The sequence below is a fragment of the Salvelinus alpinus genome, chromosome 11, assembly GCF_045679555.1.
Source record: "Salvelinus alpinus chromosome 11, SLU_Salpinus.1, whole genome shotgun sequence".
NCBI classification, from domain to species: Eukaryota; Metazoa; Chordata; class Actinopteri; order Salmoniformes; family Salmonidae; genus Salvelinus; species Salvelinus alpinus.
The window spans coordinates 44,003,992-44,076,080 of NC_092096.1; the positions used below are offsets into that span (position 1 = coordinate 44,003,992).

The following is a 72,089-nucleotide window of genomic DNA, read 5'->3' on the forward strand; positions in this document are numbered from 1 at the left end:
TGTCTTATCCCAAAGAGTAGGACTGCTCACTCCGATGACACAGCAGGCAAACGGTGTGGCAGGGGCTTTGGGCAGAATGCAGATCTGTCCTCACTCTGAGCCAAAGTTGCCCAGGTCTCCCGGGTGGCTGGGATGGTTCGCCCCCTGGGGGTTGAAGTGGGGGCCGGCGGAATCACAACTCTCATTCAGGTCCCTGTAGCGGTGGATGTGGATGGCACTTTCCACATTGATGGGGAACCCCAAATTCTTGTTGGGAAAACCCTTTAGGTAGACCATTATCTGCAGTTGGCAGTCTGGGTAGTACTGCTTGAAGAGGACCTGCCCATAGACCTTGGGTTGACCCTGGGGTAACGTGGGGTTAGGTTTAACATCACAGGTAGAGTAGATGGTGCCATACAAGTCATTGACCTCAGGAATTTTGTCCTCAGTTTTTGAGTCTGCCTCCTGGCACAGTACACTGTCCCATCACTAACACAACTAACAACAGATAGAAGGGCGTATTGTGTTCCATTTTTGTTTATCCTGTAACGGAATGGCATATGTAAATATATGTAATATTATTGGAAAGGGTAGGTGCACTGGTTACATCTGTGCATCATCACAATAGCAACACAAATGGAAAATGTCTACAACCATTGCTTCTTGCAGATTCTTGGATCAAAAGTATAATTGATCATAATTGTCTAATAGCACAAGGGGCCGACATAGATTGTTTTAAGTGGTGTTAAATATTTTCCATGGAATAGTTTCACAACATTGAGAAAGTAGCTTGGATATTTGAAATGAAGTAACGTGATATTCGACAATGGACACGAAAAGTAACATCCCTACCACCACACGTGCAAGAACACAGTGCTAAAGAAGTGAATGACCTGAAGAGAACCACTGGAGTTGCTTGAATGACAGAATTTAAGCAACCAAATGGAGTGGGAGTGTTTTGGAGGAGAATCTCTACTCCAATGAACTCAAACATGACCCCAGCATTAGATTAAGGAATAATTAGTAATAGTTTGTAAATAGATTCCTGTAACTGGCTCGATGGGCTTCATAGTAAAATGCTATCTTCTGTCATTTTTCCAGACAAAATGACAATAACAACAATAATAATAATCAATATTTAGAACCGGATAAACATGTATTCAATACCCTGTCTACTTACGTTCTATTGATTCTACTCTAAGATGTCAATGTTCATTTTGGTGACTTGAACAGCTGTGGTGCAAAAAAAATTAAATACACTCTAGATCTTGCAAATCTGTTGAAATAACTATTTTGAACAATACCAGTTTTATTGTCAATTGTTATACAGTTACTTGATGTTTAGAGTGCAGCCCTGCAATCCTCACATCTTGATATTATTGAGAGGATTTTCCATTCAGGTAGCAGGCTATTGTCCCTTTTCACAGTTAGATAAAAGGGCTATTCCTCTCCTGTGTCAGTGTGGTATTGGTCTTCTCTATGTCTGTCAGCAGCTCTGCTTGGCAGGCCTATTTCACACACAATTGGACTGTTATTTAATTGCCTGTGAAAGAAAGGGAGAAAAAAGCCTGGTATTTTAAATTCGCCTTGGATATAGAACATTAGTGAGGCTTTGTTGTAACGTTGACCTCTCCTTCCCCATCACCATCAATCCCTGGTTACACGCAATGAGCCATTTGCCATTATGATGCTTGTTAGCAATGTCCAGGCTGTGTAATTACCTCTGTCGATGACAATGATTGTTTCCAGTGCCAGCTGATTCATCACTACATAATCTTATAGGTTGAAACATTCAAGAAATCTCTTGGAAGAGATGTAAGCACTGAACATGTCTCATGTGGATAGGGTTTTTCATATGTTCTTGAAAGATTGACAAAGCTTGAAATAATCACTGACATAACATCACTGACATCATTTTGGCATAACAAAAAAAAGGACAGCCCTCTTCAAATATGTATTCATCATATACCGGTACATGTTAGTTAGAAACAAATGTTCTCACATTTTTGGCTTTGGGATGGATTCTACAACTCAGTTTATCTTTTCTATGTTATCACCATAGGCCAATTTGGTATTACACATGGACCCTCTTTTTCTATTAGGGGGAGGCTGCATTTGGTCAGTCAGAACATCCCCAAACAGCCAACCACCGACTCCACGGCAGCAGCTGTCCTTTACAGTTTCAGGTGGCGCAAATATTGAATATATCTGGCTCGACAAAACTAACGTTAAATTGCTGTTTTTCTGTCATTTTCCGCAGAGATAACAATGATTGAGGTAAGTGCTTCCGGTCGCCATATTTGTGGTGCTTAGCAGCACTGTGCAGAAATTTCATGGCATAAATCATAATCGACCTACTTTTGTTCCTTATTTTGGATAGTTATGTACGTGTAAAAAAAGATGTCTAAACGACATTGGTTGGATTTGGGAGATGATTATTCATCGAGTTAAACGAGAACGTCTTCTAATGGTTATGTATATGGAATAATATGGAGAGGATCCTTTGTATTTGTGTTTCGTCGGCACTAACGTTACAGCGCAGGAAATTTTTGGCTGCAACTAACATCAGCATGTTAGCTAGCTAGATCATTACTAGTTCATTGAAACTATTTGAAGCTGGCTCTGTAGATACTACTAGCTAGTTAGCTAACTAATGGGCCCGATAGCTAGCTAAGTCAGAACGTTATCATTAACGTTCTGCAACTGAAAAGGAAAATAACAAATTCCCTAAGATGTCTCATTTGCATGTTACCCAATGACTCAGTCAGTGGACATCAAAACCTATGGCCAACTTTGTTGTCAGAACAGACATTCTTGAAATCCTTCCATGGAATTGGGTACCGACATCAAAACCTATGGCCAACTTTGTTGTCAGAACAGACATTCTTGAAATCCTTCCATGGAATTGGGTACCGACTGTCATGCCAACATTCTAGGCCCATAAGGACATGAGTTCTGAGGTGGTGTACCCAAGACAACACGATGGTCTGCTGATGTTCCTAGGAAATATAACTAGTTAGCTGCAGTAACGGGATATGTGATGTTCCATTATCCGTTACAGTTTAGCTATGTTCGTGTAAAGCCTCAGAAGGAATATTTCGACCAACCTGTTATTCGTGATACGTTCTTTGTTCTCGATTCGGAATAAGTGTATCTTATAATTGTCCAGTTGCAGGTTTTTCACCGAAAACCAGAGAATATTCAGAAAGTTATCAAATCCAAATATTTTTTTTAATCGAGTGAGGAGTTCCCTTGCCATCTTAGCCGCAAGACATCTTGTATTTTCCAACATCTTTACAGGAACTAATCGTTTCTATGCGACGCAGCCGCAAACACGTGTAGAAGTAGATGACAGCAGGTCACACAGTGCGACCAAAACAATGATCTACACACATGCAAGAGGTATTTCTCACTCGATACAAAACGTGGATTTAATATCTTTCTGAATATTCTCTGGTTTTTGGAGAACCACCTGCAACTGGAGACTGACATTTTATAAGATACACTTTTCTTCCAAATCGAGAACAAAGAAGGTTAGCCAAGAACAAGTTAGTTGAAAAATCTCTTCTGAGGCTTTACACTAGCTAAACTATTGGAGCATCACATTTCCCTTTACAATTCAGTAGCTATAGGAAATAGTGCGTTGCTCAAGAGACATGACATAGGCTACTTTGGGGGCAATTCCATTTTAACAGCGTGACTCAGATTTGACCCTTTTAAAATGTATTTCAAGCAAAAACCAATGATTGCCAAGTTAACAAACCATTTAACTCTGAACAAGGACTACTTTTAACAATTTACACTGAACGTGTTTTACAAAGACACATTTGCTTGAAGAACTGTGCAAGATGCAAAGTTTGGTAACAAAATGGGAACAAACAGCTCAACCCATCATTCTGTTACCAAACTGCATCTGCACTGTTCTTCAATAAAATGTGTTTTTGAACAAATTTGTATGGTTTGCAGTCATTGGTTTTTGTTTGGCATACATTTTAAAGGAACAAATCTGAGTGTCAGCATCACTCTGTTTTCAACATTGGTCTTGTCAAAGAAGGAAATTCAAGACTTGGGTTCTTGGGTGCAGACATGCATTGTAGCATGATAAAAAGGAAATAAAGATATCGCCCATTTGTGAAAGGAAAGTGTTAACCATTTGACTTATGATATTTTAGACTGTTAATTTCTTCATTAATCTGACCTTTGAATGCTACACTTGATTACGTTCTTCTGTAGCGTGAAAGGGAAATGCGCAGTAACCTTTTCATGTTATTTGAGGAAAAGGACACGTCATAGCCAAACCGCGTTGCACTTTTACCCTCTCGGATCTGAGTTGTTCTATTTCTGTGTTGGCGTCATTCCATTTTGTTCCATAGCCCTTACTCTAGCCCCTAGCCCTGCCAACATGTAAGATGTAGGAGATTGGAAAAGACAAGGGAATGGGGCCTGGCTGATATAAAAAAGCTTTGTCTTGTCTGACACACTACTAACATGTAACCTCCACCACAGGTGAGACCGCGACAGGGACCGAGACTAGCGGTCGAAGGACAGGGACTGAGACCGGGACGTCAAGCACTTTGGCATGGCCCTGAACCCAGCTGTTTGCGGCGGCAGTGCGGGCCTTCTCTCCATCAAGCAGACAGCCATACAGCAGCAGATCAACCCGTTCACCAACCTGCCTCACACGGCATGCTACTATGAGATCCTGAAGAAGAGGCTGCAGCTGCCCATGTGGGAGTACAAGGAGCAATTCAAAGACGTCCTGGCACGCCACCAGAGCTTCGTGTTTATCAGAGAAACAGGCTCCGGCAAGACCACACAGGTAAGCAGGGAAAGGGGTAGACTCGTGCATGGGGGTACACACACACTCAGTCTTTTACTTAGTTACTTACTAAGGCTCAATCCCAATACCCCCCCTTCAAATAAAATAAAATTAGTTGTAGCCCTCCCCCTCCGTTTTGCACGATCCTGCATCCGAAGTGGTGTTCCAATTCAACTCTCAACGTTGGGTAGTTCCTTTTCAGCCCTCTAGTTGGCCCTAGACATGCAGACTAGACATGCAGACTTCCTATCGAGTGGTTATCAAAACTCCCATAAAGCTCGGCGACCCAAATTGCTTCAGAAAGATGGCTGCCAAAAATACTAGGATGGAAGTAATTGTAAGTAATTAGAACTTCATAATGAATCATGCAAAAAAAAAGTACAGTTAAGAGGAATATGTTAGTTAATGTAGCTGGAGAAAAAAACGATTCTGCATATTTTTGGGTCAAAACGTTAATCAACTAAAGTTGCTATTTAAAACTGCAATATGTAACTTTTTGGGCGACCTGACCAAATGCACATGGAAACCATGTATTTGATGCCATTCCGCTGATTCCGCTCCAGCAATTACCATGAGCACGTAATCCCCAATTAAGGTGCCACCAGCCTCCTGTGTCTCTACACTATAATTGCTTGTTTTGTCACATAAACTGAAATTAGGCGAACTATTAGAATTTTAGCAACCAGGAAATGGAGGAACGATTTCTACATAGTGCATCTTTAACAAGCCAGCTGATTAGCTAAAATTAGCCAACTAGCTATACATTTAGCTTGCCATTTGGGCATTTGACATTTGTATAAATTGCAATTCGTGTTGTTTAATGTTTTAGGGACTCCTGAGAAAACCAGCAAACCAGGCTGTCATCTTGTGAAACCCAGTGGATGTGAAGAACCTAGCCAGCTAGCTAGCTAAAGCATTTACTGCCAATTTAATGTACAATTCTGTAAGCTTGCCTTGCTATTTATAATAACGTACCGATAAATAAATACACCTGTATTTGGTGCCTAGAAGGCCATCATCCCCGACTCGCCCTCTTCACTGTTGACGTTGAGACTGGTGTTTTGCGGGTACTATCTAATGAAGCTGCCAGTTGAGGTCTTGTGAGGCGTCTGTTTCTCAAACTAGACACTCTAATGTACTTGTCCTCTTGCTCAGTTGTGCACCAGGGCCTTCCACTCCTCTTTCTATTCTGGTTAGGGCCAGTTTGCGCTGTTCTGTGAAGGGAGTAGTACACAGCGTTGTACGAGATCTTCAGTTTCTTGGCAATTTCTCGCATGGAAATAGCCTTAATTTCTCAGTACAAGAATAGACTGATGAGTTTCAGAAGAAAGTTCTTTGTTTCTGGTCATTTTGAGCCTGTAATTGAACACACAAATGCTGATGCTCCAAATAGTCAACTAGTCTAAACAAGGCCAGTTTTATTGCTTCTTTAGTCAGGACAACAGTTTTAAGCTGTGCTAACATAATTGCAAAATGGTTTTCTAATGATCAATTAGCCTTTTAAAATGATAAACTTGGATTAGCTAACACAACGTGAAATTGGAACACAGGAGTGATGGTTGCTGATAATGGGCCTCTGTACGCCTATGTAGATATTCCATAAAAATCTGCCATTTCCAGCTACGATAGTCATTTACAACATTAACAATGTCTACACTGTATTTCTGATCAATTTGATGTTATTTTAATGGACAAAAAAAAATGCTTTTCTTTCAAAAACAAGGACATTTCTAAGTGACCCCAAACTTTTGAATGGTAGTATTTATACGTGTTTGTTTTGGTCTTCGTCCCCATCGTTTTCATGATGTACTTTATTTTGGGTGTAGAAATAAAAAACCCTATTACGTATTCCTGCACCTGTCTCCTATCATTATACAGTGTGACATTGACAAAGGTCCTTCTCCCCTGATTGCTCAGTTTGGCCGGGCAGCCAGCTCTAGGAAGAGTCTTGGTGGTTCCAAACTTTTTCCATTTAAGAATGATGGAGGCAGATATGTTTTGGTACCCTTCCCCAGATATGTGCCTCAACACAATCCTGTCTCAGAGCTCTACGTACAATTCCTTCAACCTAATGGCTTGGGTTTTGCTCTGACATGCACTGTCAACTGTGGGACCTTATATAGGCAGGTGTGTGCCTTTCCAAATCGTGTCCAATTAATTGAATTTACCAATTGTGGACTCCAATAAAGTTGTAGAAACATCAAGGATGATCAATGGAAACAGGATGCACCTGAGCTCAATTTCGAATCTCATACCAAAAGGTTTGAATATGTATGTAAATAAGGTATTTCAGTTTTAAATTTTTAATTCATTTGAACAATTTCTAAAAAAACGGTTTTCACTTTGTCGATATGGGGTATTGTGTGTAGATTGATAAGGAAAACATTTTCTTAATCCATTTTAGAGTAAGGCTGTAACGTAACAAAATGTGGAAAAAGTCAAGGGTTCTGAATGCTTACCGAATGCACTGTATATGGTAACAAAGCTAAGAAAAGCCAACTGATAACTCAATAATGAGATGCCTGGGTGTCCTCACAAACTCGCCCACTCTTTATTTACTGCAGACTCATCCTGTCGCTGAAACCCATCTCCTTTCCCCCCCATCTTGATTTGTTGACATGTTAAATGCAGAGTGTGTGTTTTCCCTAACCGTGGCAAAGAGGTTGGTTGCTACTAACGGGAACTCATCCGAGCCCAAGGCTAATCCAGCGGAAGGAACAGTTCCTAACTTTAGGTCTCCTCGTGTTTTGAACAGCGAGTAGGGGGATCCCCACCGGGCGTGCACATCAGTAGAGAGCTGTCAGACTCTGTCTAATACAAGCTATCATCGCAGCATCTCTGGAGCTCGCTGTCTATTTTATAGGAGAGGGGGGGCAATCGGGGATGCTGCCACGGGGTTTACAGACGGTAAATGGTAGTTTATTAATGCTTTGCTCTTCAAAACATCTGTGCTATCAAAACGTCTGTGTTTCTTACTCAAAGCTATCGTCAGTATCATTTTGTAAAGTGCTTTTGAATGGTATTGGTTTGGCTCCTGATTTGTGGAAGGTGGGGAAGGTAAAGAGAGAGTACAGATGAGTGTGCTTGAATGACCTCTTCCTCTTTCCATCTCCTTTTCTCCCTCTCCCCCCTCCCCAGAAGGTGAAGTTCTTGGGCAGCCCTAAGAAGACAGTGACCTGTACCCAGCCCATTAGGGAGGAAGCCATGAGCATGGCCCAGGGGGTGGCAGACGAGGTGCACGTCTTGCTGGGCAAGGAGGTGGGTTACTCAATTAGATTTAAGGACTGCAGCTCGGCCAAGACCTTCCTCAAGTAAGGGCTAGTCTACTGAAGCCAAAAACTGGGGTTGTTCAGTGGGGGCGCATCGTAGCAATAACAATTTTCAACGGAAAACCAAAATGAGCATTGGAGAAGATAGCACCTGCCTGTCTTGTCTCTCTGTTAGCAAAAAAAGTTAGATTCTAAATATCCTTAACAAGATAGACCTGGTTAACATAACAGGACACAGTATTTCAGTTGTTTGATTAAAATGTCCACTTTAAAGACCTCTCCGTTGTGTTTTCTCCCTCGGTGCACGCACATGACAGACGGTATGTTGCTGCGGGAGGCCGTGAACGACCCCCTGCTGGCGCGCTACGGCGTCATCCTGGACGAGGCCCACGAGAGAACACGGGCCACAGACATCCTCATGAACACGGGCCACAGACATCCTCATGAACACGGGCCACAGACATCCTCATGAACACGGGCCACAGACATCCCCATGAACACGGGCCACAGACATCCTCATGAACACGGGCCACAGACATCCTCATGGGCGTCCTCAAAGAGGTGGGTCCGGCAGAAGTCCGACCTCAAGGTACATGTCAAACCTCCATACCCCCGGGTGCAATGTACTGAGTGTTGTGGGTACAAATGTCCTGAATAGAGCAGACCTGATTTCTATTTGTCAGAGGAACATGTCAGTTCTACGTGGTATTTCTATCTGAACGTTTCATTAACTTTGTGCCCCACTGAAAGCGATCTGGGCTTTCACGCGCATGCTTGCTGAATGGAACCCTGGCCTTGCCAACAGTTCCCACTCGCCAGTCTACATTCCACATCATCTCATAGAGTCATACGGTGTTCTTTACTGCTTCTATCTGTACTGTCTGATCCTACTGGCTTCTCCTGCCTTTGCTACATGTTACCATACCAGTGCATCTTTCCTTTGTCCACTCTCCTAGACTCAATTACTACCTTCCACTAGGTACTCCTGCTCTATCCTATACGAGAGCCTGCTTCTCTGCGTACACACACTCCCAATTATTAGTTCCCCCCTCTAAATTTTTTTTGTGGCAGACAGTGTTTGTTTCCCTCCCCATTTTTTCCACCTCATCTTTTCACCTTTTGCTGACAGTCTCTCCACGGGCTGACAGCTGCGTGTCTATTGAGGAAAAGACAAACGGCAGTCATTCAGCTCAGAAATGCACAGCGAGTCCCCTCTGCAGCAGCACTGAGATTGCTCCCCGGGTCAGCCCATTTTGAGGTAATCAGCCAAGGATGGGAGGGGGTTGGGAGTGGGAGGAGACCAGAGGCATGCAGTTTTTTATAGGCCGAATGTGCCGGACACAATTCTCATAAAGCAGATGGGTAATGACTAGTTGTTGTCAGGGATGGCATCGAAGGTTATACATGAGATAAGGGACTGTTAAATAAGGTCTAGGTTACTGGCAACCATCCTCCTGGCCCGACCCCGCTCACGTCCCCCTGCCCCCCTCCCAAATTTGAAGTTTAATTTGCCTTGATTAAGAGCAATTATGTCTCGCAGTGCATAAAGCGAAATGGTGGCGAGACGCTGGGCCAAACTATTTGAGCGAAAATGGAAGAGCAGAGAGGCGCGCCGCCTCCCATCAGAATCCTAATGTGCTTCTGATCTAATGGGCCCTGGGGAGAACATGGTGTGCCCAGACTTATTCGGACATTGAGCGCCATGATCCTCATGTGTCAGGGGTTCTGTCCTCCTGTGATATATCCACCATCTTGGCTCCTCTCACTTGGCCTGTGTCCAATCTACACTCTCTTTCTGGCTCATGCTGTCTGATCTGTTCCATGGGTATGACAAAACATGTATTTTTACTGCTCTAATTACGTTGGTAACCAGTTTATAATAGCAATAAGGCCCGAGGAGGTGTGGTATGTGACCAATATTCCACGGCTAAGGGCTGTTCTTAAGCACGACGCAACGCGGAGTGCCTGGATACAGCCCTTAGCCGTGGTATATTGGCCATATACCACGAACCCCCAAGGTGCCTTATTGCTGTTATAAACTGGTTACCAATGTCATTAGAGCAGTAAAAACACATGATATATTTATGATATACCATGGCTGTCAGCCAATCAGCATTCAGGGCTTGAACCACCCAGTTTATAATGATCTATTTCATCTGTCACTCTGAACAACCCTGTGGTGAGACTACACCAGACCATACCATTCTCCAACTTCTAAATACCTCTTATCTACTTGCACTTCTACCTGCACTATACTAACGTCACTCTCCCATGCCTATCTGCCAGCTCTTCCCTCCTGCTCTGAGCTGCTGTTTCTGATTGGCCCTTAGGCACCGATCTAAGATTAAGCTAATCCTTACCTGAACCACTAGGAGCGAACTACAATCTAGAACTCAGATCAGTGTTTAGGGGCGACTTTATCCTATAACCCCATCGGCAGCCATTTTCTCTTCCCAGTCCACGTCTCACTGTCTTCTTTCTTTGTTCCCTCGTCTCGTCTGGTCAGGTCATCGTCATGAGCGTCACGCTGGACACCGGCATGTTCTAGGTGTACTTAGACAGCTGTCCGCTGCTGACCAGCCTGAGAGGGACTACCTGGAGGCAGCCATCAGCACGGTCATCCAGATCTCTTACTCAACAAACGAGGTAGGCCGATTAGACACTTTTTACAATTAGTTTGTATTTAGCAGGAATCATGATGCAAAGTAATATACTCATACACAGTGTGTTTCTACTGCTACCTAACGGTGTTCCGTACACATTTTGCATAACTGGAGCATTTAAACGAGGCTGTAATGAAAACGAATGGGAATGTAGCGACTGTGTTGGCATCAAAATCCAGGGTGTTAGCTATGTTGACATGGTACAGCTGCACCATCGAGAGCATCCCGACGGGTTGCATCACTGCCTGGTATGGCAACTGCTCGGCCTCCGACCGCAAGGCACTACAGAGGGTAGTGCGTACGGCCCAGTACATCACCGGGGTCAAGCTTCCTGCCCTCCGGGACCTCTATACCAGGTGGTGTTAGAGGAAGGCCCTAAAAATTGTCAAAGACTCCAGCCACCCTAGTCATAGATTGTTCTCTCTGCTACCGCACAGCAAGTGGTACTGGAGCGCCACGTCTAGGTCCAAGAGGCTTCTAAACAGCTTCTACCCTCAAGCCATAAGACTCCTGAGCATCTAATCAAATGGCCACCCAGACTATTTGCATTGCCCCCCCCCCCCCTTCTACACTGCTGCTACTCCCTGTTTATTATCTATACATAGTCACTTTAATAACTCTACCTACATGTACATATTACCACAATTACCTCAACACCGGTGCCCCCGCACATTGACTCTGTACTGGTACCCCCCTGTATATAGCCCCGCTTTTGTTACTTACTGCTGCTGTTTAATTATTTGTTATTCTCTTATCTATTACTTTTATTAGGCATTTTCTTAAAACTGCATTGTTGGTTAAGGGCTTGTAAGTAAGCATTTCACTGTAAGCATTTAAAGTAAGTGAGCATTTCACCTGTTGTATTCGGCGCATGTGACAAATAAAATTTGATTTGATTTAATGGACCAATAGTACTTGAGAAAATATGAAAAATCGCACCCCTCCGACACTGTACGTTACATCGTGGCGCGTCACGACGTAACATACGGCAAGCATTATGCAACTCGTTGTGGCCGTACAGCGTCTTCCCATCAGGGGTAGTGCTTCTCTCGCAGATTAAAAACATACTTAACCAAATACACTTGTAAGAAACATTAATTATTCATGATTTTCACTTAAATGAGCATTAGTATTAATATTATTATGGCTAATATTAAACACATTTTTCACGAGTTGGGTGCTAATAGCAATGTGGTCATCAATAACAAACACTGAATCAATCAATAATTAATTGCTTAAGACTTTGATGTGCAGAATCTGAAAAGGAATACCACTGCTCCAACCTCTGATCTGCATTTAAACAAGCAAACCCGTCACCTGCTGACAGAGCTTTTGTTTTTTTGCTCTCACGTTTGCCGTGTTGACGTTTTGAAATAACTTTGCTGTGCCAACCAATTCACGAGAGCTCTGTGAATAATACACTGATGTGTGCAATAACACATGCCAATAACGTATATCCTACATTTCTTACGTGTGCTATCTATTAAACTTGTTTGCAAATGACATGCTCTAACCCAAATTGAGACGCATCATTCCTGCGCGCCTCTCTTGCTGCTCTTGATTGTGCCCAGGTGAAGAAAATGAACAGGACTCCGTAAAAGACAGCTTGTAACCAAACTGCAATAGTTATGAACTATATGGAATGTTTTTGGACCACTGGCTTCCCTGTAAACATGTACTGACAGGAGGCACGAGCCACCTCCCTCAGGCTCTTCCCTGCATTCACCTCCTCGTTAGCAGCCTGTAGCTGTTCACAGGTGTAGAGGCGCCATTTCTTAGGCTCTCGTTGGGTCTTTCCGTTTCCAGACATTTTCCTGTCATAATTCAATTATTATAATACATTTTTAAAAAGAATGCAACATTTTAAGATAGTTTCAAGGAAATGCACTCACCAATATGGATATAATTTCTGTGTAATTCGACGTAACATTATTGTATATTTCATGGAAAGAGCAGGTGTTCATGTACACACACACTGTATATGATGGAGTGAGAGGACAAGAGGTGAGTCGTTGTTACAACTGTTAGATTTATTTTTCATATTAACATTGTTGCTTTATACAGTAATGTTAAGTATTCATCTTGTGCTGTTGGAAGTTATAATATTAACCCGAATCAATCTCATGCTTTGTTCATTAACATTTTCCTTCATCTCTCACTTTGAACAGAATCACATCCTTCGACTCTGAAAATAAAGTTCCCTACTTTGTGTAACTCATATTTAACAATATTTATTTATTAAGACGTTATCAATGGTGAGTGTAAAGTGAATTACTTGTGAGTTCATCCGTAGTTCATTTTTCATCATGACTCTCAAAAGTGAGTGACAGCCGCAGTTCACTTTAGCACCTCCCTAAAACCCATATTCATATTTGACACAAACCTTCAAATAGGTATGTAATGAGACATTCTATAAACTCTTTATAGTGTTTTATTGACATTTTAGAGGTGATAAAAGCTGTTTCCCCACACGACATATCTGCCCCTTTCACTATTGCTCAGTAGCCTTCGCTTCCCGCTCCGTCATTTTTAAAAAGATCGAGCGAAGCTCCATTGCCTTCTTCAATCATGCAGAGACGGGCAGGGTAGAGGTCTCATTGTTGATTTTGCTGGAAAGGGGAGAAATTGTGCTTTACAATGGTATTAATATTACAGTTGACCTGGAAGTATGACATTTTTTTTGGTGCTAAAATTAGGTCAAGTGTACGGAACGCTGATATACGGAATACCGTTAGGTAGCAGTACTATACAAATGCACATAAACGTGTGTAGAGCTACTGACGTGCACACACAGACACCGTCTCTCACACACACACACACACACATCTTGTCCCATTGTGTTGTACTCACACATTGTACTCATTGTCACTATTCCAGATTTCCAAAGAGACACACACACACACACAACCAAGACGATCAATGCTTAGATTAATAGATATTTCATGCATGTGGGCTTGCCTGTTTGGAACCTACCAGGTTGGAGGGGAAAAAAGACAGTGACCCAGATTCTGCCCTCATGAATCCCTGAAATTAAGTAATTTATTATTTGTTTCGATCCTGCAAATGTTGTCCACTGATGTGTAATGGAGGGCGAGGTTCATGCTCAAAATGATTAATTTAACCCATCAGAGTCTAAACCCTGTCTAAGCGAGGGGAGGGGTTCTACTAAGCTATCTGGAATTGTTTTAAGAAAGCTAAATTATCCTTGGTATGACCTATTTGAATCAAAAAATATATAAAATAAATATTTGATGAAAAACTATGTTGGGCCTGCAATTAACCCATACAAACGCATTGAATAACAGATTCACTACATGGAACAGATACTCCCCAAAAATATAAAAAAACGAAGTTTGTTCTGAAGTGTCTATCCTATATCTGAGAGATATAAGAAAGATCAGGATTGTTGTATTATTTTAAAACATGTATTTAACCCCATATTTTTGGCATTAAACATATATACTTCCATAAATCTTTTTAACTGGTACCGGGAGACCTTCAGACGATTCTTGTGAGACCTGTGGGCATCCTTGAGCAAAACATCCAACATGTACAGTACCAGTCAAAAGTTTGGACACACCTACTCATTCAAGGATTTTTCTTTATTTTTACTATTTTCTACATTGTAGAATAATAATGACGACATCAAAACTATGAAATAACACATAAGGAATCATGTAGTAACTAAAAAAGTGTTAAACAAATCAAAATATATTTTATATATTTGAGATTCTTCAAAGTAGCCACCCTTTGCCTTGATGACAGCTTTGCACACTCTCAACCAGCTTCATGAGGAAGTCATCTGGAATTCACTTCAATTAACAAGGTGTACCTTGTTTAACACATTGTTGGTTACTACATGATTCCATATGTTATTTCATAGTGTTCATGTCTTCACTATTATTATACAATGTAGAAAATAGTAAAAATAAAGAAAAACGTTGGAATGAGTAGGTGTGTCCAAACTTTTGACTGGTACTGTACATGTTCGTGAGAGTCTCACTTTTGCACAGAGGGGTATTAGTGTGTAGCCTAAACGGTTTGAACGCTACAGACAGAATTTGGCAGATCGACTTTACTTGTGGAGGTCGTAGAGCAAAACGGAGGACACCATCGTGTTCGTGAGCGTCTCATCTTTCCACAAACAATAGTTTGTAGGCCAAACCGTTCAGACACTACAGACGAGAAGACCGGTTTGTGAGAAGACCGGTTTTCGGGATGTCTCATGATCTGACAAACACCGCTCTAGCTGTCACCTTTCACTGCAGACGCGGAAGTGCGACATCGACGGATGCGGTGTATTGAGACGTATCCAATGCAAAAGATCTCGCTCGCTTAATCTGACTGATATAGATGGGGATTTTTGTATTATGCTAATTAGATTTACGCAGGGGCACGGACATCAACCTTAGGTTAATCACAGCTGGGCGACACACTTCTGCCTGCCTTCCCCCAGAAATGTCTGTCGGCCTCTCAGATCATGAGTGGGAGAGGCAGCCGGTCTCAGGACTCAGCACTGCTGCAGCGCCACACTACTATTCTCACCATTCTCTCCCTATGTAATGTAACAGTTTGTGTAGTTTACGGTTGTGCCATGGGAACTATGAACGCAACCCCAGACTGAGTTTAAGGCCGAGCTTGACTGTTAATGTGCCTGGAGCTTTTCATTTTCAATGTATGGATTTTGGTCCAGATTGTTTTATTTCATAGGTTCCTTGCGCTTCTCCCTCGAGTTAGAGCCGAGTCACCATGCAGCATAGCCATCTTCAAAATCAAATCCGTCAAACACCCACCCAATTAGCCTATTCATTAACGGTGGTCATTCAGCGGCCGGGTGGGACGGCGCTGCCGCGCACTTACATCTGTTTTCGTTCGCCGATGCCCGGCTGGTTCGGGAAGGGATGAAGTCCCAGAGGAGCATTGTATTTGAAGTGGTCTCCTTCCAGTCACTGACGGCCAGGGAACAACGTTCACCTCTTTTATTTGAATGTGCAGAGGAGATGAGAAGCTTGCGTTAAACATTGTTTGGAGGTGGACGTCTTTTGATGAGCATGCCTCCCTTCTCACCTCCCAGTTCGATAATTCTGAATGTCAAGCTGCCGAGGCAAAACAGTAGTCAGAGAACACTCCCAGGGCGACTTCATTAACACTCCTAATTGGTTTAAAGAAGTTAATGTGAGGTTGGTCTGGAGGAGATGGGCGTTCAAAGGAGCGTATCTTAACCTCTCTAGTGTCCCCGCAACTTTGAATGTCGACTAATGATCGGGGACGCAGATCTGCTGCGAAGCGCGGACCATTTTTATATGGCTTTGAGATTAAGCCGTTTTTAATTCATGACAAATGAAAAGCGAAGGGGGTGGGATTCTTTCCCTCCCTCAAGTATTTGGGGGATATTTCCCTGCCACAAACCATTAAAAACAAACAGACACAAACTCCCCATAAAAGAGAGGCAAGGCTTATCACCGCTGCCTCGCCCTGATAAGCCTTACCATTTAAGCTGCCCTTCAGCGGTTCACTTCAAAACGTAAAGATACGCCCAGGCCTCAGCTAATTAAGTGGACCGAGGCGAGTGCCTCATTGCATCTGGTTAGGTGCCTGGCGCCCAACCGCATCACTCCTGGGGTCGCGGGGGCCGGCTGGTGGACAGGTTCCCACCATTGGCCGCCTGCCCCGCTGTGCACGTGCTCCATTTCCTTTCAGACACAGGCGCACCAGCTCACCTTGGCAACGACGTCCATTTTTCATGACAGCTGCTGTATCCAGAGGGTTGATGGTCTATTAATAACCAGGCTAATTTTATCAATCCATTCATATTTACTATTTTCCACTCTAACTTGTCAACGTGTTGATTATGAGGTACATAGCCATCGGTGGAATGGATTTGACTTGTGCAGTGAGTGAACACAGCAGGAAAAAATTGGTCTGGGAATACATTAGTCTGCAAACACACAGGCGTAGCTTATGTTTTTGTGTTGTATTCAACTAAGGCAAAGCCTTGCCAATTCTTACCCTGAGTAAAGTAAATACCACGTCAAGAGGAAATGCTCCGGGACAAAGGAGGGCAGTCGTTCTGCTGGCTAGCTGTAGGTTGCAGTCAGTGTCACATTGTGCCCTTGACATGACCGTATCAAAAATGGTTCCCTTCATTTCAGAATACGCCAAGCCAATACCCCTTTCTGTCCCAGCCCCCTTCGCACTCCAATAAAACATTATTTTAAGCTGTAAGTCACGTGTCTGGGTTTTTGCATTAAGGTCACTAATTAGTAAAGAGCTCCCCTCTTGGTCTTACATTGAAAGGAAAAACCAAAAACCCACAGACACTAGGCCCTCCATGGAATGAGTTTGAGTGTAAATGTATGTGTCACGTGACACTCCCAGCCAATCTATAGAAGGAGCTGCATTGCTCACTTGGGCCTGAAGGTGGTGCAACAACATAGGCTGTGGCCTTTTACACGTTGGCTTAGGCTACTTGTTTAAGTAGCACATAAACATAGACTTAATCAGGCAGCGGTTATCGCTTCAGGACCTTTTCTGGTCTTTTCATAGCTAACATTGTCCAATGTCTGGAGATGGAAAAAAGTCAAGCGTGGTCATTTAGTGTAGAGATTCCAGGAATTCTAGACTATTATCAGGCTAGAATGTAGACTAGTCACTTAGGGGTCCCGTGGACATGGTTGATAGCAGTGTAATTGTCTTAAATATACATGGGCCGTTTACCGAGTTGATATGTAGCATTTGCAAATGTCACATTATGGTCGTCCGTTATGTTCAGGCTGGCTAGTTCAGTCGGAGACCTAGCCTTGTCTACTGTCATGTTTTCATATTTCCCTGGCTGCTCAGGTCCTCCTCTCCTCTGTCTGAGAGCCCACTGGCTCTATAATGTTCAGCTCCACTAAACTGATCTGCCATGATTTGCCTCTGGTTTATGCATCAGTGCAGCATCCTCATTTCACATTTCTCCTACAATATTGCGGTATGGAATAATGAACCGTGTGTGTGTGTGTGTTTTCCTGATTGCTGCATTTGACAACGGAGCCATGGGGAGCTCACCCAAGCACGCGGCAGTCCAGGTTTAATTTCCTCAGTCAGATGGAGTGATAGGCAGAACAAATGTACTGTGGCGGGAACCACCATCTCCCTGGCCCTTTCTCCTTTCTACCCCTCTACTCTACTCTTCAGACGTTCCTCTCCCCATTCTCTCCTGGTGTTATTCAGACCAAGCCCCAGGTGACTGTTTGTGCGCCAACACGCTGCTGCTCGGCAGCCTTCCATCACCTGCCTGCCCCTTTTGAATGGTTCCGCTTCATCTTTCAGGAAATCGACGACCTGGGACCCGATGTGGGGGACATCAAAATCATCCCGCTGTACTCGACGCTGCTGCCCCAGCATCAGCAGAGGGTCTTTGAGCCGCCCCCACCCACACAAGCCCAACGGAGCTATTGGGAGGAAGGTAAATGCCGCCACTGCTCAAATCACTCCTCAGAAGCACAGAGCATCCCAGCAACTCAATAGCTCCCTTTCAGAGAGAGAGAGAGAAGGAGAGAGTGAGAGTTAGAAAGCAAGAGGGCTAAAGAAAGCGAGAAATGGAGAGATGCAGAGAGACTTGACAGGGAAGTATGTGGGTGGATATGGAGAGGGTTGGGGGGTGGATATGGAGAGGGTTGGGGGGTGGATATGGAGAGGGTTGGGGGGTGGATATGGAGAGGGTTGGATGGATATGGAGAGGGTTGGGGGGGTAGAAAGTTGTTTTTTTTCAGCTTTGGTGCAGGACTGACTCACACACCATATGCTGCTTTTGTCAGCATACGATTCCCTGCTCTAAATTATAACTGGTGTGGATATTACTCATGCCCTGCGCGCGTAAGGCACCGGAACCACTGTCTTTTCACCTCTTCCCCTCTATTGGTTGGCACAGCCTCTCTCGCGCTTACAGTCATCTGGTCTTCTCAGTGCCAGGGTAAGGCAGCATGCGTTACCAGAGCAGGGGGGAAAAACGTTGCTCAGCTACAATAGATGGGTTAGGGGACAACGTCATGAAAACGATGCGCATCCTTTAATTGTTGTTGTGATTCTGGATGGCCAGATAGCAATAATGACAAGAAGCTGTCATGTGGGGAATCATAGGTGGCTCGTTTTAGCTAGTTTTTTTATCTTCTTCATACCATGTCTGTTTTGAGATGTTTTGACCGTCACGTCTATGCTAATATGGCAAAAATATCTACCAAAGCAACAACTGTAACAATGTATTTGAGAGACAAGTGTTCATTGTGTACATTTACAGTTAAGTTGGAAGTTTACATACACCTTAGCCAAATACATTTAAACGCAGTTTTTCACAATTCCTGACATTTAATCCTAGTAAAAAATTCCCTGTCTTAAGTCAGTTAGGATCACCACTTTATTTTTAGAATGTGAAATGTCAGAATAATAGTAGAGTGATTTATTTCAGCTTTTATTTCTTTCAATACATTCCCAGTGGGTCAGAAGTTTACATACACTCAAATTAGTATTTGGTAGCATTGCCATTAAATTATTTAACTTGGGTCAAACGTTTCAGGTAGCCTTCCACAAGCTTCCCACAATAAGTTGGGTGAATTTTGGCCCATTCCTCCTGACAGAGCTGGTGTAACGGAGTCAGGTTTGTCCTAACCGACTTGCCAAAACTATACTTTGTTAACAAGAAATTTGTGGAGTGGTTGAAAAACTAGTTTTAATGACTGCAACCTAAGTGTATGTAAACTTCTGACTTCAACTGTATTTGTTTTCAATAAACATTTAGAGACTAAATATAGATGACATGTCAACAATGTAAGCCAGCGTTTCCCAACTCCGGTCAGCTAGTATCCCCAACAGAACACATTTTTGTTGTAGCCACGGAGGAAAAAAACATGATTCAACTTGTCAAGGGCCTGATGATTAGTTGACAAGTAGAATCAGGTGTGCTTGTCTGGTGCCACAAGAAAAATATTTACTGTTGGGGGTACTTGAGGACCGGAGTTGGGAAACACTGATTTAAGCTAACCCGGTCGGTTCTGCTCCATAGTTGCGCAAGCGTCGGTTTTATTGCTAAACAACCAACCCGTCTATAGAATGTGTGAACATTCCTCTCCTCTTGTTCCCTTGTCCTGAACTGGTCCCACATAGCAATGTACGCCCCTTCGTCTTCGTGTTTCTGTTATTAATACGGACCGCAGACGCGTCCAGCGTTTTGTTTATAGCTCGGCGTTCAAACAGGCGCACTATAATCACAGCAGTGGAACCACCTGGATGGCCACGGCGTTGGCAAGGAATCTGACGGAATATCAAAACCCCTTCACACCGCCAGTAAATTTGCAAACATTTGCCTCAACATCTGACAGGGATTTGATGAATGACTCATCGTGTGCTGCCTCTATGGAGCCCAGAAAGATTATTGATGACCTATTTGGAATAATGAAGTCACAGCCCGAGAGTTTTTTTTTTTTAAATATATTTTTTTCACAATGTTTAATGCCTAGTCTAGCCAGGCTGCTGCCTCACCCTTATTTTTACCACTGTGGTTTGATCCACAGCGTTTTGACAGGCCCCTCTTTTCCTGTGGTACGTGACGAGGCGGGTGAACTGCTCACTCCGGCCTCCCTCCCTCTCTCTCTCTCCCAGTCTGGCAGCATTTCATCTCTCTCCTCCAACGCTGTGTGTGGTTTGTGAGTGAGTGTTTAAAGGAGGCTCAACATTCTCAACAGTTTGATTAGCCTAAGCCGGGCCGGGGATCTTTTCCAAAGTTCAAACATGATCCCCATGTTTGCTCTCGCTGTTCAAAGGGATGTTGACATGAAAGAGGGGCACGGGTATCATAGGGAGCTGTTTGGACGCCGCCTGGTTCCAGCAGACGCCACCTCCACATCTTGATAGATTGGGACAGGGTGTTTTGCGTGGTTGAGAGGACCGGTAAGCGGCTATAAATTTGCATCCAACAATTCTCTGAAGTTCTAACACTGGACCTCTCCCCAACGTGCTAGCTCTCTCCTATCTGGTGATTACAGACTGTGTCTGAATGGCATGCTACCTCTCATGTAGCCGTTTTATCTTGTCCGTCTGCCTGGCCTGAAAAGAGAGAAGGGAAAGGGGGATACCTAGTCAGTTGTACAACTGAATGCATTCAACTGAAATGTGTCTTTCGCATTTAACCCAATTGTCTCAGAGGTGAGCTTGAGGTGTCGGTGTCTCAACCCCACATTACAAACAGGGAGTTGAGGCTAGAATGACCTTGTTGGTCACAACGATCCTTGAACCCCATATGACTTGCCTTCACTCAATGGCCAGGTTCATGAATAACATCAATTCTGGTCCCTCACTAAGCTCGATTGGCCAAGGGTCTTGAACATAGCAGTGAGCCGCTGATGTGGCCGGGCCCAAATTGTTCGAGGTGCCCTCCATTTCTACCAATCAGAGGAATGCTTTATTTGTCAACAGGCAGCTCCTCCCAGAGGGTTGGAGTGAAATATGGCCCCTGTTAGCCACAGTGCTCGCCCCCCTGCCGGTTAATAACCCAGAAATAATGTGCAGAGATGATGCTCTAATGATATTACTGATGAAAAGTCTGGAAAGCTGTATACAGCCGGCAGACAGACAGGAAGGAGCCGGGCCTGCGCTCATCTGTGTAACGGGTCCCAGCCTCCAGACACATTCTGAATCAATGCAGTCAATGAGAGGCCTATATGGTTATGAAGTGTGAGGAGGCAGGCTAGCTACTCTGGCAGCTGCTAGGACATTGACTGAATCCTGACATACAGGTTATTGGCTGGGAATCGCCAGGGACCTCACGATACGTATTGTGATTCTCACGATTCTATATGTATTACGATTCGATACTTAGATTTTATTATGATAATGTTCCAAACATATTGATCACCATGTCTGCTGCAGAGAGACGAGAGAATGAGAAAATTTGCTTTGATCAGTCATGAAAAAGAAGAAAAAAAAGTGCTGGCTCACTATTTAACAAGCTATAGGATGAAAAATACCTGCATTTTAGCATCGGGTATATCCGACTGGCGCAAGCTAACGCTACCTAGTAAAAACATATGTTTTACTTGGAGTCAAAGTATTGATATATTGGGTCCAAAAAGAATATTGCCCCAATCACTAAGACTCACCCCCTTGAACCTTTCCCAGCTCCCTTTGAACAGGACATGACCTGCTCCTTGCCAACCGTTCCTCTTGGGGAAAATGTTGGCAGACATTTTCTGAGCGATGGCCCAAGCTGCCTGTATCTGCTAGGCTAGCCGTCTTTGTTCCAGAAACACCTACGGGACACTGAGTGTGGCTGAGCATTCTTAATGTTGTGAACACTTTGCCAAGCAATTGGCTTTGGTTTAATTCCAGTGTTGCTTTGGTCTTCAGCGTTTACATTTGTACATTTGTAATAGGTGATTGATTCTCTTAGTTCAAAGAGATCCACTCAAACATATTATTGGATGACACCTCTAGTGTTCACTCAGATCAAGATGTACATCCCTCCTGAGGGGGAGGTGTAAACAAATCAATTAGGTCCGGGACGTTACCAGTACCGCGATACTAGCTATAGCACACAATATTTGACATACAGTAGGTTTTCAAAGGAACAAAGCATTTGGTCTGCTTCGTGTTTTCATTTTTGCCATGAAAAAAAAAAACTGCGATACTGGTGTCGTCCCGGCCCCATAATCAAAGCGACCGTTGGCTTGAGCAGGCTGCCTGTTGACAGGTTTGAAATGGGCCGTCTTTGCTGCCTCGCTCCTCAGCATGAATATAAAACAGAATGGTTCTACATCTGGCGGCAGAATTACACAAGGCCAAGGGCTGAGCAGAAATAAAAACTCCCAAGGCATTAATAACTAAAAAACAGTCAGGTATTTTTTGGCTGGAGAGAAATCCACACTTAAAAAGGTAGGATTTTAAAAAGCCTTTGAGGCTCACAGCTTTAGACAGCCAATAGAAACAGAGCTATGCCGGTGCTCAGAATCTGTTCTGGACATGTATCGATGGATGACGACTCACAGAGAAGTGTTTTGATAAAGAGATGTGAATTTTGTGTGTGAATTTTGCATATTTTTCCCAAGGAAAAATACTATCACTTTTGTGATCACTTTTGTTAGAGAAAAGGGGTACTCTTTTTTTTGTCATTTGGAGAAAGTTTTTCACGCCTATCCTTCCTGCAAGGAAGTGTGTCTGTTCAACGCTTTTGCAGATATAATACAAATAGCTACCTTCATTTGCATTTTTCCTGTGCTTGCAGTTGTATTGGTCTTGCTTTTCTATATATGTAAGGGACAGTGATGAGGCAGTTTTATTAACACCCCTTTACATTATGCTGAGACATTGGAGTGGAAGTTCCCACTACAGCAGGATTCAGACTGTCCGACAGTGTCATGGTGCACAACATACTCCGATGGTTTCTGGGGCCAATCAGGCTCTGCCGTTACATAACGAGAACCCCCCCCCGCGGCGGTCAAGGCTCGCATGAGAGCAGCTGCAGATCTGTCTTCCTCCCTCTCCCCCGTTTGTGTAAACGCTGATAGAGACCCATAGGGTGATATGACTCATTTTATTATTTCGGGTGCTCTGATTCAGCTGTCATTTCTCATAGACAGCCTTGCTACAGGGGATAATTGTAATAGAAAAAGATATGGGACTGGGAGACGCGCGACTCCACAGCAGCTTCCCGGCTCACGTCGCTCCCACAACCCAAACAGCTTTTAATTTCAGTTTTTTCCCCTCTCTCATCCCTTACGCAGTATTTGTCTAGGCCCTATTACATTTGAGAAAGAATGAATGTTGCAGCCGGCCATGATGCTTTGATCTACCGACGCACCTTTCTGACAGCTGAGGAGTGGGCTTTTTTTCTTCCTCGTCTCCCCTCAGCTTCTTCTCAGCTCTGTATTACTATGTGCTGCCTCTGGTGAATCTCTCTTAAAGACATGCTCTGGTACTTTGGCAACTAAGAAAGTATTTTTTCAACCTCTCACCTCCCACAATTTGTCAATGTGTAGTTCATACATGTATAACCTATGAGCAGAAGTGCCTAAATTAGCCACGAAATCCCTAGTTTGAAAGCGACTGTTTTCTTGAGGCTGTGCCGGGCCATTTTCCCGACATTTCCCCCGACGTGGGCCAGCCCCTTAGCAATTAGAGTTCTAGCCAATGAGCTTCAGCCCCTCGCATTTGAGTGACAGCTAGCAAGAGGCCTGCCCAGTGTTATCCAATGAGGTTGCAGACCGAGAGCGAGACAGACCGAGAGCGAGACAGACCGAGAGCGAGACAGACCGAGAGCGAGACAGACCGTGAGAGACAGACCGAGTGAACGTGGTGCACACATCTGCACATTATGTGACGCGGAACAGGGACCACTTTTGGCTTGTGAGTGCTACTTTCAGAACTACTGGCTAACCCAGTCGTAATGTTTCCAAAATGATATTCGGAAATGGTGATTCATAGAGAAAGATGTAGGAAACAGGTCTCCTCCTTGTCTTTGAGGCAGTTGAAAACAAACCCTCTGCTCGCATCACCCTCTCTAGTTTAGACCCTCATTTGCCGTGACTCATTTTATTGTGACTCAAAACATAATTGCAGCAATCCTCCAAGCTTATTAATTTTAATGCAACTTAACTCCTATTTCGAGGTGGGTTTGGAGCACTCCTCTGTCAGGGATTTTAATTTGGTGGGCGCTCTCGCGCTGACACACGATGCCTGCACCTTGGGGCGCATGAATCATCCGCGTGTTTTGCTTTGTTTGTCGAAGTCGACAGGCACGGTTACTCACAAGCGAAGCAGAATTGAATTTCCTTTCATTTTTTTTCACCTAAAACAAATTCCTCCAGTCTTGTCAAACTATCATCACGGAGGACGAACGCACACAGTGATTCTGAAAGGACTGTACTTTAAATGCAGACAACCTGCTGGAAAAGGAACTATTACATAAATTATTTGTTCGAATTTCGAAGACCTGTGGGAAGGGCTGAGGATGACATCTCGTGGAGACGGGTAGCGTGCTGCGAACCGACAGCGGCACCCCCTCCAAAACCGGCAGCGCTAATGCATGCGGAAGGGACGCTCCGCGGCGAGGCAGCATGCCGCAGTTTGCAGACGCCTCATTCGACTTGATTGCAGCAACTGTTACGGTACTCTCCTGTTGGATCTATTAAACAGTGAGTCTGCGATAGACCACAGCGATATCTGCAGGACTTAATTCATTCAGATGTTGCAGCTTGCTCGTTACGGAAGTGTAGTGTCTAGTGACGAGTGTTGAGCAGTGCTTCAAGTCACCGATCCACTAAAGGGTGATTTGTATAGGGCCACAAAAGATCTTTCTTCCTTTTATTAAAAAATGTTTTTGCTCTCTCCATCTCATTATAAGATACTGTATGAGTGCATAGTGCCATTCCATTGCAAGGCCTCAACCCATGTTACACTCTCTCTTCCACAACCCCTCCCCTAACGACTGACTACACCCAGCTGTGCTCATTTCCGCAGGACGTGGTGTCGACAAACATCACAGAGACTTCCCTGACCATCGACGGCATGGTGTTTGTTATTGATCTCGGATTTGCCGTCCCTCCTCTCCCCAGCCTAATCTCCTCCGATCGTCTGCCTCTGTTGCCTGAAAATCCCCAGATAAACAGAGCAGCGCTGCACCTGACAGCGGCAGAGATAGAAAAGCCAGTTATTAATTCTGCTGACATTTCTCCAGCACGGAGCCAAGTCATACATGTGGCTCAATCAGAGATGATATATGCACCCGGCGGATTGTCTGTGTGTGTGCGTATGTGATATGGGAATGTGTGTTAGTGTCTCGTCCTCTGTGTGTGAAACTCAATTCCCCCTGTAACCTGCACACAAACACTGGTCTATTTCTCCACCTCGTAACCTTGATGCTCCCTATGCCACATCCCGTTTCTAAATGTTAGTGTACCTGTGTTTTGGGTTGCAAAGAAATTCCCTGGTTTTCCCCAAAATCCCAGTTGGAGGATCCCTGGAATCAGGAGGGAATAAGCAGAAAATCCAGAATTATCCAACCAGGATTTCTGTTTAACCAGGGAATTATTTTTAAGTTCCCAGATTTCTGCTACCCTCCCTACCTGTGTTTGTTTATGAAAGAGTGATTTGAATCCAGTCTATGCCGTACCTGTCTGCCTGTTTCTGCCAGGTGTATAATCCTCATATCGGAGTGGAGTCCGTCCTGGTGACAGCCATCAGCAAAGCATCGGCCCAACACAGAGAAGGCCTACAAGACCGAGATGCGGGTTCGTCGTGGCACAGCTAGAATAATCACATTGTTCCCAGATGAATTGATGTCTACAACCGATTGATTCTTCAAAGCTTAGAGGATAGGAATGCTAATATCCGGTGGTTTAGCCATACCTACATCATACATTATTTCCAGAGTTTTCATTTATCGCTTACTCACATCCGTGATTCATATAAGCGTAGTTCACTTGTACCTCGAGGCTATACAGAGAAAAAGCCTATGCACATAGAAGTATCTCCATTCCCAGTTATCCAGTATTTCCACCCAGAACTAAAAGTCGCCTTTTCTTTTTTCAGCCCTTTTCACTCGGAGAACTGGTTTCCCCACCAATCACCCACAGCCTTTTTTAATAACCTGCGCCAGTGACACGGACCCCCCCCCCGTGACAAATGAACACGTGAAAGACCCAGTCCTCCACTTTAACAGGGTAATTCTTTCACGTCATGCCGACTGGCAGAGGGATTTGAAAACAAGTTAAATAGCCCTTCAAAACAGCCCCAGACTTCCATTTTCTGTTCACTTTGACGTACGAGATAATCGGCACCCTGACTAATTCATTTTGATTTGAACCCCTCCCCTCCGGTTTCCCCTCTTCTTACTCTATGACAGGACAAAACGTATCCAGATATTTTGAGGTCCAACCTGGATTCGGTCGTGCTGCAGCTCAAGAAGCTAGGTACCGACGACTTGGTACATTTCGACTTCATGGACCCACCAGGTAAGAGGTCTTATATTGCATTTAGACAAAAGGCATCCATTTTGTTTTTGTGATACTTGGGGCCCTATCTAGTCAATCTCAGTCGAGGCTAAATGAACATTCTTGCTGTGCATTGCGTGTGTATACAGTGTGATTGTATACGTTGCCGACAGTTTGTTTCACAGTGTAAATCACAAAGCCAAACATGCATTTCTTTCACAGAAAAAAAGGTGAATGTTCTTGACTCATCCTGGAAACCCTGTTACGGAGATTGATTGAATAAGGCCCCAAGTTGTATGTTGTGGGCTTTGATAAATAACATCATGGTGAATTTGTCTCACTGATCACAGAACCATCTGTTAAGGTCTAATGAACAGACATAGACCGGTAGAAACTGTTGCTCTGATGTCCACAAAACCTTTTGTTTAACTGTAGATGTTTGATGTATGACACCCAATCTGGATCAGAAAAGTCACTTGAGAACTTAAATCTTTTTCTTTTTTTTATCACATTCTAGAGTAGTTAATAATAAATAAATAATAATTTAGCAGTCTTGAAAGTTGAGCAGAATGGTCAGATTGGACCTTATGGTTATTTGCTTTTTTGTCAGAATAGGTGGTTAAACTCCACTGTCAAAAGCAGTCTGTTTCTATCCGCTTTGTGGGTACATGGTGTAGTTTGTGGCTGGTCAGTCGGTGTGTTTGGGCTACCGCTTCTCCAAGCGCTCCCCCTGTTCATCTGTACTGGGCTGGAGCCTGGACAGAACACACAGAGGCACTTAGTCTCATCCCAATGTCACACTCGAAAGACACTAAGCCAGGCCACTAACTTCCTTCCCTTCCCAGCAGCCCTAAAGCCAATGCGCCGTGTGTGTTCTTACTCTCCCCAAGGAGAACCCCCCTTCCCTCGGCCTCTCTCTACCTAGCCTCAAGCCCACACACACTCCCCCTCTCTCTCCACCTTAATACAGTTTTCATCTCCCCTCCGAGATTAAACCCATCTCTCCCCATCCGCTGCGGCAAACGCCATTTTGAGAATGAAATTGGTTACATCAATAGCCCCGGTATCACCTTGGCTATTGCCTTCTCTTTATATTCCGCCAATGAAACGTGACTGACCTACTCTCCCTACCTCCGCCACCCACCCACCCCCCTCACCCTCTCCCAGCACGCAAGCTTTAGCCCCCTGCCGGCCCACTCAAGCCCTGTCCATTAAGTCTAATTGGAAATGAGGGGAAGGAATGATGACCTTATTCATCTATACTGAAAAATATATATAAAACACAACTTTTTTTTTTACACCGAGTTACAGTTCATAAAAGCAAATCAGTCAATTGAAATAAATGCATTAGGCCCTAATCTATTGATTTCACATGACTTGCTCCCCAGTGGGTGGGCCTAAGTCATGGGTGCCAGGCCCAGCCAATCAGTGATTTTTTACAGACATAAATCGTCCTCAGAAATAATATTTTTGTGCGTATGGAAAATGTCTGGGATTTTTTTTATTTCAGCTCATGAAACCAACACTTTACACGTTGCGTTTATATTGTGGAATATATGGAAGTTGTACACGCTGTCAGTGGAGGCGCTGGGTCTGTCTAACTAGCTGCTCAGCGCCCCGGGTACACAAGCTGATTGGAATAGAAAGATAAAAGAGCCAGAGGAGGCTGTGCCATCGCTCCAACGCACTACAAAGCTTCTCCTCCAAGAAAAGCCTTTGTATCTCGCTGGCACACAGGTCAATTTGACATGCGGTGCATAAGAACCACTCCCTGAAAGGCTACACCGGAGTTGTGGGTTCAGCCAAGTGAATCTCTGGACCTGGTTAAAGAGAGCCATGGAATTGGATCTCCAGGTAGAGGGGCATGATTGGAACATGTTTTTCTCCTTAGCCTGTTTGATTGTCCGGGTGTTCGCTTCATTAGGAGACATGGGAACACACACACACACAAAAAACAAAGCGTCTGCTCAACAAAGGGCTTGAGAGATGAAATGCTTCCTTGAGACAATTGAAAACCTCTGTTGCTCGATAATGGTGTGGAGGATGCTTCACATTAGCCTTTTGTTTTCATTTGTCATTAATTTGGGCACATTAAAAGGATTTAAGCGTGACTTGGGTTTGTGCTACTGTTATTAAGACAAAGTGGGAATATTGTCATGGAGCTGCTGTCCGTTGTGGCTGTATTTCATGAAACAGGCAGGCTGATACCTAGGAGTGGGCTAGGATTATCAAGGGTTATCAAAGAACCCAGGCATGAAGGCCATTGGCCTTTAGTCTGTGTTAGGCTAGATTGGAGTTCGGCCTGAATCTTAGGGTGGAAATTTAGTTTCTTCGTTGTAACCAGGGAGCACACGAACGGCCTGTCTATTTCTCTGTTGACCTGCCTCGCTCCACGCTCAATAAGTACCGTGGCATGAACCCATATGGAAAATCTAAGAGAAATCAGTAGCGATTTACAGGAAGGACCAGCCCTGGGTGAGATTCATTTGCTTTGTGACATTTGCAGAGTAGTACATTTCAAAGCCAATGTGAGTTTAATGTACCTTTTAGCCTTTAGTCCCATTGATTTGGCCCTTGGTTAATATATCGGATTCTCGTGTATTGAGGCGGTCAATAGTTTCTTTCTGATGAGGTGAGCCATAGATTGCATTTCCACACAATCTGTAAAATCCGATTTTCGTCCACAAGGAGTGGGTGAGCCACAAGCCATTGGTGTAGTAACACACTGGCATCAACATGGTTGAATCAACATCATTAAACTCACATTGGCTCCCGAGTGGCGCAGTGGTCTAAGACACGGCATCTCACTGCAAGAGGCGTCACTGCAGTACCTGGTTCGAATCCAGGCTGCATCACATCCGGCTGTGATTGGGATTCCCATAGGGCGGCGCACAATTGGCCAAGCGTCGTCCGGGTTTGGCCGGTAGACCATTATTGTAAATAAGAATTTGTTCTTAACTGACAAAAGCAATTCAAGTAAATTGAACCAACATGGAATAGACGTTGAATTGACGCCTGTGCCCATTGGGAAGTGATGCGGCTAGCTCTCACTTTAGTATAAAAAGTAGGGTTGATGCCCCAAATCGATATTTGTTCATCATAAGAATATACCCCCTTGCTTTTTTCTTCCTTATTTGAGAGAGATGAAAGCGAACAACACGGCCCTCAGCTGAAGCTAATTTTCAGTTAACATGCAACTGGTCATTAGGCTTCAATTCTCCCGAGCCAAAGGTCAATAATTGCATCTTGGGGAAAAATCTTTTAACCAAACATTGGGAGCCTTGTGTTGATGCATTAAGTTAAGGGTTCCCCTGTAATTGCATTAGTTGTTTTGAATCGGGGGAGCGGAGGATTAAAAATGAGCCTCCCCGCCACGGTTACAAAATTGGCGTCCAGGGTAACGGCCATCATACACACACACACACACAGAGGTGCTTTCCTTCTGTTCTTCTTTACCTCCTCTGCCATCCCTTATTCTTCCTTGTTTTCTCTCCAATTTCAAAATGTATTCAACTGCTCCAACGAGATCCTGTCCATCACAGCCATGCTGTCAGGTAATAGTCAGGGAGAAAAGTGCGCTATGCCAATCACAAGCCTCCGTCACTATTGTAGGCGATACCTTGCCCTCCATCCCCCACAAAATATAGATTCAGTGAACTGCACCTGTTGCTACTTGTCCCCTTAGTTGTCTAGATGATGCTCCCTTTCAACCTTGACCCCTTTCTTGTTTAGTCTATTTGACCAGACAGTTTTTGGAGGTAATTAGATATGTTCAAGTAATGAACTTCTCCTGAAACCCAACATTTTGATGTGCTTAGGTTTGCAGACAACATTTGTTGACACTAAATCTGGTCCATTTCACACCAGCTGTTTCATTAGAAAAACATATTTGTCCGGAAAGATCGTAAAACCATGCCTCTGTCAGTGTAGCAATGCCATCTCTCTAGCACTGAGACTACAATGAGCTCCAACAAGAGCTGTGTAAAGGAGGTGTAATCTCAGTAACGATGTTGATGATTGTGATTTGACTGCGGCTGATAGCAAATGTAATCTCATGGTGCTTTAGATCTGCCTACTACAGACAGACTAGTCTTTGCTCCCTGCATGTAGATGGGAGAGGGCATGAAGGTTCGCCCACGACCCCACTGGGCACAGTGATGTACAGTGCCTTGTGAAAGTATTCACCCCCCTTGGCATTTTTCCTATTTTGTTGCCTTACAACCTGGAATTAAAATAGTTTGGGGGTTTGTATCATTTGATTTACATAACATGCCTAACACTTTGAAGATGCAAAATATTTGTGAAATAAACAAGAAGACAAAAAAAGACTTTGTAGAGCCACCTTTTGCAGCAATTACAGCTGCAAGTCTCTTGTGATATGTCTCTATAAGCTTGGCACATCAAGCCACTGGGATTTTTGCCCATTCAATGCAAAACTGCTCCAGCTCCTTCAAGTTGGATGTGTTCCTGCTGGTGTACAGCGATCTTTAAGTCATACCACAGATTCTCAATTGGATTGAGGTCTGGGCTTTGACTAGGCCATTCCAAGACATTTAAATGTTTTCCCTTAAACCACTCAAGTGTTGCTTTAGCAGCATGCTTAGGGTCATTGTCCTGCTGGAAGGTGAACCTCCGTCCCAATCTCAAATCTCTGGAAGACGGAAACAGGTTTCCCTCAAGGATTTCCCTGTATTTAGCACCATCCATCACTTCTGGATGAAGAAAAGTGATGAAAAAAGTGAAAAACATCCCCACAGCATGATGCTGCCACCACCATGGTTCGCTGTACGGATGGTGTGCTCGGGGTGAGGTGTTGGGTTTGTGCCAGACATAGCGTTTTCCTTGATGGCCAAAAAGCTACATTTTAGTCTCATCTGACCAGAGTACCTTCTTCCATATGTTTGGGGAGTCTCCCACATAACTTTTGGCGAACACCAAACGTGTTTGCTTATTTGTTTCTTTAAGCAATGGCTTTTTTCTATCCACTCTTCCGTAAAGCCCAGCTCTGTGGAGTGTACCAGCTTAAAGTGGTCCTTTGGAGCTTTGCAGCTCCTTCAGGGTTATCTTTGGTCTCTTTGTTGCATCTCTGATTAAATGCCCCCCTTGCCTGGTTCGTGAGTTTTGGTGGGCGGCCCTCTCTTGGCAAGTTTGTTGTGGTGCCATATTCTTTCCATTTTTTAATAACGAATTTAATGGTGCTCCGTGGGATGTTAAAAGTTTTGGATATGTTTTATAACCCAACCCTGATCTGTACTTCTCCACAACTTTGTCCCTGACCTGTTTGGAGAGCTCCTTGGTCTTCATGGTGCCGCTTGCTTAGTGGTGTTGCAGAATCTGGGGCCTTTCAGTATATATACACTGAGATCATGTGACACTTAGATTGCCCACAGGTGGACTTTAATTAATTATGTGACTTCTGAAGGTAATTGGTTGCACCAGATCTTATTTAGGGGCTTCATAACAAAGGGGGTGAATACATATGCACGCACCACTTTCAATTTTTTTCCATTTGATTTCACCAATTTGGACTATTTTGTGTATGTCCATTACATTAAATCCAAATAAAAATCTATTTAAATTACAGGTTGTAATGCAACAAAATAGGAAAAACTCCAAGGGGGGTGAATACTTTTGCAAGGCACTATTGAAAAGAAGAGGGATAGCAAAAGGAGCTGGAGGTGTCAGTTAGTTCATATTTGTCAGGCAGGAAACATGTTTGTCTCCAGTAAATTAATGAGTTTATAGGCTAGTCTCAGCAGGACCAATGTGCTCTGGCAGTAATTGCACTTTAGGCTTGCCAAAGCAGAATGCTCCTCATTGAGATTAATCCGATACTTTTGAATGGGGGGAAAGGGAATTTAACTAGCTAGCTATTTGGACACACCACACATTTTATAACGGGTGTGTCAGGGAACCCAGTTTTCTGCTGAGTTCACTACCGAGTCAGCAGTGGAACCTAGGCCTAGCCTCGCACAGGCAACCAAGTGCAGGGGTTCGTTAAACACTCCGCTTTCACCGGTTAAGTCCATGACGGAGCATGCTTTGACGTGAGGCGGCTCCGAGCAAGTTGTGGGAGGGCGGGAGGTGTTTGATGCAGTCTTGATGTACGAGTGCTTTTCCGCTTGGGTGCAAGACCAGGGTTTTCCCTCTCTTAATTTAACTGCTCAGGCCCAGATTGAGTGGTTAGGAGGACACTTTGCCTTTGGTCTCTTTCTGCACCACCGCTGAAAGAGTTTGAGTCAGATGCAGGCTAGTTTCATTGATGCCCTTTTGCCAACAAGTTTGAGTAAATATACTTTTTTTGGGGGGGGTTGCAGCCCCTTTCCATGCCCCTCCTCTCATCCCTTGGTTGAGTTTCGGTTATGCAGTACACAGCTCATCAAATAGCCAAACTCAGTCCTGCGCAAAGCAGGAGAAAGCCATCCCTCCTTCACACTCTCCCACCTCCCTTCACCTCCTGTTCCAATATGCACCTGTATGCCCTGTGAAGTGCTCTCTGACCTTGTTCCTCTCTGTGGGAATTGATCAAATCATACATATGCGTGGCTGTGTTGGAGTCCATACCAACCTCGTTTAGTCCCACAGTGTTTCGTGTGACCCACGGAGGCTAGGAAGGCGGCCGAGGAGTCCAAGATAAGGTTCACCCACATTGATGGAAATCACCTGACCCTCCTCAACGTCTATCACACCTTCAAACAGAGTATGTGTCCTTCACTAAAATGTCCATCAAGCATGCTTTGTAACCCAGGACTAGACTAAATCTGTCTCCGGTAAACCAACCTTAATGTCACCTAACATAAATCTCTCGCCTCTCACAGACCACGAGTTGACGTAGTGGTGCTACGACAACTTTGTGAACTACCGGTCGCTGACAACGTGCACCAGCAGCTGTACCGGATCATGGACCTCTTCAACCTGCCCCGCTGCAGCACAGAGTTCACCAGCAGACACTACTATATCAACATTCACAGAGCACTGGTCCCCGGATTCTTCATGCAGGTCAGTGCTCACCGGCCAAACAGAGAAAGGGCCCAGAGGGTTCTGTCTCAGTATGTGTCATCATGCTCGACGGTGCCATTATGGTCCCCAACAACACAGCACTTGGTTTTGACCTTCAGGCAGAAGTCCCTTGTTCCCAAAACATCACAGACCAGAGTGGAGTATGTAGATTAGTCAGCTACACCATAGCTGTGTTCAAATACTCATACTAACCGTACTATTTGTGACATTCATTGAGTATGCTTATTGGTCATAGTATGGATCGAGTTTGTATGCCAAAAGTTCCCGGATGTCGTACTAAATTCACCAAAATATGAAGTATACACGCAGTGGACATTATTTCTGTACTTTTAGGGCCCATAATGCAATTCTTCAGGAAATGGGCACAGCTTCACAATATTTCCAGAATTGAAGAAAATATGCAGCCGAAGTCCGACAAGAGCGGATACAAATGAATTGCTTTAACTAATTATGACAAATGTTAAGAAAATGTTGAGCAATGTAATAAAGTAATTACTTTTCAAATAAGTTACGCTACATGTGATGTTGGCTGACAATGTGTTGGCTACGCTATCCTTATGAACCGCATAGCATATCATTACAGCAGTATGTACTGGTATGTTATCTAGCTACCTCGTTAGTTGGCTACTAATACATTGAACTTGCCAGTATATTAACTATATGCTATCTAACTACCCAACGTTTATTGACTTGATTATTCATGTCATTAGCTCAGTGGTATAGTCGTTGTGCGTTCAATGGACATAAATTTGCTCTGGCTATCTACTCCGATTTCAGAGCACTCTCGTCTGAGTGTGCTAGAGCGCAGAATAACTGATGAACAAACGCTCAACACCCGTTTAATATGGCTGGTGTCAGTAAACGTCAGCAAAAAAATTGTAATTAAATTGTTGCCAGCAGCACAGTTACAGTGACCAACCCTCTGGATAACGTGAAAACAGCCTAACCAGATCTGCTATGGTGAGTAAAATGGTCAGAGTGAGGTATTTTCTCATTTGTCTGAAAGTAGCTAGCCAGTTAGCTTGTGTGCTTGACTTCAGTGCAGTTGTGATGGTCAGAACGCTCGGCTCAACCCTACTCCTCGGCCAGTGTGCGCACTGAACGCTATGAGAGGGGAAATGCTCAGAATCAGCAAAGCAAAGTTGCTCTATTGGGTTGAGGTCTGGGGACTGACCAGGCCACCCAAGTAAACTGAACTCACTGTCACGTTCCAGGCGATGTTTTTACACTCCTCAATTGTCCCAGGAGGGCGGACGTTTCTGGATCCGGCGTGCCTGGCAACGACGATCATACCACGCTCAGTCACTTAGGTCACTCTTTTTATCCATTTTAATGTTCAATCGAACTGTAACTGAATGCCTCGATGCCTGTCTGCCAGCTTTATATAGCAAGCCATGGCCACATGACTCACTGACTGTAGAAGTGATCCATTTTCGTGAACGGTGTAGTGAATCTAATAAACTAGCCGGTGTGTCTAGTTAAGCTTATGAATAATGACACACACCACGTAGACATAGAAAGTGTTCATTAAATGTACTTTTTGGTGAAAAACAAAAATGCCCATATACAGGCTATGGCACTTTCCAAAACAAGATACCGGATACTTTGGAATTTTGGCAATAAAGCCCTTTATCTACTTCCCCAGAGTCAGATAAACTCATGGATACCATTTTTATGTATCTGCATCCAGTATTAAGGTAGTTAAATAGGTTACATTCAGTCACAGAAAGCTAACTTTGCTAGCTAGCTTATCACTTCACCCTAAAACTGTATTTGTTTAATGCAAACCATAACGCAAAGTATGCTGATTGGCTGCAAAAACGTTAACTGGGTTACATGACTGGTATTTCACTTTCTTGACAAACTGTTGCATATGAGAGGAGTGTCTTGAGAGTGATGTCTGCAACCAGTCTTAAAGCAATATACACACAATATCCCATAATGACAAATCGAAAACAGGTTTAGAAATTTCTGCAAATCTGTAAAAAATGTAAAACTGAAACACCTTATTTACACAAGTATTCAGAACCTTTGCTATGAGACTCGAAATTGAGCTCAGGTGCATCCTGTTTCCATTGATCATCCTTGATGTATCTACAACTTGATTGGAGTCCACCTATGGTAAATGATTGGACATGATTTGTTAAGTCACACAGTTGACAGTGCATGTCAGAGCAAAAACCAAGGCATGAGGTCGAAGGAATTGTTCGTTGAGCTCCGAGACAGGATTGTGTCGAGGCACAGATCTGGGGAAGGATACCAACACATTTCTGCAGCATTGAGTGTCCAAGAAAACAGTGGCCTCCATCATTCTTAAATGGAAGATGTTTGGAACCACCAAGATTCTTCCTAGAGCTGGCCACCCGGCAAAACTGAGCAATCGGGGGAGAAGAGCCTTAGTCAGGGAGGTGACCAAGTACCTGATGGTCACTCTGACAGAGCTATAGGAGTTCATCTGTGGAGATGGGAGAACCTTCCAGAAAGACAACCATCCCTGCAGCATCCCACCAATCATGTCTTTATGGTAGTGGCCAGACGGAAGCCACTCCTAAGTAAAAGGCACATGACAACCCGCTTGGAGTTTGCCAAAAGGCACCTAAAGACTCTCAAACCATGAGAAACTAAGTGTAGATTATCTGGTCTGATGAACTCAAGATTGAACTCTTTGGCCTGAATGCCAAGCATCACGTCTGGAGGAAACCTGGCATCATCCCTACAGTGAAGTATGGTGGTGGCAGCATCATGCTGTGGGGATGTTTTTCAGCAGTAGGGACTGGGAGACTAGTCAATATCGAGGGAAAGATGAACGGAGCAAAGTATAGAGAGCTCCAGAGCGCTCAGGACCTCAGACCGGAGCGAAGGTTCACCTTCCAACAGGACAATGACCCTAAGCACACAGCCAAGACTATGCAGGAATGGCTTCGGGAAAAATGTCTGAATGTCCATGAGTGGCCCAGCCAGAGCCCGGACTTGAACACGATCAAACATCTCTGGAGAGACCTGAAAATAGCTGTGCCGCAACGCTCCCCATCCAACCTGACAGAGCTTGAGAGGATCTGCAGAGAAGAATTGGAGACTCCTCAAACACAGGTGTACCAAGCTTGTAGCATCATACCCAAGAAGACTCGAGGCTGTAATCGCTGCCAAAGGTGCTTCAACAAAGTACTGGGTCTAAATACTTATGTAAATGTGACATGAGTTTTATTTTGAATAAATGAGCAAAAAATTCTAAAAACCTGTTTTTGCTTTGTCATTATGGGGTATTGTGTGTAGATTGAGGGGAAAAAGCAATTTTGTAACGTAACAAAATGTGGAAAAAGTCAAGGGGGTCTGAATACTTTACTTAGACACTGTACATCTTGATTTACCAAGTTTATCAATAGAGATTTACCATTGAAATCTAAATATTACCATTATGTTGTTAGATTAGGTAAGACAAAGTTACATTTGGTTTATTAATTTTTTTTATTAGTCTCTGGACCACCTGTTGTCATCAAAATGTTCTAATGTAATGATATTGAATATCGGCATAAAATATCAGACAGACAGACAGACATCGGCCTCCTTGACCCCTCTCCAATTTCTTTATAAAAAAAAAAAATCAGTATCGGCCTGCAAAAAAAAATGCATATCAGTCGTTGTAACACAACAAGTCAAGATACTTATTGTAATGGATAGCCTCCCCTAGGTGTACACACACACAGGCGCTACCAGTTAAACACATAATAAGAAATCAAGTCAATTTGCTGCCCACTCAGGGAAAATAAATGACATTTTGTTGAAAGTCCATTTCCGGAGGGAACCTGAAAACATGCGACCTGACAAGTTGAATTACGACATTAATATTTAAATATTTGTCAACATTAACCTTTATCACAAAGACAAATTTGTAGCTCATGTTGCAGTTTAGGGGCGTTTGAACGCACGTCTTTGTGCGGAGAGGTCTTTATTGAGACTGATTGCCCTGGTTAATCGCAACAGCCGTCGTCTGCATATTAAAGTACCACGAAAGGAAACAAGAAAACTCACCGCCCTCTTAACTTGGCGAAGTTTAAATCGCCTATGCCCAGAGCTGCCGCTCCCCCCCCCCCTTTTCTGTGGAATTGATTGTGTTCATTGTACATTAAGGTAGGCACTACATTCCATGAGGTCAGTGTTGTTCAACCGTACTAGTCCCATTTGGCATCAAGTATCCTACTTGGTAATAACTGTTCGATTGTTGCATCACTTCAGGCTAGAAAACAAACCTACAGAAGAGGAGCGCTCGCTCAGGAAACGTGTTAAATGCATATGGACTTTATGATATACTGTATGGGTTGGATTTTGATAATACAGGTCTGTGGAAGTGATCTTGACATGTACTGTAGTTAGTCTTGTGTGGCCTGTCTGGCTAATATCTAGCCTACTTTTTCCTGTCTGTGTGTCTACCAGGTAGCCCATTTGGAGCACACAGGCCACTACCTGACGGTGAAGGACAACCAGGTGGTCCAGCTGCACCAGTCCTGTGTGCGACCACAAGCCGGAGTGGGTGATATACAATGAGTTTGTGCTGACCACCAAGAACTACATCCGCACCTGCACCGACATCAAACCAGAGTGGTATTTAGAAAACATGTGTATTGTTTGCATTGTTAGGTATACTGCACTGTTGGAGCTAGAAACAATCATTTCGCTGAACCTTTCTATAAAATACATGTACGCTACCAATAAAATTAGATTTGGTAAGTTGTCAGCAGCTTACTGACTGCCTAGCCCTATATCCATCTTGTCTAGTGAGTTGACTGCAGGCCTATAGTCAGTCCTCTCCTAGATTCTGCTAGGTGTGTGTCTATGTGCTTGGCTGCAGTCAACCCGCCTGCTCCGATATTCCTCTAGACCTGTGTGTGTACACGTGTGTGAACAAGCAGTCAGCCTGCTCCGTGTGTGTGTGTGTGTGTGTGTTTGTGAGACAGTGTGCACATTGTTGGATTACGTGGGTGTTTGTTCATCTGTCTGTGTGTGCTTGCGCATTTATGTGTCGGATGAAGTGTCTGCGGCAATCTCTGTGTGCGAACGCGGGAGAGAAAGCCTTCTCTCTCTCTCACACACACACACACACACGTCATGACTAATATGTTTACTTGTCTCCTTTCCCAGGCTGGTGAAAATCTCCCCGCAGTACTAAGAGATGGATAACTTTCCCAACTGTGAAGCCAAGAGACAGTTGGAGCGCATCGTCGCTAAACTCTCAACCAAGGAATACTCTGTACTAACACTAGTGTGCATGAGAACAATACCATCACCACCAGCACTAAGGAACTCTGAACTCTTCATCTGAGCCTTGCATTTTCTTATTTGTTGATTATTTTGTATTTTTTTTACCACCTGTGGTCATTGTGATTAACAGGTGGTTGGCATTGCTGTTGATCCGGGTTGGGAGTGAGCTCAGAAGGTTGAAATATTAAATGTATTTTAATAGCAGCAAAGCAGGAAGTAAAAGCAGGAAGTGTACCCATCAATATCAGCTGTGATCGTATGATTCAACTCAAATGACATTACAAAAAATACATTCCAGGTGTGTTCGTAAATTTAAACTGGAGTGCCAGAGAGTGCGCTCTGGGAGTTCTTAAATTCAGAGCTCTTAAATTCAGAGCTTTGTCAGATTGCCCGTTCGTAAATTCAGAGCATTTCGCTCTCAGAGCGCACACTGGACTCTCTGGCCGAGGAGTAAGGTTGATCCGAGCGTTCTGACCTCACAGAGGTAGTCAAGCACCCAAGCTAACTGGCTAATGTTGGCTAGCTACTTCCAGACACAAATTAGAGAACAGCTGACTCTGACCATTTTACTCGCCCTAGCAGAGATGGTTAGGCTGTTTTATGTTATCCAGATCCTTGGTGACTAACTGTGCTGCTGGCAACAATTTATTTACACTGTTGTCGATGTTTACTGACACTGGCCATATTCAACCGGTGTTGAGCGTTCAAATTGTCAGGGTTAGAGCGTCCAAGCCATTCTATGTCAATGTATGCTACTGCTGCATTGTGGGAGGTGTTGCCTAGGCAACCAAAGACTTGTTTGCTACAACATATTGCTTGTTTCCGCAAGGGAGAGGCTATACGGACACGCCTGGTGACCAAAATTTATGACGTAAGTCGCACAACGAGAGTTTAGGGGACGAACGGATTCAGTTATAGATCACCAGTTGGCTCCCTTTTCTGATCATCACTTGATTTCCCTGAATTTACAAGCTACTAAAAAATTTACTTGGATATTGGAAATTAAACAACACACTTCTTAAAGATCCTATTCTTATTGAAACATCAAATCGTTAGCCAAAGATATTGTTGCAAGAAAATACTTGGACATTTTTTCAAATCTAAAGTCAGAGTTGTAGCCATTAAATGTGCCAAAGAGCTGATGCACTTAAAGAAACTTAGAGAAAACGAGTTGATGAGCATACTTGACAGTTTTCTAAAGAAAGATAATCTATCTGAAGAAGAAGAGTCTGTATTTAAATCTTTACATCTAGAATTAGAACAGCTTTACACAGATCTGGCAAAGGGTGCCTTTGTCAGATCAAGAACAAAATGGATTGAAGAGGGAAGAAACACTAGTTACTTTTTTGCACATGAAAAGAGAAACTACAAAAGAAAGTCTAACTGCACTCAAAATGAAGGATGCGTAATGCAAAGATCCCATTACAAACAATATTTTTCAATTCCTTTTCTGAAAACCTTTACAACTCACAATTTCAGGAAGATGGTTGTGAAAGCTACATTTGCCACATTCAGAATTATGTCCCTGTAATTGATGATTTCCACTCAGTTTGCGATTCACCTGTGTCAATTGAAGAAATTAGAGGCTCTGAATTCAATGAAAAAAATGGGAAATCTCCTGGCCTAGATGGCCTGTCAGTTGAATTCTTTAGGCAGTTTTTGGAGTTACTAGAAGACCCTATTTTTAAGATGTTTCAAGATTGCTTTAAAAAATAAATAAATGGGGAAATGGTCTCCACTATGAACAGGGCCTTATTATTGCAGTGATTCCAAAGCCCAATAAAGACCCTTCTCTGACAATTGGAGACCAATTACTTGATTAAATACTGACTACAAATCGACTGCTCTTGTTTATGCCAAAAGATTAAAGAATGGAATAGATACCATTACAAATGAGACTCAAACAGGATTTATGAAGGGCCATCACATAACCACAAACATTTGTTTAGTCTTGGACCTTCTAGATTATTCAGATGCAATTGATTCAGATGTGGTCGTCTTATTTTTGGACTTCTGTAAAGCCTGATACAATTGAACATGAATTTCTCTTTAGGTCACCTACAATTCACCGAAACCAAAAAGTTGATCAAAGTCATTCGCATGTTTTACAAAGATACAAATAGTTCTGTGTTACTAAACCTTAATACATCCAAAAGATTCACTATCAACAGAAGTGTACGACAGGGATGCCTAATTTCGCCATTTTTATTCATTTTGGTTGTGGAACTTCTATCTCTAGATATTCTGAATAATGCAAATCTGCATGGTATAACCATTTTAACAAAGAAATCAATTTCCTAACCGCCGGATGATGCTGCTCTTTTTTAATAGACAAAGACCAGGTCGCCCATGCCCTTAATGATATCACTGCATTCTCTATTGCATCAGGATTAAAACTGAATGCTTCTATATGTGAAATCTTATGTTTATAAACTCAGGGAAAAAAAGAAACGTCCCTTTTTCAGGACCCTGTCTTTCAAAGATAATTTGAAAATCCAAATAACTACACAGATCTTCATTGTAAAGGGTTTAAACACTGGTTTCCCATGCTTGTTCAAAGAACCATAAACTATTAATGAACATGCACCTGTGGAACTGTCCTTAAGACACTAACAGCTTACAGAAGGTAGGCAATAAAGGTCACAGTTATGAAAACTTAGAACACTAAAGAGGCCTTTCTACTGACTCTGAAAAACACCAAAAGAAAGATGCCCAGGGTCCCTGCTCATCTGCACGAATGTGCCTTAGGCATGCTGCAAGAAGGTATGAGGACTGCAGATGTGGCCAGGGCAATACATTTCAATGTCCGTACTGTGAGACGCCTAAGACAGTGCTACAGGGAGACAGGACAGACAGCTGATCATCCTCGCAGTGGCAGACCACGTGTAACAACACCTGCACAGGATAGGTACATCAGAATATTACACCTGCGGGGCAGGTACAGGATGGCAACAACAACTGCCCGAGTTACACCAGGAACGCACAATCCCTCCATCAGTGCTCAGACTGTCCGCAATCGGCTGAGAGAGGCTGGACTGAGAGCTTGTAGGCCTGTTGTAAGGCAGGTCCTCACCAGACATCACCGGCAACAACGTCTTCACTGACGCGGTTTCGTCTAACCAGGGGTGATGGTTGGATTCGCGTTTATCGTCGAAGGAATGAGAGTTGGAGTGGGATCGATTTGGAGGTGGAGGGTCTGTCATGGTCTGGGGCGGTGTGTCACAGCATCATCGGACTGAGCTTGTTTGCAGGCAATCTTAACGCTGTGTGTTACAGGGAAGACATCCTCCTGCAGGCTCATCCTGACATGACCCTCCAGCGTGACAATCCCACCAGCCATACTGATCGTTCTGTGCAAGATTTCCTGCAAGACAGGAATGTCCAAATTCTGCCATGGCCAGCGAAGAGCCCGGATCTCAATCCAATTGAGCACGTCTGGGACCTGTTGGATCGGAGGCGGAGGGTTAGGGCCAGGGCAATTCCCGCCAGAAATGTCCGGGAATTTGCCGGTGCATTGGTGGGAGAGTGGAGTAACGTCTCACAGCAAGAACTGGCAAATCTAGTGCAGTCCATGAGGAGGAGATGCACTGCAGTACTTAATGCAGCTGGTGGCCACACCAGATACCGACTTTTGATTTTGACCCCCCCTTTGTTCAGGGACACATTATTCAATTTCTGTTAGTCACATTCTCTGGAACTTGTTCAGTTTATATCTCAGTTGTTGAATCTTATGTTCATACAGATATTTACACATGTTAAGTTTGCTGAAAATAAACGCAGTTGACAGTGAGAGGTCGTTTCTTTTTTTGCTGAGTTTGGGTCTGATGAAATAGAAAATATTCCTATAAAGGACTGTGTTAAATATTTAGGAATACTTCTGTCAAAAAACCACTTAGACAACATATGAATTTCTCTCCTAAAATTAAGAAAACCAAAAATATATTTAATAATAATTGGCTACAACGGGATCTTTCTATACTTGGGAGAGTACTTCTGTCCAAGGCAGAGGGACTGTCTCACTTTGTGTACCCCTTATTATCTTTATTTGTAAATCCTTCTACTTGTAAAGAGATCAACAAGACTCTTGACTTCATCTGGAAAAATAAGTCAGTTCTCTCTAATAAAAGAGCTGAAGGCGGTCTGGAAGTGTTGGATAACACAGAAATAACACTTTCAAGATCAACTGGTTGAAAAGATGTTTGATCTATATGATATTTCATTCCAAATTAATGTGTTTAGTAAATTGGGAGGTCATAGATTTTTACTGTAATGTAATTATATTCCTGAAAGATTACCTGCTAAATTGTCTAGGTTTCACCAACAAGCTTTTATGGCCTGGAAAATGAAAGCTCTTTTGTGGAATAATTCAGACATAACTCTAAGGAATAAATCATTGTTCTACCCCAACTATCTTGAGAGGAATTTTGACTTTGTTCTTGAGGTTTTTGACAACAGGGGTGATATTCGTACATATGAACAATTTATAACATTGAATGAGTTTCCAATACCTTTCAGAGTTTATTTCTGTGATCAAAGCCATTCCCAGTGGTCTAACTACACTAATGAAAACTCATCTTAGCTTTGGTGATGATCACAGAGCTTATCCAGAACTCAGTTTGGAAGGCGTGGGCTTACTTGAGAAATCTTGTTGTAATATATAAAACAAATTCTCCATTCACCGAACCAACTTACGCCTAGAGGAAACATTTTCGGGAACATGCTTATTCCTGACATTGTCTGGAAAAAAGCTTGGTTAAGGCCTTACAAATATTGTATATCAAACAAATTTAAGGAAGTGCACTTTAAAATTCTACACAGAATTACAGTGATATATCTTATGTTGTCCAAATGTATGGCTATTGATGATATGCGTTTTCACTTGTTCTTTGAATGTAAATTTGTGTTAGAATTTTGGGAAAACCTTGCAGAATACTTATTTACCATGATGAACACTACCCATGTTTTTTTCGACATGAAGGATGTTACTATTGCAATAACAAGACCATTGAAATTGTGATTTTTTTTATTCTTGTTGCCAAATACTTTCTCTTCTTCGGGATCAGTGTCCCTTCCACGGGAATTTCCCAGGACATAGACATACAGTTTTAGTCGTAAGTTTACATACACTTAGGTTGGAGTAATTAAAACTCGTTTTTCAACCACTCCACAAATGTCTTGTTTGTGGAGTTTACATACACTAAGTTGACTGTGCCTTTAAACAGCTTGGACAATTCCAGAAAATGATGTCATGGCTTTAGAAGCTTCTGATAGGCTAATTAACATAATTTGAGTGAATTGGAGGTGTACCTGTGGATGTATTTCAAGGCCTACCTTCAAACTCAGTGCCTCTTTGCTTGACATCATGGGAAAATCAAAAGAAATAGCCAAGACCTCAGAAGAAAAAATTGTAGACCTCCACAAGTCTGGTTCATCCTTGGGAGCAATTTCCAAACACCTGAAGGTACCACGTTAATTTGTAAAAACAATAGTACGCAAGTATAAACACCATGGGACCACGCAGCCGTCATACAGCTCAGGAAGGAGACGCGTTCTGTCCCCTAGAGATGAACGTACTTTTGTGTGAAAAGTGCAAATCAATCCCAGAAAAGCCAGACTATGGTTTGCAACTGCATATGGGGACAAAGATCATACTTTTTGGAGAAATGTCCTCTGGTCTGATGAAACAAAAATAGAACTGTTTGGCCATAATGACCATTGTTATGTTTGGAGGAAAAAGGGGGACGCTTGCAAGCCGAAGAACACCATCCCAACCGTGAATCACGGGGGTGGCATCATCATGTTGTGGGGTGCATTGCTGCAGGAGGGACTGGTGCACTTCACAAAATAGATGGCATCATGAGGATGGAAAATTATGTTGATATATTGAAGCAACATCTCAAGACATCAGGAAGTTAAAGCTTGGTTGAAAATGGGTCTTCCAAATGGACAATGACCCTAAGCATACTTCCAAAGTTGTGGCAAAATGGCTTAAGGACAACAAAGTTAAGGTATTGGAGTGGCCATCACAAAGCCCTGACCTCAATCCTATAGAAAATTTGTGGGCAGAACTGAAAAAGTGTGTGCGAGCAAGGAGGCCTACAAACCTGACTCAGTTACAGCAGCTCTGTCAGGAGGAATGGGCCAAAACTCACCCAATTTATTGTGGGAAGCTTGTGGAAGGCTACCCAAAATGTTTGACCCAAGTTAAACAATTTAAAGGCAATGCTACCAAATACTAATTGAGTGTATGTAAACTTCTGACCCACTGGGAATGTGATGAAAGAAAGATATCATTCTCTACTATTATTCTGACATTTCACATTCTTGAAATAGTGGTGATCCTAACTGACCTAAGACAGGGCATTTTTACTAGGATTAAATGCCTGGAATTGTGAAAAACTGAGTTTTTAAATGTATTTGGCTAAGGTGTATGTAAACTTCCGACTTAAACTGTATCTGATTTTGGCAGAAAGCTTAAATTCTTGTTAATCTAACTGCACTGTCCAATTTACAGTAGCTATTACAGTGAAATAATACCAAGCTATTGTTTGAGGAGAGTGCACAATTTTGAACATAAAAAGTAATTAATTAACAAATTAGGCATGTTTGGGAAGTCTTGATACAAAACTTTGAACAGAAATGCAATAGTTCATTGGATCAGTCTAAAACCTTCCACATACATTGCTGCCATCTAGTGGCCGAAATGTATATTGCACCTGGGCTGGAATAATACATTATGGCCTTTTTATTGCATTTCAAAGATGTATTATCTTTTTACCAGATCTTTTTTGTTATATTCTCCTACATTCCTTTCACAGTTCCACAAACTTCAAAGTTTTTCCTTTCAAATGGTACCAAGAACATGCATATCCTTGGATTTGTACAAACAAAACATCCAGAATTATATACCAAAATTACACATTTTTGTTTTAATTTAATTATCTGGCTAAGACATTATCCCTAGTGAATAACAACAAGAATAACATCTTCCTGAATCATTGAGTTTTTTTCAGATAATTCCAGATATCGTTGTTAGTTTGAAAGTAATCAGAGACGGGTTAATTAAAAATGTTTGAAAGCAAAATCGATATGAAAATGTATTTTTTATCTCTCTTGGAGTGGTAGGCTCATAGGATGCATAACATTTTTCACATTTTTGGCAAGCCACTGATGAGGCTGCATAATCATTAAACAGGACCCATAAACATTCCCTAAACATTCTTCAGGATTCGTCATCAGGATTGGACAACTAGTTCTTATGATCAAACTTTGAACAGAAATGAACCAAACATTTCTTTACTTCCCTATCCAAGGAAGTTGGATGAGCCCTGGAGAAGTTTCTTCGAAAGCTCCCCTGTCATCCTATGGGTCAGGAGCCCAAATAAAGCACGCTGCAGTGTGAGGCAGAGCATAAAGCCACAAGGAATTGGGCGTCAAGAGGACTCCTCAGAGAAGACAGCCATGAAGCCGGGGCTGTCCCACAGGCTGAGGTCAGCCCAGGTCCCAAATAAGGCTAGCCCAACTGGGAGAGCATCTTGGGTCCTTTCACCCCTGAAGGCTCCCTCATGGTTGCTTTGGGTTAGGGGCGTTTCACAGCGTGTGTTCAAGGCAGCTTCGACTGGCTCTGTCTGAGCTCGTTGACTTCAATAAAATCTCAGTATTATTCAGAGTTAAAGCCTCCTGACAGTTACATGAACTTTAGCGTTTTTTGTCCCCCCATGGTGGATTATGCTTTAAGAAAAATGTCAATGGTTGTGGATATGGTCTTTGAAATTAAGTGCTTATTTCCGAAAATGGTGCTGTATGCACTCTGGCCGTTGCGGGACATTCCGCTTGTGACATTTATCTTCCTGTCCCTCATTGCATATTCTCAGTTGGTCTGCGTAGGTGGTCTAGTTTCCACCGGCTCACCTCTGCCATTTCAGTTACTTTGTCCATTTGTTAAAGAAAAAAAAGTCTGCCTTTGTGTCTTGTGTTGCTGGGCCAAAACATAAGCGTTTGCAGAGTCACAGTTGATGTTTATGCAGCGGACTGTACGAGAACACAGTTTTCCAGGGCACCCAGGGGGTCTTTATGTTTTAGTTCTGTGTTGATCCATTAATCGTAGATGAGGACGATTATTATGAGGACACCTATGGCATAATATATATCTCGGCCGTGTGTGCCCGAGAAGGGATGAGTCTTGTACGATGAGGCATGACTGAGAAAGACATGGGAACTTCATAAGCGGCCCTTAGCATTTGCCCCGATTTGACATTTCAAAGCGAAGTCAACTAAGTGGGGAGGCGCAATTGAAATGTTCTCTGAGCTGTCTTTATTAGCGAGAGGAGAGGAATATGGCTTCCTATATACGACTGAGGGAGTTGCTATGGCTTGCGCAATATGCAAGGCAGGAGATTAGCATGTTTATTTTTATATTTTCAGACTGTTGGGAGGCAAGCGGTTCAGTTTTTAAATAGACTGCTTTTTGCAAAGGAATGTAAATGTAACCATGAAAATGGTGCCAGGGAGATTAGCACCCCTAACTGAAGCCAATAGAAAACCCATTAGTTTAAGCTGATCTGGAAATTATATGGTATTGATCCTGGGGTAGCTAACAGCATTTTTCATTCTCAATATTTCCAATTGATCCATTCTGTCATACATAATTACAAAAGAAAAATCTAAAAATAATTTTATTAGTGAGTGGCTAATGAATCACAGTGAAAAGGAAAACATATATTTAACCAATTTCCTTTTTAGACCCATCCACCGTATCTCCTTTTTCTAGTGTGTACAGCATTGTCTTACGTCAGTCAGACGTTTGTTGCGTTAGCATGATGCCATCAAATCGGAAGACAATGGTGTGTACAGTTCATTCCAATGGTGAAATATGTTTTAGGTAAACACAGATGTTTTCTATGATTGTGTCTGAATTGTAATTGCATGACAACACGGCCCGTCCACGTACTAGCTGATATTTTCACAATTCTTTAAAAATCACAAATTTATGCCTAGTCATTTATGCATGATCGAAGTTCAGTAATCTCATGTTTCAATAGAAAAGGAGTTGTATAATTTCAGCAAATGCATTTTTTAGAGGCTTAACCTTGAGTCCTGGGTGATAAGAAGCCATGGATGCATTATTATGTAGAGGAAGGAGATTGCCTGGGCATCACTGTTCACCCAACCCTCACCTGCTGACACAGTCATTCTCAGCCTTTGCTGAGGTGCTCCCTTTTGAATGTGACAGAGGACAGGTACCGTTCAAGAGCTGTCTTCAAACATAACTTCCCAAAATCACAAACTCTGAGACAAACATACTGATGGAATGGCTTTGTTCCCCACTAGCCAATCGGCACACAAATCACCATTTTATATTGGAACGACTGCTTTTCTGGACCTCCCACGGGGCGCTGGATGGAGGCCTCATCAGTTTGGGCGTTGGGCGGCGGGCGGGGCTGGGAGGGGGGTATTTTCCACTAGCCTTTCCTCCCGATCCAAGCCCAGACAGGTGTCTTATCTCCATCACGCAGCACAAGAGCAGCCAATCTCACAGGAAGATGGCGACTGGAATGTGACAAATCCATCTGTTCTGGTTTGAATGTGTATGCTAATTTGAAGTAATAGCCTCTCTGGTGACAGTGAGACGGAACAATTCAATCATGCCACCTGACAGTCGCTTGCCAGCCTTTTCTGTGATATGGTATATATATATACACACATATATATATATGTATGAACCACTGTGTTAGGCCTGCGATTGGCTACAGTGTCTTCAGAAAGTATTCACACCTCTTGACTTTTTCCACATTTTGTTGTGGTACAAAGTGGGATTGAAATGGATTTGTCATTTTTTTGTCAATGGTCTACACAAAATACTCTGTCAAAGTAGAAAAAAAATCTAACTTTTATTAATGGAAAACAGTAATATGTTTTGATTAGATGAATATACACACCGCTGAGTCAATACATGTTAGAATCACCTTTGGCAGCGATTACAGCTGTGAGTCTTTCTAGGTAAAGTCTAAGAGCTTTGCACACCTGGATTGTACAATATTTGTACATTCTTTAAAAAAATATTTAAGCTCTCAAGTTGGTTGTTGATCATTGCTAGACAGACATATTCAAGTCTTGCCACAGATTTTCAAACCAATTTAAGTCAAATCTGTAACTAGGCCACTCGGGAGCATTCACTGTCGTCTTGGTAAGCAACTCCAGCGTACATTGGGCCTTGTGTTTTAGATAATTGTCCTGCTGAAAGGTGAGTGTCTCCCAGGGTCTGTTGGAAAGCAAACTGAACCAAGTTTTCCTCTAGGATTTGTCTTGTGTTTAGCTCTATTCTGTTTATTTTTATCCTAAAAACTCCCTAGTCATTGCCGATGACAAGCATACGCATAACATGATGCAGCTACCACCATGCTTGAAAATATGAAGAGTGGTACTCAGTGATGTGTTGGATTTTCCCCAAAACTAAATTTACATTTTAAATGTAACCTTTATTTAACTAGGCCAAGTCAGTTAAGAACTAATTGTTATTTACAATGATGGCCTACCGGGGAACAGTGGGTTAACTTTTTCCCTTGTCAGCTTGGGGATTCGATCCAGCAACGTTTTGGTTACTGGCCCAACACTCTAACCACTAGGCTACCTGCATGTATTCAGGACAAAAAGTTTATTTCTTTGCCACATTTGTAGCAGAATTCCTTTAGTGCCTTAAACAGGATGCATGTTTTGGAATATTTTTTTATTCTGCACAGGCTTCCTTTTTTCACTGTAATTTACAGGTACGTTAGTATTGTGCAGTAACTACAATGTTGTTGATCCATCCTCAGTTATCACAGCCATTAAACTAACTGTTTTAAAATCACTGTTGGCTTCATGTTGAAATTCCTGAGCTGTTTCCTTATTCTCCAGCAACTGAGTTAGGATGGGCGCCTGTATCTTTGTAGTGACTGTGTGTATTGATACACCATCCAAAGTATGTTCACAGAGGGATCTGTGCAGAAAGATCTGTGCTGGCAGAAAAATATTCTATCTATTTTTTATTTCCTCAGTAGATAGGTGATATCAGGATATCTATGCTTGTTCATAGGTGTGATCCACTTATGGGAATTATTGAAAATGCACATGATCGCTACAGTGGATTACTACCCGTCAATACGATTCTCTGAAAAACAAATATGTCCCTAGAATTAGACAGATCACAGAAAGCAAATATTCAGTATACCAATGGACCCTGAGTGGTATAGTACACCATTTGTTTTGAAAAGGCTTGCTCAGACTATCGTGATATCTCTCGCTGTGCAGCTCCCCTGTTTCGTGCAAATGCACGGTGCTCCGCAATCTTTAAATTAATCTACAGTAGAGGACAGATCATGGAGATTGAGACAGAGCTAAAGAACAAACCACTCTCCCCCCGGTGTTAATTTCGCTTGCATCACTCTTTTTACCCCTCTCTTCTTTCATCGAGGCCTCTTTACTTCTAAGACACTGAATTGGGATAGACAAGGCCACTGCTGACCTGCAAAACGACGAACCAAAATCTAAAACTGACCCTAACCCTAACCAATTCTTCACCCTTAACCTAATTTTAACAAATTAAAATATTGGTTTGCAGGTCAGGAGTGTCCGAATAACCTTTTCCCACTGAATTGGTTAACAAACTACACTGATAAAAAATAAAAGATTTTTCCATACGCACAAAAAGCTTCTCTCAAATGTTGTGCACAAATTTGTTTACATCCCTGTTAGTGACCACTTCTCCTTTGCCAAGATAATCCATCCACCTGACAGGTGTGGCATATTAAGAAGATGATGAAACAGCATGATCATTACACAGGCTCACCTTGTGCAGGGGACAATAACAGGCCACTCTAAAATGTGCAGTTTTGTCACACAACACAATGCCACTGATGTCTCAAGTTGAGGGAGCATGCAACTGGCCTGCTAACGGCAGGAATGTCCACCAAGCGGTTGCCAGAGAATTGAATGCTCCTTTCTCTACCATAAGCCACCTCCAACGTCATTTTAGAGAATTTGGCAGTACGTCCAACCGGCCTCACACCCGCAGACCATGTGTATGGCGTTGTGTGGGTGAGCAATTTGTTGATGTCATTGTTGTGAACAGAGTTCCCCACGGTGGCAGTGGGGTTATGGTATGGGCAGGCATAAGCTACGGACAACAAACACAATTGAAGTTTTAAATTGATGGCAATTTGAATGCACAGAGATACTGTGAAGAGATTCTGAGGACTATTGTCGTGCCATTCATCCACCGCCATCACCTCATGTTTGGGATACTCTGGATCGACGTGTATGACAGCGTGTTCCAGTTCCCGCCAATATCAAGCAATGTCGCACAGACATTGAGAAGGAGTGGGACAACATTCCCAGGACACAATCAACAACCTGATCAACTCTATGCAAAGGAGATGTGTCACGCTGCATGAGGCAAATGGTCACACCAGATACTGACTGGTTTTCTGATCCACGTCCCAATAATTTTTTTAAAGAGATACATACAGTTGTCGGAAGTTTACATACTCTTATGTTGGAGTCATTAAAACTCCACAAATTTCTTGTTAACAAACTATAGTTTTGGCAAGTTGGTTAGGACATCGACATTGTGCATGACACAAGTAATCTTTCCAACAACTTTTTACAGACAGATTATTTCACTGTATCACAATTCCAGTGGGTCAGAAGTTTACATACACTAAGTTGACTGTGCCTTTAAACAACTTGGACAATTCCAGAAAACAATGTCATGGCTTTAGATGCTTCTGATAGGCTAATTGACATAATTTGAGTCAATTGGAGGTGTACCTGTGGATGCATTTCAAGGCCTACCTTCAAACTCAGTGCCTCTTTGCTTGACATCATGGGAAAATCAAAAGAAATCAGCCAAGAACTCAGAAAACAAAATTGTAGACCTCCACAAGTCTGGTTCATCCTTGGGAACAATTTCCAAACACCTGAAGGTACCACGTTCATCTGTACAAACAATAGTACGCAAGTATAAACACCATGGGACCACGCAGCCGTCATACAGCTCAGGAAGGAGACGCGTTCTGTCCCCTAGAGATGAACGTACTTTTGTGTGAAAAGTGCAAATCAATCCCAGAACAACAAAGGACCTTGTGAAGATGCTGGAGGAAACAGGTACACAAGTATCTATATCCACAGTAAAACGAGTCCTATATTGACATAACCTGAAAGGCCGCTCAGCAAGGAAGAAGCCACTGCTCCAAAACTGCCATAAAAAAGCCAGACTACGGTTTGCAACTGCACATGGGGACAAAGATCATACTTTTTGGAGAAATGTCCTCTGGTCTGATGAAACCAAAATAGAACTGTTTGGCCATAATGACCATCGTTATGTTTGGAGGAAAAAGGGGGAGGCTTGCGAGCCGAAGAACACCATCCCAACTGTGAGGCACGGCATCATGTTGTGGGGGTGCTTTGCCACAGGAGAGACTGGTGCACTTCACAAAATGGCATAATGAGGCAGGAAAATTATGTGGATATATTGAAGCAACATCAGTCAGGAAGTTAAAGCTTGGTCGCAAATGGGTCTTCCAAAATGGACAATGACCCCAAGCATACTTCCGAAGTTGTGGCAAAATGGCTTAAGGACAACAAAGTTAAGGTATTGGAGTGGCCATCACAAAGCCCTGACCTCAATCCTATAGGAAATTTGTGGGCGGAACTGAAAAAGTGTGTGCGAGCAAGGAGGCCTACAAACCTGACTCAGTTACAGCAGCTCTGTCAGGAGGAATGGGCCAAAATTCACCCAACTTATTGTGGGAAGCTTGTGGAAGGCTACCCAAAATGTTTGACCCAAGTAAAACAATTTAAAGGCAATGCTACCAAATACTAATTGAGTGCATGTAAACTTCTGACCCACTGGGAATGTGATGAAAGAAAGAAATCATTCTCTACTATTATTCTGACATTTCACATTCTTAAAATTAGGTGGTGATCCTTACTGACCTAAGACAGGACATTTTTACTAGGATTAAATGTCAGGAATTGTGAAAAACTGTGTTTAAATTTATTTGGCTAAGGTGTATGTAAACTTCCGACTTCAGCTGTATATTCCCAGTCATGTGAAATCCATAAATTAGGGCCTAATATCCTTATATGAACTGTAACTCAGTAAAATCTTTGAAGTTTTTGCATGTTGTGTTAAGATTTTTTCTTCCCACAGAAACAAGGTTTAGGCTGTGTGTAACATGGAATTCTAAATAATTACCTAAATAGGAAAGGTAACATATATTTTTCCTGACTAGTAATTGTAATTGTAGATGGTGCCACTTTATGTTTACATACCCTACAGTACTCATCTCATATGTATATACCGTACTCTATACCATCTACTGCATCTTGCCATGCCGTTCTGTACCACCACTCATTCATATATCTTTATGTACATATTCTTTATCCCTTTACACTTGTGTGTGTGTGTATAAGGTAGTAGTTGTGGAATTGTTAGGTTAGATTACTTGTTGGTTATTACTGCATTGTCGGAACTAGAAGCACAAGCATTTCGCTACACTCGCATTAACATCTGCTAACCATGTGTATGTGACTAATAAAATTTGATTTGATTTGATTTGATTTAAAAGTTCTGTATAGGAAAAATTATAGGGGAAACATGACACTAATAACCCTTGGTGAAAAATACCAATTAAGACAATTTTATATTTCATTTGACAAATTAAATACAAATCACAGTATGCATTTTTATGTGAAATTTGCATGATACACATGACCTATTGGCCACATTAAATGGTCCTGGACAGTCATTATGAAAAGTACTTTTCCTGTCATGGCTAACTACCGGGACGTTTGAAAAGACAGGCTGAGTGGGCGGGGGATTTATATTCATGAGTTCGCCTTGACTGACAGCTCTTTGAAACGCCTACAGTGCCTTCAGAAAGTATTCAGACATCTTTACTTCTTCCACATTTTGTTACGTTACAGCCTTATTCAATCGTCCACCCCCCCCCCCCCCCTCCCTCCCTCTATCTACACACAATACCCCATAATGACAAAAAATGAAATATACATTTACATAAGTATTCAGACCCTTTACACAGTACTTTGTTGAAGCACCATTGGCAGTGATTACAGCATCGAGTATTTTGGGGTATGACGCTACAAGCTTGGAACACCTGTATTTGGGTAGTTTCTCACATTCTTCTCTGCAGATCCTCTCAAGCTCGGTCAGGTTGGATGGGGAGTGTTGCTGCACAGCTATTTTCAGGTCTCTCCAGAGATGATCAAATCGGGTTCAAGTACGGGCTCTGGCTGGGCCAGTCAAGGACATTCAGAGACTGGTCTTGACTGTGCTTAGGGTCGTTGTCCTGTTGGAAGGTGAACTGTTGCCTCAGTCTGAGGTCCTGAGCACTTTTCACCAAGGATCTCTCTGTACTTTGCTCCGTTCATCTTTCCCTTGATACCAAGTAGTCTCCCAGTCCCTGCCGCTAAAAAGCATCCCCACAGCATGATGCTGCCACCACCATGCTTCACCGTAGGGATGGTGCCAGGTTTCCTCCTTGGTCACCTCCCTGACCAAGGCCCTTCTCCCCCGACTGCTTAGTTTGGCAGGCGGCCAGCTCTAGGAAGAGCCTTGGTGGTTCCAAACTTTTTCCATTTAAGAATGATGGGGGCCACTGTGTTCATTGGGACCATCAATGCAGCAGACATTTTTTGGGACCCTTCTGTGCCTCTACACAATCCTGTCTCAGAGCTCTACAGACCATTCCTTCAACCGCATGGCTTGGTTTTTGCTCTGACATGCACGGTCAACTGTGGGACCTTATATAGACAGGTGTGTGCCTTTCCAAATCATGTCCAATCAATTGAATTTACCACAGGTGGACTCAAAGCAAGTTTTAGAAACATCTCAAGGATGATCAATGGAAAGAGGATGCACCTGAGCTCAATTTCATCTCATAGCAAAGGGTCTAAATACTTACATAAATATACCTGTTTTCACTGTCAGTATGGGGCATTGTGTTTAGATTGCTGAGGATTTTTTTTTATTTAATCAATTTTAGAATAAGGCTGTAACGTAACAAAATTAGGAAAAAGTCAAGGGGTCTGAATACTTTCCGAAGGCACAGTATGTCAGACAATTTGGATGCAATGAGCAGTGTTGCAGTGGTCATCTCAAGCGAATTTGGTGATACACAAAGAAACTTGTACAACAATGAAATTGCATCTATGATATTAATTTTGTATTTTTTTTTTTATACATCTCTTGTTCGGCATGTTTCTTGGGATGCGGTTCACAACAGCACTGACATATGTGTTGACTTGACAACTGCGTCAGAGTTTTGAACAACCCCCCCTTATTCCATGCTGGCTGAAGACCTAGCTAGCCAGTAACTAGATAAACACCAGACAGATGAAAGGGGAAACATATAAGTATCTTTGCAATAGGTGAATAGGGTAAACTTTGAATTACATTTTCTAACACCCTACAGTCACATTTTGGCAGCAGAGTAGCTATCTAGCTATATAAACCACGCCCCTCTGCAAACATCTTCTCTGATGCTGGTTATGATGGTGGTACTTATTTAAATTTAGTAACAGAATAGCATGTTCCCATTGGTGTATTAAATTTGAGGTAAGGTGATGTCACCTTGTCCCCTTAATAATGAATCCAAGTGTTTGACATGGGGTAGGGGACCAGTAACCTTATGATAAAACTTTATCAATGTCGAAGCAGACATTTTTCAAACTTTAGTCATCATACTTTGATCTGTTTTCCTTCAAATATCATCCAATTTCATGAAAAACATGATTTTGACTGTTCATAAATCTTATTCCTCTTACTCCAAACCAAGTGACCATGCTAAAATCTGAATGCTGTATGAAAAGCCTTTTACAGTGAACATGCTATTAACATGAGGGAGGAAAGAACAATCAGTGTCAATTTCATCTTTCCATTACTCCAGTCAGAAGTGAATCTCTGACAATTTGTGCAAATGAAAACGCACAACATCGAGCCACTCAACCAAAATTCTAAAGGTTACAGCTGATGCGTGGCGAACACACGTCAGATCAAACAAGGAGGAGAGCAAAGATTGAAATGGAGAGAGAATGAAAGGCTTTGGCTGCTTTGTTGTCCTCAGCAACACGTCATGATAACAGGGCGAAAGACAGCCCTATAGACAAGCTCTTGTTGAAGTGAGTCGAGAATGAAGGCAAGAGAATCACCCTTGTTTGATGAGCAACATTGGATATCCTTTAATCTCGGCAATCCAAAAATCTAATCTTATTTGTTTGGCCTAGTGTGACTGCCGGAACCAGGGCGGATCCTCTTTGGTAGTAGACAAGTCCACACAGACCTTCGCTTGAAGAATTAGAGGCAATAGTACTGTTTGTCCAGCCAGTATACACCTCCTCATACATTGTCAGAATTAAAGGAAGATGACTCAAGAAATCTGTCATTCATTTTGACATTTTTGCAGAGGAGATCTTAATCGCGCAATTTTGCATCTGACTAGGATGTTTGGTGCAGTATTTGTCAAATAAAAAAATGTGCATGAGGACGAGTCATCTCTCATTGAATGACAACTGGCATTTCATTGAAGAATCCCTACCGTTAACCAATCGCCGAGGGGGCGTCGACTTTAGCTACCGACTTCAGGTTGCCTCGAGAGAAAAAAATGTGTGCCCGAACAGCCGAAAAATCCCTTGCCGTAGTCCAAAACGTCATCATAATATATGCATGAACTGTTCCGAACTTTAAATCTGTTACATTTTGTTCATCAATCAAGATGATCAGGGCTCGTATTCATACAGGTCCCCCCTGTCCATATAATCATATTCATGTGTATACAGGTTCAGATCACTATTCAATCATGGTTCAATGTCGCTACACAATGTTTTGTATCCAACGTTTGTGTCCACATAGGGTCTATTTTCTTTTCAATCTCTACTGTATAGAGTCTGCACGGAAGTTGCAGCGATGGGACAAGACAGTAAGCACCAATATCGCCAACCGGACAGTGTTTCCTCCGACACATTGGTGCAGCTGGCTTCCGGGTTAAGCGAGCACTGTGTCAAGAAGCAGTGCGGCTTGGCAGGGTCGTGTTTCAGGGGGACGCATGGCTCTCGACCGTCGCCTCTCCCGAGTCTGTAGGGGAGTTGCGGCGATGGGACAAGACTAGCTACCAAATGGATATCACAAAATTAGGAAGAAAAAGGGTTCAAGGAGAACTTGTTGTCAACTGGCCTACCTGGTTAAATAAAGGTGAAATAAAAAAACAAGTAACAAAAAATAATAAAAACAATCTTCCTAGGCTTAACAGCTTTAAGTTATTTCTATTAGTTATTTAGTAGTTACTTTGTGCACCGTGTTACTGCGTCTCTACACAGGCAGTCCAATTCTGATATTTGTTTTCACTCATTTCACTCTGAAAAAGATCTGATGTGATTGGTCAAAAGACCAATTAGTGGAAAAATATCAATAGGCCTGCCTGTGTAAACGCAGCCCCCTAAGCTATGGGTACCTTAGATAGAAATTGAATTAGAATGCCATTCTATGGGTACAGGCTTTGCAGTAGAATTATCTGATACACCTTTGGGGCGGGCAACATGGCTAGTAGCAACCAGTGTGCAACGCAAATAGTCCATCCCTAAACAAACTACATAAAGCCACATAAATAAGCATGCCCCATTCAAAAACTGTAGAACTAAGAACAGATATAGCCCTTGGTTCACTCCAGACTTGACTGCCCTTGACCAGCACAAAAACATCCTGTGGTGTACTGCATTAGCATCGAATATCCCCCACGATATGCAACTTTCAGGGAAGTTAGGAGCCAATATACACAGGCAGTTAGGCAAGCAAAGGCTAGCTTTTTCAAACAGAAATTTGCATCCTGTAGCACAAACTCCAAAAGGTTCTGGGACACTAAAGTCCATGGAGAATAAGAGCACCTCCTCCCAGCTGCCGACTACACTGAGGGTAGGAAACACTGTCACCACCGATAAATCTACGATAATCGAGAATTTCAATAAACATTTTTCCACAGCTGGCCATGCTTTCCACCTGGCTACCCCTACCCCGGCCAACAGCTCTGCACCCCCCACAGCAACTTGCCCAAGCCTCCCCCACTTCTCATTCACCCAAATCCAGACAGCTGATGTTCTGAAAGAGCTGCAAAATCTGGACCCCTACAAATCAGCCGGGCTAGACAATCTGGACCCTCTCTTTCTAAAATTATCCGCCGCAATTGTTGCTACCCCTATTACTAGCCTATTCAACCTCTCTTTCGTATCGTCTGAGATCCCTAAACATTGGAAAGCAGCAGCGGTTATCCCCCTCTTCAAAAGGGGGAGACACTCTAGACCCAAACTGCTACAGACCTATATCTATCCTACCCTGCCTTTCTAAAGTCTTCGAAAGCCAAGTTAACAAACAGATCACCGACCATTTCGAATCCCACCGTACCTTCTCCGCTATGCAATCTGGTTTCCGAGCTGGTCATGGGTGCATCTCAGCCACGCTCAAGGTCCTAAACGATATCATAACCGCCATTGATAAAAGACAGTACTGTGCAGCCGTATTCATCGACCTGGCCAAGGCTTTCGACTCTGTCAATCACCGCATTCTTATTGGCAGACAACAGCCTTGGAATTCTCAAATGACTGCCTTGCCTGGTTCACCAACTATTTCTCAGATAGAGTTCAGTGTGTCAAATCGGAAGGCCTGTTGTCCGATCCTCTGGCAGTCTCGGTGCTGCTACAGGGTTCAATTCTCAGGCCGACTCTTTTCTTTTCTAATCTTACTACATTTGCACACACTGAATATAGATTTTTCTATTGTGTTATTGACTGTACGTTTGTTTATCCCATGTGTAACTCTGTGTTGTTTATGTCGCACTGCTTTGCTTTATCTTGGCCAGGTCCCAGTTGTAAATGAGAACTTGTTCTCAACTGGCCTACCTGGTTAAATAAAAGGTGAAATATATATATATATATATATATATTTTTATAGAAACAAAAATCTAAAACACAACATGCAGCAATTTCAACGATTTTACTGAGTAACAGTTCATAGAAGGAAATCAGTCAATATAAATAAATCCATTAGGCCCTAATTTATGGATTTCACATGACTTGGCAGGGGCACGGGTGGGCCTGATAGGGCATAGGCCCAGCCACTGGGGAGCCAGGCCCAGCCAATCAGACTTCGTTTTCCCCCACAATAGGGCTTTATTCAACAGAAATACTCCTAAACACCACCCCCCTCTTCTCAGATGAACACGCAGGTGAAGAGGCTGGTGGTGGAGGTCCTGGTCTGAGGTTGTGAGGCCAGTTGGACGTACTGCCAAATTCTCTAAAACAATGTTGGAGGCAGCTTATGGTAGAGAAATAAAGATTAAATTATCTGGCAACAGCTATGTTGTACATTCCTGCAGTCAGCATGCCAATTGCACGCTTCCTGAACACTTAAGACATCTGTGGGGACCTGATCCGATCAGCACTCCTGTGTTGTGACAAAACTGCACATTTTAGAGCGGCCTTTTGTTCCCAGCACAAGGTGCACCTGTGTAATGATTATTCTGTTTAATCAGCTTCTTGATATGCTACATCTGTCAGGTAGATGGATTATTTTGGTATTGGAGAAATGCTCACTAACAGGAACGTAAACAAATTTGGGCAAAAAAATTGAAAAATATCTGATCTTTCATTTCAGCTCATGAAACCAAAACTTTACATTTATATATGTTTGTTCAGTATAGATGAAGCTCAACCAATGAAACTGACTTGTTTGATTTCACTGTCACTGCATGAAATCCAGAGCAGCTGATGTAAGCTAGTTTCAGTGGAGCTGAGGGGAGGAAGGCTCATAATAATGGCTTGAATGGGATCAACCACATGGTTGATCTGTTTGATAACATTCCATTGAAGCTATTCCAGCCATTAATATGAGCCGTCCTCTCAGCAGCCTCCACTGCCTAGTTTATAAAGGGAAACACTTTATTAAGTTACTTCGATGTTGAAGAGACTTTCGTAGGAGGTTAGGAAAATTATAAACTAAAATGCTTTCCTAACCTGCTAAGAAAATCACTATCGAAGTGGTTAAGTGTCCCTAGTTTCTAAGGTAACATGATGGAGAAAAGCCCTCAAGGTTACGACCTGTTAAAGTTCACGCCGACACAACAACTGACTAAGGCGACAATTGCAAAGGAGTTTAAAACTTAGGTTACTTTTGAGCTGTCAGGCAGGTGAATATTTAATTTTTTTGACGATAATCTTGGTCCAATGAAGGCATCCCGGTTTTGTAGAGAAGGTGGCCACGTGACGGAGCCAGGCTGCAATACAGCTGTCGGTCGTTTAATACACTGCGCCGGAGAAGCAAGCGGGGTAGAAAGACTCGACGAGAGAAGAATAAAATCTATTCCGAACAAATATTATACTCACTCGTTGCGACACAACAGACCATGGACGGTTATGCGCTGACAGAAGAGGAGCTGTTTTCCTCCTGCCTCCCGAACCTCACCTGGGAGAATTCCTACGAGCAGGTAGGAATGTGACTCCTCAGTCTTCCTCCCCGACTCGGTTAAAGTATCAATGCTGTCCTTTGCCGCGTGCAGGTGCATGATTTGGGATTCATCCAATTCCCTTGATAAGCACAGTAAATAGCCCGTATGTATACTTAATACGCGTGGTAGGAATTAACCGTGTCTCTTGGCAAATGCGACAATTCAGTTGAAGCGTTTTTCTTTTTACGATCCTGGCATCGGCGTCTCACCATGTAGGCTACTTTACTGCACTACACCCCTCAAACTCAACTCGGGACCTCGAAGCAAGATCCACTCCTTTTTTTCATTGTTCCCCTCTAATCAGGGACTGATTTAGACCTGTAACACCATGTGGGTGTAATTATCAGGTAGAATAGAAAACCAGCAGGCTCCGGACTTGGTAGGGTAAGAGTCGAGTACCCCTGCACTACTCTGTCAGTTTGCCTGGAAACCCGACGTTTAATTGCATTGCATTGGATTATATGTCGGGCATAATTGAATTAGTAAAGTTTCCACTCACAACCTCTACAAGCCAGAATGTTGAATAAAATATTATTTTAAGGTATTTTATCGGTTGTAGGAAAGTATAATTACATCAACTTTTCAAAGTGCTGGGTTCAGATTACTATCATTTGAAGCATGTGCACAAGATAAGAGTACATGCAGGAAAAGCATGCATGTTTACCAAATTCATGCACGTGTTTACATGGTTTTGTCCATGCTTCAGAATATCAGAATGCACTACCAGTTCTTTGAAAAGTTGATGTATTTATACTTTCCTGTGGATATTGTTTCACATTCCTACCGCCAAAAGGACCAACAGCATGGACAACTGTTAAAGTACATTCAAATATAATTTTAATTAACATTCTGGTTTATGGAGGTCGTGAGAGGAAACTTTCCTGACTCACATTTCTGCACAATGTAGAATTCAATGCAATTCAACGTCGGGTTTCCAGGCAAACAGCCTGAGTGCTTGGGCTTCCCACTAAATAAACTTATTCTTATCACAACAGGTGACATCACCCCTTCAATATAGGTCCCTACCCTATTGAAGTTTAAAATGTTTAGGGTAGGGATGTCCCAATGATCCAAGATAGCACTAACTCTTAAGTATATCCTTAACTGTCATACATAACACATTATGAAATTGCAAAATTATACTGCACTACTAAGCAAAAAGGCAGTAACTGCTCAGTGTGGAACTGAGAAATGGCTTTTATTTACCTTGGTTTCACAGTATGCAGTTGCTGCTAACATGACCACCATTTCTCCAAAACACAATGCAATAGAGGCAGGATACTTGTCCACATGCTTAAGCATGTATTTAATGTAGCAAAAATTACATTAACTAATTTTCGACCAAATTAGCAGTTGCTGCCTTTTTGCTTGGTAGGGCAGTATAGGTTTTACTGCATAGTTTAAATACAAAGTTAGGCTATTTTACTAATTTAACATTTCATTTAATAGGCCTATACTGCCTCTGTCCCACTCAACAACATAGTTTTACCTTTCCATCTGCTGGCATCTGAAACTTTTGGTTCAGTTTGCTACTTGTGATATGCTGATAGAATCAAGCCCGGTCCTGGCCTTTCTGCTGTCCTTAGCAAAAATTGCTTCCCAATTGCTTCCCCGCAAAACCAGAATTGTCCCAGTAAGCAAAATGACATTGAAAAGACATCTAAAATATGTATTTTCCAGACGTTGAAGTTAGATTCATTTTAGGTTCTGAATGAAAGGTGAAAGTACATATTTTCCAGACTTTTAAAATGTGTTCTCCAGATGTTGAAATCCAGTTCATTTTCGGGTTCTGAATGAAAATTTGAAATATAATTTTTTTTGTCCTGAAGACATTGGGCGTCGAGCTGGCTGTGCTTACTGGGGTGTAGCTTACAGTGACACCCTGAAATGGCATTTTTATGAATGGCCATCTATGTAGTAGGTCTACAGTTTGTAAAACACCCCAAAAAGACATTGGTCCGTGCTTACTGACTTGTAGCCTACCGTGTCTGCCAATGGATCTGTATGAATGTCTATTCATGTGGTAGGCCTACCGTTTGTAAAACAGGCAGTTGCATTAGCTCTGAATATCAGTTACCCAAGTTTATCAGGAGTTATCCTGAGCCTATTTGCCATAAGTTTCAATTTGTTTACACAGTGGGAAATGCAGAAGTATTTTCTTTTTCGCTATGATCAGCTCGTCACAAATGTACGCATACAAACTTGAAACCACTGATAATGACAATTTAGCCCACGGGGTGAAACTCCACGGGGTGAAACTCCTGGACAGCAGCTGGGAGTAGTCTTGATACGGCGGTTAAGAGCGTTGTACTAGTAATCGAAAGGTCACTGGTTCAAATCCCTGATTAATCGGTCGATGTGCCCTTGACCAAGGCACTAAACTGTAATTGCTCCTGTAATTAACAAAAATGTATATATCCATTCCATGTTGTCCATTTTACTTTGACCTGTCCTGTTTTTAGGACATGTTTGTTAACATGTCAGCACATAATTTTTTTATTTGAATGGTTAGGCTATTTGATCAGAGAGAACTAACTGCATGATGTAAAAAGCAGAGGTGTGGACTCGAGTCACATGACTTGGACTCGAGTCACAAATATGATGACTTGCAACTCAACTTTGACTTTAACACCAATGACTCGTGACTTAACTTGGACTTGAGCCTTTTGACTCGAACTGACTTGATACCCTCCCCAAGCCCAAATGTAAAAAATTATGCTATTAAAAAAAGTGTGCAGCGCATCAACTCTTCATTTAACGGATTACATTTTGAATCGGACAGCAGCCAATCAAATTGTGCCAGCTGAGAAAAAGTTGCGTCTGGCAGTGCAGAGGAACGTCGGTGGGTGAATTCAGACGGAGCCCTTGGAAAGATGATACCCAAAATTATTACTTTCGCATATAAAGACTACGCAGTAGTCAACAAAAACGGATTGCAACTTACGAAACATGCAGGAACAAAATTAGACGGAGGCGCAACAACTTCCAACTTTGTTCAACATTTGAAACTGCACAAAGAATGGTAAGTCGTGGCTAATATAGCCGACAGCTATATATATAGCTTTTCAAGTATAGCATGTAGGCTAACGTAACGTTAAATAAATGAGCCTCCACACAGTCAGTAAGTGCGGGAACGTGATCATTGCACCCAAGATTGAGCTACAACTGGCTAGGCAGTTGGTAGCCTAAATCCTGCCTGATGTTACTGCTGTTCCTAAAACCTTTGACATACGTTAGCCTACTGTAACCACACAGAGAGTGTGTGTGTGTGTTAAGGTTTGGCGATTGTGTACAAGCCTACATCGCCTGATTGCGCCCCATAGCGATAGTTGATTGCTATGGGGGGAGGGGCGGGTCTTTCTCATGGCTAACCATGTATTTCCATGGAAATATTACGTTTATTTGGAAAGTAATAAATATATATATTTTTAAAAGCATTCATGATTTGCGTAAATGTAATATACTAACTATTACTCTTGTTAAAAATATGAAATGGTATTACATTTGGTAAAGAGCACATTATGACTTGTTTAGGACTCGAAACTCAGTTTAGGACTTGAGACTTTACTTGAGACTTGATTCGGACTTGCCTGTCTTGACTTGGGACTTGAGTGCTAAGACTTGATACTTACTTGTGACTTGTAAAACAATGACTTGGTCCTACCTCTGGTAAAAAGTGTCCATCTCATTACATTGTCATACATTTTGTCTCTAGGCTACATGATTTACAGTACCAGTCAAAAGTTTGGACACACCTACTCATTCAAGGGTTTTTCTTTATTTTTACTATTTTCTACATTGTAGAATAATAGTGAAGACATCAAAATTATGAAATAACACATGAAATCATGTAGTAACCAAAAAAGTGTTATACAAATCAATAATTTTATATTTGATCCGGTCGGGCAACATCTAAAAAATAGCGCCTGCTTGGTAGTGTGTACCGGTGCTCGACCAGTCGGTGAAAGCCAACATCGCCCACGACAGGGAACGGTTGATTTTCAAGGGCAGTGAATTCTATTATCTTGGCGTTAATGGATTTCGCCTTGAGTTGTCTCGCTGACATTTTCTTACTCTTTCAAATGACTGCTTGACTTGTTGACTGCTCGATCCACACAGCAGATGTGGGCTAGGTTAGGAATGCAAGCGCTATATTGTTTGTGGCGTCATTGCGTCATGTACCTACGTTTATATAGGTTTGCATGTCAGCTTTGACATCGGTTTTGCACATGGCCGTTAAACTAGACATCGGGCCGATGCCGATGTTGGCATTTTTAGCTAATATTGGCCGAATTCTGATATGCTTCAAGTTATTTTTTTATAAAAAAATGTCTTTTTTGTATTGTGTATCCATAGAATTAACCCAAAAGAAAGAATAAGTCTTATGCCAGGAGTCCTGTCAATCAGTCAGAACCAACAGGAACACAACATTGCTTTGAAAGAACATAAATCTGATATATTTGATAGACACTGGCTGGATGCTCCATAGACTACATTTTGTATTGAAATCATAAGTGAGTTATGACTTGGGACTCATTGTATATTATTTGGTGGTAGAGATGAAACGGTATGACAATTTCATACCACAATTATAGTAACCAAAATTATCACGTTATCAGTATTATTGCGGTATTGTTAAAATGTGCTGGAAATGTTCAAAAAGCACTGAAATCATTTCGCCAAGTTTTATATTGAAAACCAACAAGCAAAAAATTAAATTAGCAGCACTATGCACATTATGTGCATAAACATGAAAATAATAACATTAAAGATGGCACCATGTGGCCATGAGGTAGGTTTCCCTAGTGTAGGTTTAAATGAACACAACCTTAAGTAAGCACATCAAATAAACAAACAACTAATACAATTAGCAGCACTCACTTTGTAGTGAGGCACGGCAACCTTCATCAGCCTCAGAAAGCCAGGCCTCAACAATTTGAAATGGCATCATGTCCTTTGCGATGTGATATGAAAGGGCTGCAGTGAGGTCTTGAGCATTTTTTGATGCTTGCTCGAGTGTCCTTTTTAAACGCTTGCTCGAGTGTCTGTCACAACTGTAGATGATTATGCACCAGTAGCATCACTGTGTTTGCCTGCTGCACGCCCACTCTGTAACCAAGGGAATAGCAAATGTATTGTTGTGTTACATTATAATTATTATTATTCACACATTATAATTATTATTATTCACACACACACAGTCTATCTTCTGTGTTGCATTTGAGTATATGCAATGACCCCATGCACAATTTGCATAAATACAAATTAGTGATAGTATTTGCAATGAGCTCAACAATTGACATAAATACAGGAGTCTTGTATAGGAGTCTATAGTGTTTCTCCTGTTGGAACACTTTTACAACCAAGTCGACGTCTGCCGGATTTTAAATGAACAAAATATGTTGGTTGGGTGACTAAACTACATAACGTGTTATCGTGTGCAATGGGTGAATAGAGTCTGCAGACACATGATGCATACAGCAGCAGAATAACGTGTAGTGTTTTTACAGGAGTAGGTAACACTGAAAGCTTCAGTTTACATTATTGACACGCTATTAGCAAGTCTCAGACAAACCATGACATTTTCCCCCATTCTGAAGTCCCCACATCATGCATTGAGATAAGTTAACTTACCTTGCATTCGCTATAAAGTAGGTGGGTGGTGGTCATGAAGAGATTTGAAGTGTTACCCCCTTTCGCAGTGATAAAAACATTTTTTTTTGTGTGTTCTGCAGACAGGGTGACCATCTTCGATTATGTTTCCCTCAGCACTCTTGTAAAACCCAAAATATGACCACACTTCAGATTTGGTCCTCTTAGAAGGCTGTCACTGCCTTCTGCCATGTTTTGACACAAAACAAAACCCACGTTGCAGACTGTCGCTAACTTTGGTTGATGCTGGACAATAATAATAAAAAAAATTAAACGGTAATACTAATCGTCAGGATTTTTACCGTGGTTTATCGTGAAACCGGTAACCGTTTCATCCCTATTAAGTGGTTTTAATATGACTGGTATGCAATGTCTGTAGACGTGAAGCAACTTGATGTGATCTACGAGTTATTGGTGTTCAAACAACCTACCTGATGTAGAGCAGTATTGTCATGTTTTCATCCTGCAGCACTAGGCCTGCCGCTTTCACAGAAAAGAGGACAGCCATCTAGTGTTTGGAGAGAAGGACCTTATTCCTATTTTTGTTCAAATCATTCTGCTTTAAGACACTTATGTTGAGGTATGAAATCTGTCTTCATCGAATTCCAAGCATTCTCATTTGTGAACGCGTGAGCTATAATAATCTCCATAACGAGAATGGGAGCGAATGTATTTGCTGTGAATGTTCATTCACAGCAAATAGCTTTGAGCCCTCTTATGGCGCTTGATTGGTGCCAAAATATTGGCACGTTTTCTTGAATTCTTGATGCAAATTTACTTGGATGCCGTCCCCTGGGTTAAGGATACATTTCCTGGAAAGGTGTCTTTTTATGTAATTGTATTCAAGTCCAATACAGTTGGAGGAGGGCACATTGAAACAAAACACTTGCAGTTTAGCATGGAGAACTGTTTTGAATTACAAGCAATTGCGAATTAAAGCGGATTAGGTGTTTAAACCAGGCTTTTAATTGGCAATGCTCCAAAATCCTATTGCAACAGTATTTAGGCAGGGAAAAACAAAATCATCCCAAACATTATTAATAAGTCATTGTGATTGCCATATAATTCTGCCACCATTAAGACTTTGCCCATTTACATTAAGAAAACCGAGCAATTCTCAAAATGTGCAGATGTGTGGGGCAACAAACTAAGCCATGTAATTAATTAAAAACTCTGAGCCACCTAATTTCACACATTTACCATACAGATTATACAGAATACCAGGGAGGGACTTGTGCCTGCTACAGTATATGGGCTGCCTGCTGGACTCCCTCTTGGAGAGAGGCTGATATGGCCTGAAAGCTTCTTATAAACCTTATACCCAATAAAAAATCCCTTCTGCCAGGCCTGCTGCATGTGGCGAGATGGACACATTGCCTCTGCTTCTCGGCTCCTGCTACAGAATATATAATAGGGGAAATGTTGACACAGTCTGTCCTTGTGGCCAGATTATCCACTCTTGCTTGAGCACTGGGTAAAGGCTCTACATTATTCAGTCTGAGACACGGAGGCCGGGGGTAAACTGTGGAATCGCTGGCTCTTGCCGGGGGTTAGTGTGTGTCTGTGGTGGGTTGACTGCTTCTAATTCTAAATGAGTAGACAAGGAGACCACTGAGGTGGATGAGGAACAAGGGTTGACATGTCCACTTAATTTACCAAATTAACTCGGTCTTTGCGAAGGAAATGCAGCATACACGCCTTTCCTCTGGCTGGGGTTCTTCAGGCAGCTGTCCATGGTGCTGAAAGTTTCATCAGACATTTCTGCTGCGTGCCTTTTTAGAAATTCCAGCCTCGCTCCCTAGTCTGGCCCCTTCGCTCTTCAAAAGCGATGTATTCAGTTTGTCTCGACAAAGTGCACGAGCGCTCTCTGGCCTATCATCCAGAGGCTTCAAAAAGCTGCAAGTACCACAGCTCCGGTCTCAAAGTAGGTACTGAGTTTCCCCTTCAGCATATTTTATCACTGGTGAGTTCAGGTTGCGTAGCCACTCTGCTGAAGAGCTAAATGAAAATGCCACCTTATTCACTTCATGCGACGGTTCAGAACCATACTTTTGTACTGTGCAGCGTGTATCAAATTGTTTTTTCGTGGGAGTGTATGGTAAAGTACCTATACGTTTGACAGTATTAGATTTTCCATAGTGCTAACACTGCTGGTAGATTGAACACTAGGTTCATTTTTGTTTTTCATAAAGTTCACTCACTCCTGGAAGTCCTCAAACCAAGACAGACAGACAAACCCTTTTATATTTCAACTATTTGATATATACTATAATGGCTAAGTTGCTGTGAATTTATTACTCCAGTCTGTCAGTTCATGGCATTTTAAAGGGGCAATCTACAACTGCTACATATTTTATTTGACAAATTAATGATCTGTACTCATTGAAGAATATAACAAATAAATAAATGCCTCATGAGCTTAGTTCAACTGTTTTACCCCATCAGAACTGAAATATAAGTTTGTTTTACTCCAATGTCTATAAACAATGTTAATGTAAACCAACAAATATTCCAACAGATGTTATGGTTAAACTCAAATATACTGATTAATACTAAACCATTCTTTATGGAAAATGTTTTATTGTATATTATTTATTAATGATATTATGAATAGAAACCGAGTCATGTGCATCTATCGAAATGATATGGGAATATCTGCTCAATCCAAATTTACAGCTAGGGATGCATGATATATTGATGAACATATCGGAATCGGACGATATTAGCTAAAAATGCCAACATCGGTATTGGCTGACGCCTAGTTCAACGCAATGTTAAAAACCGATGTCAAAGCTACCGTGCATACCTATATAACGTAGGTACATGACGGAATAACGCCACATAATATTTAGCGATATACACGTGCAACGCAGCATTCCTAACCTAGCCCACAATGTCTGTTGTGTGGATCAAGCAGTCAACAAGTCGAGCAGTCATTCGAAAATTTCAGCGAGACAACTCAACTCCATTTACGCCAAAATAATGGAATTCCTTGCCCTTGACAATCAACCGTTCTCTGTCGTGGGTGATGTTGGCTTTCGCCGACTGGTCGAGCACCGGTACACACTACCAAGTGCGCTATTTTTCAGATGTTGCCCTACCGGAGTTACACAGTAATAGCGTCACTGCTATTAGCTTCACGACATACATAATATGGAACGCTGTTTGGGTCTTTGCGTGTCAAAAAGATACAGTAGCACTGTCAAAGCTGTACAAAAAGGTCTGCTAACACCGGCCATGAACGATGTGTTTACAATACCGCGTTGGTAATAAAGCATCATTTGTTCGACCGCAACTTCAGGGGTAGCTAGCACCACTACATCCAGCCTGAAACTGAGCAGTAGAAACTACAGTCATTTTCATTATTCTTAGCAATGATTTAGGAATCCTTGTGAGTAAGTATTGTTGTTCATCAGCTACTTAACCTTGTTGCCCAAAGCTAAAGTTATTAGCAGCAGCTAGCTTCATCTGGTTAGTGAGGTTTGACCGGACCGGCACAATAGTGGAATTTGTGGTTTGCCTTCAAAATTAAAGTATGTAAGTGACAATGACGCAAATGAATACAAATAGTAGAATTATGCCATACTATAGGCTAACCGTAAATTCCACTATTGTGTCTTATCCTTATTGTGACTAGCTTCACGTAGATGGGTCCGACCACCATTAATCAAATAAGAATGGTCTTATAAATTAGGGTCATTGTAGATGATGACACCTAGCTATATAAACTCTGCAAAAAAAGAAACGTCCTCTCACTGTCAACTGCGTTTATTTTCAGCAAACTTAACATGTGTAAATATTTGTACGAACATAACAAGATTCAACAACTGAGACATAAACTGAACAAGTTCCACAGACGTGACTAACAGAAATGGAATAATGTGTCCCTGAGCAAAGGGGGGAGGGGGGGGGGGTCAAAATCAGGTCCCAGACGTACTCAATGGGATTGAGATTCGGGCTCTTCGCTGGCCATGGCAGAACACTGCCATTCCTGTCTTGCAGGAAATCATGCACAGAACGAGCAGTATGGCTGGTGGCATTGTCATGCTGGAGGGTCATGTCAGGATGAGCCTGTAGGAAGGGTACCACATGAGGGAGGAGGATGTCTTCCCTGTAACGCACAGCGTTGAGATTGCTTGCAATGACAACAAGCTCAGCCCGATGATGCTGTTACACACTGCCCCAGACCATGACGGACCCTAACTTTTTTTGTCAGTGTGGTGTGTGTGTTTGTAACCTTTATTTAACTAGGCAAGTCAGTTAAGAACAAATTCTTATTTACAATGACGGCCCGGACGACACTGGGCCAATTGTGCGCCGCCCTATGGGACTCCCAATCACGGCCGGATGTGATACCGCCTGGATTCGAACCAGGGACTGTTATGCCTCTTGCACTGAGATGCAGTGCCTTAGACTGCTGTGTCCGTGTGTGTGATACCTATTTAACTGTTTTAGAATGCTTAAAAGGCCGCAAAAATGTTAATATCGGTATCGTTATTTTTTGGCAAAAATGTCATATCGGTGCATCACTACTTACAACCAACTGATTGCAGCACTACCACAAAAATGTAGGAGGCAAGTGGAAAATGGAGAATGTAGGGAACTTGTTTTCCTGCCATTTATTAAAGATACAAATTGGCTGAAAGGAATTGGCATAAATAGAAAAATATACCAGTTTCATTTGAGGACAAAAATTTGACAGCTGCGCCATACAGGTTACAAAATGGGGAAACATTTTCGATGTACCGATATATAGCATTTTGTTGGTGGCAAGAATTGTATATAATAATTTAAATTGAATAACAAAGTGTTGAATCAAGTGTAGTTAAAAAAAAAAAAAAGAATATATCATGGTTTATGTAGTGGTATGAAAAACTACACTTGATTCAACACTTAGTTATTCAATTTAAATTATTATATACAATTCTTGCCACCAAAAGAATGTTATATGCCCCATGCTATATATATATATATATAATCTCAGCTCTGTAGATTTTGCTGCGAAGAGACAGAATCAATAGGAGCAATACCAGAATAAATGATCTATGTAGCTTGTTTCTGGTCACAGGTTCAGGAATGGTTAAAAAATCATAACATGCACTTAAAATGAACCTTACAAATAGCAGTGTCGGGCGATTTGGAAAGCCATAGTCAGTCAATAAATAATATAATACTCATATAATCTTTAGCTCATCTGTGGATACTATACAATTAGAAAGGTAAAAAAATCATGGAAAACATCACAGCGCAATTGAAAAATATATGGCACATGGAAACCAAACGAGGGTGGTCTATGGTGATAGGTGGGATGGTCTGAGAGTGGCTGAGCGTTGGGATTAAAGGGTTTATGTTTGGTAATGTATTATTGTTATATGACTGCTTTATATAAAAGTACCATGTATGTATATGTAGCAGAAAAGCTGTAAAATATATATATATATATTTGTCCCCCGAAGAGGGGTTAATAAAGGTAAACCAATACTGTATAACCTTTAAAATATGGTCACAACTATAGTTTATATAATTGATGGTCAGTCCTTGCATCCATAGCTCTGTCTGAATTTCTCCAGCCCCATCCCTCAGATTTTTACAGAAACGGTGGCGGGAGTACGCTGTGTTACTGTTTTCAACTGTGGATTGCCCCTTTAAATATAAACAAAAGTCATAACATTTATTTCCACAAAAAGCTTTTTATTTTTTTAAACTTTTTAATATCTGTCCAAATGGTACTTGCTTGCCCTCATTATTGTGAATATTCTTACTTATTGAAGAGTTAGCAGACCCATTTCTGTCAATAAATTATAGTGCTCCCACAACATCTTGCTTGTCATATAAGCCCACGGGAGCAAGACACGTTAGCGGTTTAATGAGAGAACCTTGTTTACTTTGCAACATATTGCCATGATATGGATGTCTAA

General features: G+C 42.3%; 3 protein-coding genes across 3 annotated transcripts in view; all 3 read left to right on the forward strand.

Moving 5' to 3' along the window:
• Window positions 1-2,072: 2,072 nt before the first annotated feature.
• LOC139534238 (ATP-dependent RNA helicase DHX15-like) lies at window positions 2,073-8,477 on the forward strand. The gene is made up of 4 exons (XM_071333187.1): window positions 2,073-2,256; window positions 4,486-4,798; window positions 7,937-8,056; window positions 8,385-8,477. The coding sequence occupies exons 2-4, from the start codon at window positions 4,559-4,561 to the stop codon at window positions 8,409-8,411; spliced, it is 387 nt and encodes a 128-aa protein (XP_071189288.1). The 5' UTR covers window positions 2,073-2,256; window positions 4,486-4,558; the 3' UTR covers window positions 8,412-8,477.
• A 22-nt stretch (window positions 8,478-8,499) lies between these two features.
• Window positions 8,500-43,375, forward strand: LOC139534237 (ATP-dependent RNA helicase DHX15-like). The gene is made up of 7 exons (XM_071333185.1): window positions 8,500-8,628; window positions 10,574-10,713; window positions 18,045-18,180; window positions 26,605-26,713; window positions 33,511-33,691; window positions 38,144-38,311; window positions 38,849-43,375. The coding sequence occupies exons 1-6, from the start codon at window positions 8,586-8,588 to the stop codon at window positions 38,252-38,254; spliced, it is 720 nt and encodes a 239-aa protein (XP_071189286.1). The 5' UTR covers window positions 8,500-8,585; the 3' UTR covers window positions 38,255-38,311; window positions 38,849-43,375.
• Window positions 43,376-60,274: 16,899 nt separating this feature from the next.
• Window positions 60,275-72,089, forward strand: part of LOC139534239 (peroxisome proliferator-activated receptor gamma coactivator 1-alpha-like) — a 417,675-nt gene continuing 405,860 nt past the window's right edge. The window contains exon 1 of the mRNA XM_071333188.1: window positions 60,275-60,498. Coding sequence (XP_071189289.1) covers window positions 60,418-60,498 — 81 coding nt within the window. The 5' untranslated portion in view covers window positions 60,275-60,417. The remainder of the gene's footprint in view (window positions 60,499-72,089) is intronic.

Coding starts and splice junctions, on each gene's coding strand:
- LOC139534237 (XM_071333185.1), top strand. CDS start 8,586: ATGAACACGGGCCACAGACATCCTCATGGGCGTCCTCAAAGAG. Junction 10,714..18,044: donor TCTCTTACTCAACAAACGAG/GTAGGCCGATTA, acceptor TTCATCTTTCAG/GAAATCGACGACCTGGGACC. Junction 26,714..33,510: donor CGACTTCATGGACCCACCAG/GTAAGAGGTCTT, acceptor CGCCTCTCACAG/ACCACGAGTTGACGTAGTGG.
- LOC139534238 (XM_071333187.1), top strand. CDS start 4,559: ATGGCCCTGAACCCAGCTGTTTGCGGCGGCAGTGCGGGCCTTCTCTCC. Junction 4,799..7,936: donor GCTCCGGCAAGACCACACAG/GTAAGCAGGGAA, acceptor CCCCCTCCCCAG/AAGGTGAAGTTCTTGGGCAG. Junction 8,057..8,384: donor ACGTCTTGCTGGGCAAGGAG/GTGGGTTACTCA, acceptor CGCACATGACAG/ACGGTATGTTGCTGCGGGAG.